This window comes from Poromitra crassiceps (assembly GCF_964638095.1).
Source record: "Poromitra crassiceps genome assembly, chromosome: 10".
Lineage (NCBI taxonomy): Eukaryota > Metazoa > Chordata > Actinopteri > Beryciformes > Melamphaidae > Poromitra > Poromitra crassiceps.
In genome coordinates, this window is record NC_139631.1 from 11,905,313 (window position 1) to 11,976,134 (window position 70,822).

At 43.0% G+C, this 70,822-nt stretch overlaps 6 protein-coding genes across 17 annotated transcripts in view; 5 read left to right on the forward strand and 1 right to left on the reverse strand.

Moving 5' to 3' along the window:
- hnrnpk (heterogeneous nuclear ribonucleoprotein K) overlaps positions 1-3,059 on the forward strand; it is a 17,342-nt gene extending 14,283 nt beyond the window's left edge. For 6 of the 8 annotated variants that reach the window (XM_083644016.1, XM_083644021.1, XM_083644019.1 and 3 more), the window contains exon 17: positions 1,777-3,059. In XM_083644016.1, coding sequence (XP_083500142.1) covers positions 1,777-1,807 — 31 coding nt within the window. In that variant the 3' untranslated portion in view covers positions 1,808-3,059. The remainder of the gene's footprint in view (positions 1-1,776) is intronic. The other 2 variants (XM_083644017.1, XM_083644022.1) reach the window with 1 other exon arrangement.
- A 2,651-nt stretch (positions 3,060-5,710) lies between these two features.
- qng1 (Q-nucleotide N-glycosylase 1) lies at positions 5,711-15,938 on the forward strand. The gene is made up of 7 exons (XM_083644647.1): positions 5,711-5,788; positions 8,961-9,157; positions 9,713-9,860; positions 12,490-12,602; positions 13,222-13,365; positions 14,239-14,434; positions 15,474-15,938. The coding sequence occupies exons 2-7, from the start codon at positions 8,969-8,971 to the stop codon at positions 15,701-15,703; spliced, it is 1,020 nt and encodes a 339-aa protein (XP_083500773.1). The 5' UTR covers positions 5,711-5,788; positions 8,961-8,968; the 3' UTR covers positions 15,704-15,938.
- A 7,141-nt stretch (positions 15,939-23,079) lies between these two features.
- LOC310784256 (kinesin-like protein KIF27) lies at positions 23,080-37,229 on the forward strand (the record flags this gene model as incomplete). Its single annotated transcript, XM_083645273.1, has 15 exons — positions 23,080-23,389; positions 24,535-24,735; positions 25,753-26,774; positions 26,937-27,080; positions 27,701-27,877; positions 28,310-28,512; positions 28,890-29,014; positions 29,873-30,010; positions 31,121-31,314; positions 31,917-31,979; positions 32,200-32,370; positions 34,003-34,194; positions 34,775-35,002; positions 35,484-35,682; positions 36,323-37,229. 15 exons carry the CDS (start codon positions 23,080-23,082, stop codon positions 36,811-36,813), a joined length of 3,858 nt encoding a protein of 1,285 aa, XP_083501399.1. The 3' UTR covers positions 36,814-37,229.
- Positions 37,230-38,432: 1,203 nt separating this feature from the next.
- gkap1 (G kinase anchoring protein 1) lies at positions 38,433-49,695 on the forward strand. Of its 3 annotated transcripts, none has more exons than XM_083644750.1 (12): positions 38,433-38,497; positions 39,295-39,554; positions 41,855-42,013; positions 42,542-42,619; positions 43,790-43,940; positions 44,121-44,149; positions 45,114-45,275; positions 46,584-46,670; positions 47,407-47,470; positions 47,601-47,671; positions 47,765-47,842; positions 49,216-49,695. In XM_083644750.1, the coding sequence occupies exons 2-12, from the start codon at positions 39,309-39,311 to the stop codon at positions 49,255-49,257; spliced, it is 1,167 nt and encodes a 388-aa protein (XP_083500876.1). In that variant the 5' UTR covers positions 38,433-38,497; positions 39,295-39,308; the 3' UTR covers positions 49,258-49,695. The 3 variants fall into 3 exon arrangements, with proteins under 3 accessions (XP_083500876.1, XP_083500877.1, XP_083500878.1); XM_083644751.1 differs by having other exon boundaries at positions 38,457-38,503; XM_083644752.1 differs by having other exon boundaries at positions 38,464-38,497; positions 39,299-39,554.
- Positions 49,696-50,465: 770 nt separating this feature from the next.
- On the forward strand, positions 50,466-57,647 carry LOC310784257 (ubiquilin-1-like; the record flags this gene model as incomplete). The annotated part of the gene is made up of 10 exons (XM_083645274.1): positions 50,466-50,585; positions 50,678-50,694; positions 51,928-52,055; positions 52,474-52,736; positions 53,037-53,295; positions 55,419-55,540; positions 55,825-55,908; positions 56,244-56,359; positions 56,517-56,682; positions 57,504-57,647. 10 exons carry the CDS (start codon positions 50,466-50,468, stop codon positions 57,645-57,647), a joined length of 1,419 nt encoding a protein of 472 aa, XP_083501400.1.
- Positions 57,648-65,015: 7,368 nt separating this feature from the next.
- Positions 65,016-70,231, reverse strand: LOC310783590 (putative gluconokinase). 3 transcript variants are annotated; one of them, XM_083644481.1, is made up of 6 exons: positions 70,111-70,231; positions 69,637-69,706; positions 69,043-69,073; positions 68,759-68,845; positions 67,152-67,195; positions 65,016-65,672 (listed from the first exon to the last, which is right to left on the reverse strand). In XM_083644481.1, exons 1-6 carry the CDS (start codon positions 70,163-70,165, stop codon positions 65,306-65,308), a joined length of 654 nt encoding a protein of 217 aa, XP_083500607.1. In that variant the 5' UTR covers positions 70,166-70,231; the 3' UTR covers positions 65,016-65,305. The 3 variants fall into 3 exon arrangements, with proteins under 3 accessions (XP_083500607.1, XP_083500609.1, XP_083500608.1); XM_083644483.1 differs by having other exon boundaries at positions 69,637-69,751; positions 70,111-70,214; XM_083644482.1 differs by lacking the exon at positions 70,111-70,231 and adding an exon at positions 69,802-69,862.
- Positions 70,232-70,822: the final 591 nt, after the last annotated feature.

Below are 70,822 nucleotides of genomic sequence, written 5' to 3' on the forward strand. Positions count from 1 at the left end.
GTAATCGCTTCCAATTGCTCTGTGTGGGCTTAGTAGCTTGCCTTGGAGTTGACATGGTGGAACCCTTTGAAAACGCCATGAAATTATTCTGTGAGCTGTTCAGCTCAAATCAGATCTGTTGGCTAGCATCGTACTAAAGTCGGTCAAACGCTTAAGTGCAATCTATCCCCATCTCCAGGCAAGCTAAAATAACCATTACAAAAATGTAATAGGATTTAATCTGGCTCTTAAAAAAATATGATGCTTATGCTTTTACCTCTGTGCACATCCTGACTCCACTCATTCATAGATTTGAATATTGGAAATATATACATAGATATATTTGTGTATGATAAAAATGCATTCTGATCCTAGTTAAGCCTCTCCTTGTTGGGCCATGCGTTTCTGTTGCCTGCTCTATTCTGTTCACTAACCCCTTCCTTTCCTCCCCATGCAACCTGCAACTATTTCAAACCTTCCTCTTACATGAAATGGCTATGAATGAGTAAAATATATATATATACCGTAAATATAATAAAATATTTGTACATATACTGAATGAAAATATAAACACAACACTTTTGTTTTTGCTCCCATTCTTCTAAGACTTTTTCTATGCACACACAAAAAGACTTACTTCACTCCAATTCTGTCGACTTATTTGTTTGAATCCGTTAGTGAGTACTTCTCCTTTGTCAAGATAATCCATCCAACTGACAGGTGTGGAATATCAAGATGCTGATTAAACTAGCCTGGGAACCTCACAGATCTTATGTTTGTCGCTCTGCATCACACGTTTCGTGGCTCTGATTGGGTGAGGCATTTCACGGACTGTGCCCGTTGGTCACGCCCCCTCGAAATAGAAATGTAATTCCACACTCATTCGCATTTGCGAACTGGTCTGCCGATGTCAGGCTAGATTAAATAGCATGATTATATTAACACATTGGAGACGGGTTATGGTCGTGAAATGAACATACAATTCACGGGCAACAGCTCTGGTGGACATTCCTGCAGTCAACATGCCAATTCCACGCTCCCTGAAAACTTGCGACGTCTGTGGGCGTTGTGTTGTGTGGCCAGCCCGAGGCAGGAGGCACACCTGTGCACTACACCTGTGCACTACTCACACTGTTTAATCAGCATTTTCATACGCTACACCTGTCAGGTGGGATGGATGATCTTGGCAAAGAAGAAGTGCTCACTAACACAGATTTAAGCAAATTTGTGAACAAAGTTTGTCGAGAAATGAGCCTTTTGTGTGCATAGAAAGTCTTAGATCTCTTATTTAAACTTGTGAAAAATGGGCGCGAAAAACAAAAGCGTTGGGTTTATATTTTTGTGAAGTATATATTTACAGTTTTCTCAATTGATTTAAAAACAACGGGTCACACATGTTTCTCACACTGTCATATTTGTCCAATAAATATGATCAGTGGAAGGAAACGACCAGAACGTCTCGTTCTTTTGCCATCCAAGCCGTTTCACTGTGAAGCAGGGAGTGGATTGGTTCTTCCCCTGGCTGCTGCTGTGTGGAAGACTAGTGATTTTGTTGTTTTTAGTTAGATCAACCGACAACAAATCACAGTCTGCCAAATAGCACAGGCTCCTCCTCTTCTGTCTCCCTTGGCAACCAGTAGGCACGTATAATATACACTACTTCCTTGTTGATGCTATCCAGCTTAGCCCAAATGCTAATGCAGCTGTAGAACTGCCGCCGCTGTCTTCATCATAAGTAGTATAGTGTTGCCATGATAACTAACCCTGCCTCCCTCTTCCTTCCTCTCCTCCCCCCAGTGCGCTGCACCTGCTTGGACACAAGGACTAACCACACCCCTCCTCCTCCTCCTCCTCTCTCCTCTCCCGCCACCGATGCCACACATCCCCCCTCCCCCAACCTCTCTTTCTCTCTCTCTCTCTCTCTGTCTCTCTCGTTCTCTCAGTTATCCCACCACCCACCCGCCCCCACCCCACCGCCCCCGTCCTTTTTGTCCAAGATTGACAGCTCCCATCTCCCAACAGTTGCCCAAATGTACTATACATAAATATATATATATTTTCACTGACTCATGTGAATTATATTTTTATTCTGCTGTATTTTGTTTCTTTTTTTACTCTTTATATTTCAGTGTGAAGCAGTACTCTGGTCAGTTCCTCTAGACCCAGGCGACTCTCAGATTGAAGCAGACTCAGATTGCCCCCCCAACCCCTCTGTCCCTGTCCAACACAGCCCCCTCAGACTATTATCCTGGATTGTGGGTTTCTTTTTTGAATTTTATTTTTGTATTTTTTAAATGAAAATAAGGTCCAACATTCCTGTGCGATGTGTGCGTAAAAGAAAATGTGGATGTTCTACATTTTTTGAAAGTGTAGTCCATTACTTATCTCACACACCTTGACTTTTTTTCTTTTTTCTTTCAACACTCACATGTCTATCAAAATATTCTTCAGTCTCTCCTGACAGACATCAATAAACATAACCTTTATTTTTGGATGATTTTTTTTTTTTAAGAATTGTAAGTGTATGTTTGTGTCTCTAGAGTGAATCTGTCCAGTGTGTGTGCATGTGTGTGTGTGTGGGTGGGTGGGTGTGCTTTCTCCTGTCTGTATTGGTCTCTCACACCGTTGTACCCCATTACCACTCAGTGCAACGTGCAGAATGTAAGATACTTTTCTTTTTTATATGGAACATTTTATGATTATTATTTTTAAGAGATGTAGGAAATTGTAGTCTTCTTTCAAGTGGTTTCAGTTTTGGGGTGTTGTGTGAGGTCGGGGCTCTGACTTATGTGGAAAATAACCCTGACGCGCTACTCAGTTGTAAACTTTTAAGATACAGGCCAATTTTGACTGTTTTGTAAGCATATTCATGCTAGTTATTCAAAAGCAATTTGAATTGTTTTGAGTAACCTTCAGAAATGGAAACATGTAGCTTGTAATTTGTTCTGACATTGTATGGAAGACTTGGCAATGATGTCAAAGTGGTATGTTTTGTCCCTGCAGTTTCCTGTGTTCTACACTTGTTTGCTCTCCATGCTGTAGACTTCACACTGTCAAATTGTAAAATGAATAAAGATAATGCCACTTTTTACTGAACTGACTTGCCTTGTTTTAATAAGCTTGCTGAAAAGATATACTATTTCATCAATAAACATGACATAACACAAATACAAAAGTTTTCCATCTCAACCATTACTTATGACACAGAATTGTGTGCTTGGTGGTGTGATTGTTATAGTTAACTTATAAAAGCACAAATAAACACACACCTTATTGGCTGGGTGCTACACCCCCCATCATGTGGGTGTGTCTGTACCAAGACAGTTATGGCGAAGGCTGAAAGTACAAAGTTGACAAGTAAATTAAGAAACATTCAAACCTCAGGGTTGGGAAGGTTACTTTAAAAATGTAATTGATACAATTACTAGTTTCCTGTTAAGAATTAAAATCAGTAATGTAATCCAAGTATCACGATATAAAAATAATGTAACTGATTACTTTTGGATTACTTGTGAACAAATTTCCTGCATTTGACTACTGGAGTCTGGGGGCATGCTCCTCAGGAGGACACAATTCGAAAAACATCAGCTCTGTAATACCGGGTTCTAGTCATTTGTTTTGTGTGTGCACTGGTCCTTAAGATCCAAGTGTGTTTTTCTCCAAGGATTTTGTTTTTATTTATTTGCACCATATGATATTTGTTTATTAAAAGGATCCCCATTAGCTGCCGCCTAGACGACAGCTATCTTCCTGGGGTCCAAGACAAAATATAGCCTACATTACATAACAATAATTAAAATACAAAAACACAAAGTAAAAGAATAGAAGACAGGATAAAACAACAAATTTAAGTTAAGACAAACATTTGCATGATCAGCTAGCTATCTAGCTGGCCAGTAACACAAAATAATATTTGGTCAATACGACTATAAGCTACCATAGAAAAACAAATCATGGGCTGAAAAATGACGTGATAAACATTTCATGCCATAGAACTAATCGCCATGCCATTGGTGAATAAAGCTCGCTTGTTTAACTTTACCCACTGGTCTCTCATGATTGAAATGTTGGTCTCGACCTAGTTTCAAGATGAAGACCAGTCACGTTACCTCACATCACAATAGGCATCAGCTCCCAGTTTAAGTCAAGCATAATCTGTGATGTCCATTATGACGTGTGCCTCCTGACTCATCACCCCATCCTCAATAGCCAATCAGCCCCTGTCAACACGCCAATAAGATATTGATAATGATGTCACTGCCGAGGCTATGACGTGGCAGTACATATAGCCATGCTCAGCGCGTCATCGTCCTCTTTCCCTGATCCTTCACCTCATGGTCGCTGTACCTGGGCTGATCGTATCCCATCCTCTGAAGCTGCGTTTCGCCCCACCCACCTCCCCAGTCCACCACCAACGTCTTGACTCCCGAAGAAGCCCCTACGGGGGGGATTCTCTATCCTAGTCCGAGCAGATGCCCTCCTCTCTCACCACAAGAAGAGAGGCATCTTACCACAGAGTCATTACGCCAAAGAACTAGTTGCCATGCTGCCATGCCATAGAATTAGTTGCCATGCCATTTCATGCCATAGAACTAATTGCCATGCCATTCGTGAATAAAGCTCGCTTGTTAAACTTTACCCACTGGTCTCTCATGATTGAAACATAGTTATGTGTGTGGTTGTGTGAGTGAGTGTAGATGGGCTCTAAGCATCCTTTTAAAACAAGCTCTCCCTTTAATGGAACAAATGTTGCATGGTAGACAATTCCAAGTGGCTATGGACCTGTAGGCTATATGACAGTTTTCTTCATGTAGTTGGTTTTTGGTCTAGGTAAAGTCATCTGACCAGGGCCGGTTCCAGAACAAGATGACTAGGGATGCATCCTAGATAGGAAGGGGTGCAGATGCCCGGCCCATGGCCGGGCCCACTCGGGCGGCCGGCCAAAGGAAAATTTGACATGTTATTTTATTAAAAATAATGTAATAATAAAGTGCTTTACTGAAATATTTGGACCATATAATGATAATACAATTATCTCAACCTTAAAAGGTTACATATACTGTAGGTGCCAAAAAGCCATAAATTCACATCAAAGAACAAAGAACAACAACAATTATAATTCAAGTTTAAACAGTAAGTGTGCAGCTGCAGCATTTTTTTTTTTTTTTTTTACTTTTCAACTGAGCATGCAGACAATTAAAATAAGGGTGCAATGCACCCCCGTAGAACCGGGCCTGCATCTGACCACCACTCGCCCATCTGGTAGAGTGTGTGAATCCCTGAACTATAGGCTAAATTATGTTATTGAAAATAGATTTGGGAGTATGATTTTGAATAACTATGAAAAAATAATATCTATGATGTCAAAGTAGACAATAAGAAGAGTCCATATTTACAGTGCACAGCCACAAATACACAATAGTCCAGAATATAGCCGATATACATTTATTTTAAATTGTAACCCTAGGTGACCAGATGTCCCCGATTTTCGGGGACAGTCCCCATTTTTGGTGACCTGTCCTCGGCTGGAGCTGTCCCTGAAAATTAGCCTGGGTAAACCCATAGGCTCTCCCCCCAAACATTTCTTGTTTATTTCAAGCACCTTGTTTTCCGGGTTTTCTGTCATGACTTCACATGATTGGTCTATCAGCCAGTGACGGTACCAAAGGAGAGCCTCTGATTGGTCAACAGCGTGAAACCAGGTAGTAGTAGGTTAGGTAGTAGTGGGAAAGTAAGCGATGAAGCACATGAGCTAGCAGTGCGAAGTGCAAACTGCACTCTGCATGAAGTTTTCCTTGCCTTCAGTAAAGTAAGTGAATAATTTTCACCCGACAAAGCACAGTTAGCTTAATTTAAGTTGAATCCCGTTTAACATTTAGATGTGATGGCAGGTTTGTGCATGTGCGCGTGTGTGTACATGAATGATTGGAAGGACAAGATAATAGCCTCCCTTATTCTGTGTGTGTGTGTGTGTGTGTGTGTGTGTGCGCGCGCGCGCGTGCGTGCGTGCGTGTGTGTGTGTGAGTGAGAGAGTGTGAGAGAGAGATATACAGTCAATGATGTGGAACAAGACATCAGACACAGGCTTGTACAGTAACAGACAGGACAAGGTCAAGGGCCAAAGTAACGTTAAAGTGCTTTTTTTCATTCAAGTCGTTATGTGGGTTTCTTGGACAGATGCACATTTGACTAAAAGATCACCTTTCTAAATTGACTAAAAGCAAGAACTGGTTTTGACCTAATTATTACATAATCTATGCAAATTATGCTATTGAAGAAAGGTTGTATTACAGGAGTTTAGTTATGGAAAGAGATTCATTTCTGGACATGGAAACATTAAACTCTAAGATCATCTTTTAGTTGACTAAAAGCGAAAAAATATAGCCATTTACTGATTTTGAACAGATTTTTATATAATTTATGCAAATTATGCTAATGCGGAAACTGGAAAGGTTGCATGGCTGCACCATGGTAATAGATTAATTTCCGGACATCATAAACAAGGATTTAGACTCTTATCACCTTTCTAAGTTAACTAGAAACAAACTTATAGCCATTTCCTGTTTTTGGTGATTAATTAGCTCATTATACTAATTAGTCAAATTGCTCAACATGCAACTTTTAGCAACCAAGTTGAATTCCATCCACTAGGTGTTAGGGTCGCTGTGAGACTGGTGGATTTACGTGCGGATACTAAATGCCCAAGACACACTTGGTAACTGAAGTCTCGATACTAGGAACTCTGTGGAACTTGATAGCTGAGTCTGCAAGGTTCGAAAGCTGGGAACTGTTGCAGAAGGTTGTCGCGAGATGAATCTATGAACAACTGTAGAGGACCTGCAGAACCGAACCTTTATAGGTCCCGAATATGACATCACCTTGTGTTATGACATCATCAGTGAGTGATCTATGACATCACAGTAGGAATGATGACATCATCCTAACACTAGGCCTGTAGATGACATTTCAATCATAAAAGTTCATAGGAAACACCATTACTGGGTCCAAGACATTTCCAGTAGACTTGGATTCAGCACAGCAAGAACAGCTCAAATGGATTTCATTCAGTGGGCCGCACTGACGGAGGGAACATATCATTATTCACCACCATCTGACACTTCAGATGGAAGGGAAAAGGCCACAAGGCTTTTAAATGAATGGAGGCAGGCAGAGAAGGATATAATTTAGTTCTTTGGTTTAAAAACAACAACAGCCTAGAAGGAGTCTGGAACCCGGCGCCATGATGGTGGCTGTGAACTGTACAGTAACTTAACATTACTTTTTTTACAGTCCCATGTTTTTTTTAATGGTCTATAAACTGTGTCCAAGCAGCATGTTTGCATCGCAACGCTCCTAAAATCACTCCTCCCTTTCGCCCACTATCGCCTCCTTGACTCCATGACCAGTGTTATGCCGAAATCGACATCCCCATTGCATCCCCACCTCGCCTAATTGCCTATTAGTTTGATTAGTTTGATTTGAAGTGTCCCTGAGTGTTATGAATGCATTATTGGGCAGAACTGATTGTGGCTGCCAAGTCGAATGTATCCCCTGTTATTTCAACTTAGGTCACTATTGACCTGATATTCACACCGTCGAGCCAAAAATGGCACATTTGCTTCAGAGAGATTAAGTTGCAGTGTTGATGCGTATTTTACTACCATCTCCCTCCTTTCTCAGACCAGTGGTGATGTATGTAATTATCGATGCCAAGTCAAAACTGCCCAAACATATGAACGCTAACAGTGTGTGACCCTAAAGTGTGTTAAGAGGGGGGTGCGTTATTATTATTACAGAGCAGATTTTGTAACGTACGTTACCTGCTGAGATTTGCATCCCGTTTATCATACCAAGGTGGGTGTTGGATGTATGCATTTATTTAACAGCCTATCGATGTGTGTCAAGCCCAAATGAGCTGGTACAGCTGCCTGGGGATGCAAATCTCGGCGGGGATGCAGAAATCGGCATAACACCGGAAACCGATGCTGCTTGGTCTCCTTCAATTATGACAGCAGCAGGGTATGAATGAATGAGGGTAAAAATAGTGTAAATAATTATGTGGGATTTTCCTCTTCACAAAAGCAGTATTTCAGTCAAATTTGTTGGAATTGGACCCACTGAGGAAAAAGTATTGGAACAGTGTAGACTGAGGGGAAAAAGGTTCCTCCATGAGCACTGACTTACTGTATAGCCACAAGTGTTGATTTTCAAACATTCTGCAGATGAATATGAATATAATCTTGGTTTGCATATAAACATTGATTGGCTATATTGTGTGCTTGGGCTATGTCAGTTATGATAGGGCCACTTCATCAATAGCAGATGTCCATTTTTGATGATTGAGCAGTAAATAAACTGTCCGTCCTTGGTCCCAAATGGCCTCCCCTCATCTCCTCCATGGCGCATCCTGACAAGACAGGAGAAGAGCGCTAGTGAGGGAGGGGAAGGAGGCTGCGTCCCACTTCTCCAAAAATGCCTCCTCCTTTCCTCCCCTCCCTCACCAGTAGTCACTACCTCTCCCTATATAATGAAACGTAATGTAGAAGTATGACTATTTCAGGTCAGAGTTAAAGTGTTATCTCATTTCCTGTACCTGTCACAGAATTCTGGACAAAATCTTATCTAACAATAAATAAATAATAATCACAGATTTGGGTCCAAGAGACACGATCTCATGAAATGGTGGTTCATGGCTTTAATGTGGACTAAATTAGGCGTCCTTGATATGAAAACGGTTGAGAATCACTGCTCCAGGATAATAGTGGAAATCCAACGACATACACTTCAATCACATGCCTGTGTGTGTGTGTGTGTGTGTGTGTGTGTGTGTGTGTGTGTGTGTGTGTGTGTGCACGTGCGCGTGAGTGCGCGCGCATGCTTGTACACCTCCATGTGTGTCTGTCCCTTCAGGTGTATTTGAAATTGAATATCTTTGTTGTCATTGTACGAGGTGCAACGGAATTAATTTCTCTTCTGTACAGTCTTCATCATGGAGGCTCCTCTCTCTCCCCGTGAGTCTGGCGGGTTCGTGGCAGAGCGCAGTCAGGATGTGTTTGTGGAGGAGGAGGGCGTGCGGAGGGTGGCCGAGATGCTCTACGCGCTCCGCCACAGCGAGGAGCTCACTGCCAGCGGCTGGAAGAAAGCCAACCCGCTGGCCCCAGCACCCACCTCTGACCAGGGGAGTCTCTTTCCACTCATCACAGTGTGCTGCAGCGCACATGAATAGTGAACCGCTGCTGTTCCTCCCCACATGAACCATTTAGCTCAAAATAGCTATCAGAGCTTCTCTTTTCAGCTTTCAGATCATTTGGTCTCCAGAGACCGTTTTGCACGTTTTGACTTCTGCTTTTACAGCATTTGTGGAAAAAGTCAGCAACACTGCACTACTACAGTACCAATAAATTCAAGTTTATTTATATAGAAGCTTTTTCATAATAATCGACCATAGAACAGAATTATATACAACAAACATCAGGAAAGGCACAAGGCACAAAAAATGATGATGGAGGGAATTTGAAGACATCAGCAGACAGAACAGTTTTTATCATTGCGATCACTCGGTCCAGGCAAGATGGAGGGAAGTTAAACATCGCTCATTTGCATATACAGGTATACTACCGATTTTGTAATGATACAAAGCTGGTTGTAAATCAGCAAAGTGGGTCTTTAATTGTGAGGTTGCGTCCTTTTCTTCACTCTAGTCTTGACACAAATTGTGTCTTCTACATTGCAGGCCCTGAACTGGGTGTTTGTGGTGGACACCATGAACTTCTCCTTCTGGCCAGAGGCAGAAAGCCAGCAGTGTGAGGTGACCTACAGAGGAACCACGTACAGAGGCTACATGACTCTGTGTGCTGCCATCACCCGGGCCATGGAGGAAGGTGAGAGCCTGTAGTAGGCACTGAAACCCAGTCTCCTCAATGGAGAACCTGTGAAAAGGAGAGATGATGGTGGAAAGACTGCTCGATCTTCCTACTAGAGTTTACACATTGTTACTTTGCTGATATTTTACTTGAGTAGAAGTAAAAATACTGGTGTAAAAATATACTCAGGTAAAAGTAAAAAAAATTGCTACTTTAAAATGTACTCTACGGATACGGATCTAACGTTGTTAGATGTGATTTTTCCCATGCAATTCTAAAATGAGAGTTCACATTTGATTCTTTTAAATAGAAAATTGGGAAATTACCAAAATAAAGTGTACACAGTAAAGCTGATCGTTCACTGTGAATGGCTTCACAATTTGTACATTTATGATTGTCCAGTTCCTGTTGCTTACGGAGAGACAAAACAAATTCACTCTGTAACCGTTAGAGGGTAACAGATGTGACTTGAAATGTAGTGATATGCAATACAAAAACAAGCAGAATTACCGACCTTAAACAATACTCCAAAAAGTACAAGTACTGTGAGTACACAAAAAAGCTACTCAATTACACTACCATGAGTACATGTAATTAGTTACTTCCACCCTTGTGGGAGAATATTCCCAGATATTTTTTTTCATGGAGGATGGAAAGGCCTTGGCAGCATTTGAATTAGGTCAAATAAAATTAGAAAACAAAATCTGTTGATTTACTTAAGTGAAAATTGATTTAGCTTGCACACATCTGGCCATCTTCTCCCAGGTCCAGAGCACAAAGTGGAGGTGATGCACATTTTGCTGTCCCACTGCTTTTAGTGTGCAACGTTTTAACAGAATTCATCACCAAGCTTACATGATAGCTGCTATTAAAACCAATGTCTCTTCTACTCTAAATAAACAAACAAATAAGGAAATGAATAAAGAAATCAACTAGAAAAGTCCACGCACTCAGTAGATCTCCGCTACGCGCCTAAAGCCCAATTTATGGTTCGTCGCCGCGATGTCATCAGTGATGTCACTTGAGCAATTGTGATATCATCAGCGGCCGGGCCGCCTTATTATAATAGTAGGCGGGCACTACAGCGATATTTATGTTTTTAGGCCTTCTCACAGAGCCATTGTGACTTGTTCCTGCCCTGAGGATAGAGTCTTGTTTTTAGATTGATGTAACATTTTGTTGTTGACTTGGTCTCTTGACCAATAGAAACCTCTTTTTCAATGGTTCATTCTAGGGCTGGGTCGGTTTGAAAATTTTAAAACCGGTTCGATATTGCCGTCTAAACCGGATCAAACCGGTATACCGATTTTTTTTGTAATTAAAAAAAAAAAAAAAAATGTAATTAATTTTTTTTTTTTTTTTTTTTTTTTAAAGCAGGGCTCCCGAGTGTGGCCCATAACTGTCTGTAGTGCAACTTCAGTCCACCTGATAGCGATAATACACCTCTAAGCTGGTATTGTCAACCAGCAATGATACTGAATAAAAAGAAGCAGGACACCTGTGTAACAAACACACCCTGTATTTATTTCTCATAACTATTCAGCTCAACTTTTCTTCTAAACATCAAAATAATAAATGAAATAAGACTTCTGCCTATAGTGCAACTTGAGAAAAGGCTAATAAAAACACAAGCAGTGCAATCAGAATGGATTGGCTTACAGCTGAGCTGCCTTATAAACTTCAAAACTCACAAATTCACACAATATAGGGCCTAGGCATGGGTCGGTTTGAACATTTTGAAACCGGTTCGATATTCCCCAAAAAAACGTATCAAAGCGGCTGCAGTTGGTGGCGATAATGCACCTCTAAGCTGGTATGCTGCCAACCAGCACGAACACTGAATACAAATAAGCAGAACCTTTTAACTGTAACAACACACTGTTTTTATTTCTCATAACTATTCAGCTTAACTTTTCTTCAAACATCAACATAATAAACAAAATAAGACTTTTGCCTACTAGTGCAACTTGAGAAGAGGCTAATACGAACAATAGTGCAATCAGAATGGACTGGCAAAAAAAAAAAAAAAAAAAAACTTAAAAAAAAAACTAAAAAAAAAAAAAAATTAGGTTTTTTCGGTTCGCACGTGATCAAACCGGTTTGGGCTCGTATACCGAACCGAACCGGTAAAACCGGAAATCGACCCATGCCTAGTTCATTCTTTTGTTGTCTTATGTATTCCTCTGTCTCATTACTGTGTATATGCCCTTAACTTAAACTTGGACTGTTGGGGAATTGCTTTTAGCTCTGCATGCATCAGTGCACCGTTCATAATTAGCGTGAATGACTCCAATATGAATCAATTATATCTCATATGGAATTGGAATAATGTTCTCTATGGGTGTTCTCTGTGGCCTTTATAATTACAACTCATTCTGTCGGAGAAGCACAGGTAGCTCGCTCCTCAGAGTGCGAATCAAGGTTTTGACGGTATGAGATCAGAATAAATTACCTCTTTGTGCCTCTCAGCAGAAATGGCCACTGTGGAGTTAATTTCCCGTCATTACAGCCAAGTAGAACTTTAGAACTTTCTACCATTATTAACCCAGAATACCCTTTTTTCCCCTGATGTTTTTCCTCTGTAGAAGTTCTTGGCTTAGAATAAATCTGGTTTCCATCCGTTCCTTCTCTTCCCCTCGCTCCTCAGGTGTGCCCATCACTGATCCCAAGTACTTCTCTCAGATGAGTATGGAGGAGTTGGGACGTGTCCTGCGATCAGACAACGCCACACCCATGCCCATGCTGCAGGAGCGCCACCAGGTACTGACACGGTCTTGTGGAATCTTGTGAAATGGAATAGTTTGGTACTATGCTAACTCCTGTTCTAACTAGAGAGATGGTTATCGATCTTTCTTTCCCTTACTTTGACCTTATTACTATTATCTCCATAATTACATCCATAACGACATCCTCTTTGGTGTTATTGTTACATTATGGCCTGAACTGTATTCCTTTTATACGAGGGATTAGCCGAGCAGCATTTTGGTAAATAAACGGCGTCACTGGGTGGCAACGGCAATGGAACCCTATGGAGCCTGAGTTTGAGCATCTGACTCTAGCCGGCTGACCGTGTTACAAAATTTAAAAACTGCGACAGTTCACACAACTTTAACACAACATGCGTATATTATACATCAAACTCTTGAGCTAATTCTGCTCTCACTCAGAAAATATAAGCGATGTGATGTATACCTTTTGAGATATTAACGTTTGTTTGGCACAACGCCACAGGGTTACGCATTTTTGGGTGGCAGTGACGTCACGCTGATTTGTCCTATTACAAGGGGAAATTGAGCGTATACAGCACTTAACCTCCTAGGCTCCTACCCATCCTTGTTGCTAAATTTGAACATATCACCTACTGGATATATTTAACAAGGTGCTCACCGAGGGCGGCCGCGTGCTGCTGGAACACGGGGGAAGCTTCCGGAGCTTTATCAGCCAAGCCGGGAACGATGCCCGGAAGATGGTGCAACTCCTCGTGGAAAAGCTGCCCTCCTACCGGGACGAAACCACATACCAGGTTAGAGTGACAGGAGTAAAGATGGAGAGAAGACGTACAGCCATCCCCTGAACACATGAAGCACACCCCCCCCCCCCCCCCCCCTTTGTTAACTTAAATGTGTCCCTTTTTCCCCAGTCTTAACTGTCATCACAACTTATCCAACTTAACCCGTAGTCTAACCTTAACCAATCTCTAAATCTATTACTAATGCCTTTCCCGATAAAAAATAAATAAATACTGAAGCACAGAAAAGCTGTGACTACTTTTCAGGGGTTTCTATAATTGTGTGGACATTTTTTAATCCATGCGGTAGTAAAAATATAGAACACACACATTCATAGCATAAACCATAGTGCACAATAGCACATACTAAGTGTGTGTGATCCATGCTACAGTCATGTATTGATCATTCAGCACATGTGAAAAGAAAGCACAGCAGTGATGTAAGAGTTCCATCTCCTGGCCAAAGACAAGAGTGGCAGATCATCTAATGCTCTGTCTTCTATATTATTTATGCAACACTTCTAACGCTATTTATTATGCTCATGATTTTTGTCTTTTATTCATCTCTGCCAGCAAAACGGTTCCCTCACAACAACCACTACCAAGTGTTGCCAAGCAACATGTAAACTGTGTTCGAACAAAGCGGAGTGATTACGGTCCAAGTGCTGTTACTGTATATCAGCCTCCTGACCAATAATCAAATTACTCGACTGGAACTAACTTGCAACAGTCTATGAAGGAATACATTATATTCTCTTTACACACAAGGATGCCATTATGTTAATAATGAAAGAAATTGTTTGTCTGCGAATAGCAATGACCTTTCTGCAAAGTTAAGATAGATCGAAAGAACAAACAAGCAAACATGTAAACAGTGGCTTGCTTCAGGGTCAGAGGATCTCCTTCTACAAGCGAGCTCAGATCCTGGTGGCAGATTTCTGGGGCATCATGGAAGCCAGAGGAGAGGGAGACATCCCCAACCTGGACTGTCTCACCATGTTCGCCGACTACAGGGTCCCACAGGCGCTGGTCCACCTCGGGGTGCTGCGCTACTCTGACACGCTGATGCAGGCCCTCAAGAATGGTAAGCCTGGCGTGTATGTGTGTGGACATGAATGATTGGAAGCACAGCAGATGTAAGCTATATTGTGTGTGTATTGGGGGGTATGTTTTTCTATCTAGTACTGTAGTTTAAATTTTAATTGTAAAATAGCAAAACAATAGGCAACATGTGCTATGTTTGTATATTAATTAAACTCAATTCAATAAGCTTTATTAGCATTACTGTTCTGTAACAGTAGCCTATAGCCAAAGCAAGTGTGACCCATGCCAAGTGTTCATCGAGGAAAATGAACGAGAGGCAAACAGTGCATTTGTCTCAGACACTACAAAAATCCATCAAAACATGGAATAATATATTTAAGCAATAGATCACGACAGGCCATGGTATATGCTTATTATACTACACATAAGGGTCATGCTTACACCCTTAGGTGTGGTATAATATATCACGGTCTGAAGTGATCTATTGCTTTTATAAAATGGTTACTAAGTATGGCAATATGAAAATAATAATAATAATTATTATATTATTATTATTATTATTATTATTATTATTATTATTATTATTATTATTATATTTAAATATTTAAAAATCACTGTTTGGACCTGAGCCCCTCTGGCGCAGGTCCAAACAGCTCAACTCTCCCATAATGGCCCCAATGGCTCCTCACCTCATTTTAGCCCCAATTTGCTTCACACAGTGTTCAGGGCAGTGAGTGGCTCTAACTTGGTATTTAGTGTGGTACAGTATAGCTAAATATACCACAGCTGTGAGCCAATCAGATTGCTTGATTTGAGAGAGCTGTTTTATAATACAGTATTGTCTGCCTGTCTGTTTGATAGAGAGAGCGAACAAGAGAAAGCTTGTACTTTGAAAGGGTCCGACATTTAAAGAATCAAATTGTACACTATCTGCTTTATTTTAGCATTCAATAGTAGCGCGAGCCTCCTTCCTGGCTATTCATTGGCTACTGAGTCACGCATTTTGGACCTCCGCTGAAGCCACTCTCTTACTAGATTGCTCTGACTAAACCTAATGTCTCTCTCTCTCTCTCTCCCAGGTGAGCTGTTGAAGTCAGGAGACGGGAGAGAGGTTGAGATCCGCGGTTGCTCTATTTGGTCAGTGGAGCTGATCCAAGCCCACCTATGCAAGCTGGTGCAGGAGAGAGACAACCAGACCTGCAACATCAACTCTGCAGTCATCGACTTCTACCTGTGGCCTTACGCCAAGCAGCACCATGAAGAGATGGCCCACATCCCCATACACCACACACGCTGCATTTACTACTGACCAGCTGGCTGGCAGCTACTACGTTTTTGTGCCAGTTAGCTGATATAGAACAGAGGTGTCCAAATTCTTTCTTATGAAGGGCCATTAACCTGGATGGAAGGCCGTGGGCCAGAAATAATGTTATGTGAACTTACATTACATTAAAATGTATTCTATTTTATAGATAGACGATTTACATTCTAAATCAAATTTTTCAAAACAAGAAAAACACTACTCTTTTATCTGTTTTAACAATCATTTTATTAGATTTAGAGTTGATTGTAAATATATATATATATATATTTAAAGGGAAAGACACCTTTCTGACAGAAAGTGCATGTAAACTCAAGGTGTGTAGGTGAGAGGTCAAGAGACCCCTTTGGAATTGGCCATGCCAGTTTTTCCCTCGCCAACATTGAAGCCTAACTTTGGAACGTTATTCAGCCCCCTTCTTGACAAGCTAGGTTGGCATGGTACCAATGTCTTCCTTATGTCTAGTTTCATAGCATCATCACGCTACTGTAGCTTTAAAAATGAGCCCGCCACAACCTCTGAAAGACAGTAATATCAGCTTTGTACTTTTCTTTTTTTTGACAAATCTATGGCGGGCCAAAACAAACGGGAGCAAATTGGTCAGCGATGATATAGAGAATAAGCTTCTCTCTCATTATAAACTGGATTAGTTTAGTCCCTATGTAGCTTACCCATGATGCAGTAGTGATGGACTGTCTCCAGTGACAAAAAGTAAAGTGTTTACTGGTGTTTGATGGATTTTCTTTTTATGTTTAAGGCATTTTGGCAAAGCTATTTTCCAGTGCGACTTAGAATGAGTGAGCAAGTCGTGGTTTGAAGGACACTTTGACAGGACACATGGCTGCATCTGCAGTCACAGTTATGTGAACGTGCACTCATAGGACAGTCTCTAACCACTAGTCACCTGCACTGGACAGAGATTCTGCAGTGCTATACATCTTGGTCCTGCACACCAGTTTTATAATTTGAAAAATAATAATGTGACAATTACTGATCAAGCCACTGGGGAAGACTAGACTGGGTAAAATGTAATGTTTGGACGTGTGCACTCCAACAGACAAGATGTTCTTGCTTGTAAAAAAAAAAACATTTATTCTGCCAATAACAAACACTGATACAACAAGACAAATCGTGTGGCTCCACGGTCAAAAACGGTTTGCACTCCCAGTATCCAATGCAGTCAACACACCTGCCCTGGTGAGCTCACCTAAATGACCTACCTCCACGCACATCTAACCTGTCATTGCCACCCAGTGTTCAAACAAAAATATTGCAACAAATACACCACATTTCAATATCCATATAATGGCTGCAACACTCTGGCTCCTAATTGTTCAATAGTTGGACAACAATTCCATCACTATAACCAGCATTCTTGCAGAACGAAACTTGGAACTTTCTGGTCTGGCAACATTGTACGCAAGTGGATTTTGGCTCTTATTCCATTCACTTTCAACTTTCTCATCAAACTTTCAGAGTAGAATGTTGACATGCCTGGATCCAAGAATGCATATGTTTGAATGATTTTGTCACCTTTGGAGGATTTTACTTGCACCGGGAGGATAAAGAACATCATCACTACTACCGGCTATTGTATGTAGACTATCATCCACTGGATCTCTTTAGTGTGTCTGTGCCCTTTTCCTTTGCAATTCATGGGCTTATCGCAGTCTTTGTCCATGTGCCCAAAACAGATATCTTTCTCCTTTAGAACGCTAATCTTTTGCCTATGTGTCTTCTCCAGCAGACAGCGTTGCTCTAAATCATGATCACGAGAGCAACACAGTGCAAAAAATAGGTAGGGACACGCACATCCAAAAATAGGCCACACTGGGCCTGGGTGCTGCCTCTTGAGGAAGGGCCAGTGTGGCCCGAAACGTCACGCTGTGTTGCAAATAAAAATAACCTAAACGGGAGCTCCTCGGTGTGCGGATTGTTTCTTTTTTCACGAGAGCAACACAAACACGACTTTGACTTTGTAGACTTGGATTGAAAACTTGGTCTCTTATTTTTACTGCAGTGTCTTCAGCTCAATGCTTCAGCTGCACTCTGATCAGATGTTACAAGAGTAGCAAAACAATTTCCTTTGATCCTTGATGCTGACTTATTCTTATCCCCAGCTTTATTGCTTTGGTCAGAGTGTTGACTTTGTCCTCCTCACTCTGCAGGTCATCCAATGTTTGCTGGTGAGCCTCCTGAACGGCTTTCTTTTCCTTGGTCAGCTTGGCAATGAGTTCATCCAATGTTGCCATTTCTTCGGTCAGGTTTTTAACCTTATATCCAAAGGTAAAGCATCAGCTTACTTCAGGCACTGATCTCACACTGAGACATGGTGTAAAGGTTAAAAAGCCTTTATTTTCTAGGCTAGGGCATAATAAAGTTAAAATGATCACTGCCGACCGGTTTCAGCCTCGCAGGGCCTTCTTCGGGGCTTGTAGGAAAGAGCTTTTTTAAAGAGCGTTTTTAACCTTATTCTCAGTAGAATCTACCGGCTTCCCTTTCACACATGTCAAATCATTGAGGAATGTGTTCTGAAGAATCAACCCATGATTTTCAAGGTGATGTTGGAAAGTGTGCTTCCTCTGTACTATGGATTTGCACCTGGGACAGTGCCAGTGGCTTCGGGGTGTCTGCTTCTGCTGGCAGTGACATGGTATCCAAAAAGTGTCAGTATCCTCATCACTGAAGGACACAGAATACTGTAAATGGACTTTGTTGATATGGTCTGGTTGCCACTGTGGCAAATTTACAGTATTGGCAATCGCTGTATGTCTTCTGTTTTGTACAACTCCAGAGTGGTAAACGGAATATTGACCTCTGCAGCCATGTCGATCAATTTGTCCATCTATCAACTGCCGTCGTGGCCGCAAAGCATGGTCGATTGATGATTGCAGGACTTTCTTTCTCCGATCTCGAACTGGTAGGCTTCTGTGTTCTGGAGCACGAGGACCCCGGCTGCATCTGAACGAGCTGTTCAGTATGAAAGACAAGACAGACAAAGACAGCCACAGGGGCAGATAAGTGTGATATGTATTAGGGTACATAATAAAAAAATAATAAAGCAAATTAGAGCTTAGGTCAGGGCAGGCCCAAAAAAACAAGCCTCAACCTGCATCAAGAGTCGACTTCTTACCAACTTGGGATGCACCACTGTTCCTTCATCCTCAGAAGATGTGCTGGACCTGGACCGAGGGCGTGCAGTGCTCTTCTTATTCCTATAGCCTTCCTCTTGGGAGGGAGTCCCTCTGCAGCTAGTCTTGCTTGCCAGACTCCAGTTGTGGGTAGCCCCTATTTTCCATTCATTTTTCAACAGTGTCCCTTTTCTTTGAAACAAAATACCAAAACAGGACACAGGAATAACAGCATTACACCAGCAGCATCCCTGTCCGGAGTCACAGTCCACCTGCATTATCCACCTGACTCCCTCTGTGCATATCTAAGGGTATCTGCAACACGTTTCCACAGTATTCTGCAGGATCTTAGGGTGGTTCTTCTGGCAGGCCTGGACTATGACCGGATATATAGCCAGGTTATGGAAATTAGTTTTCCCCTTGCAACCCCTCAAGCTGTAGTTTGCCCAAAAGGCATTGGTTCCAATTTTTCGCATCATTCTTCTAACCGAGTCACCAGGAGTTGTACCTCCCAGAAGAGACAGATAATCAACCTTTTTTTCTGTGAGACTGAGACATGTCACTTAGCTTCTCACAAGCCTCCTCAAGCTCTGCTGCAGTCTTTAGTGGGCCGGTGAGCTCTTCTATCTGTGGGTCATCAGACCTCATGTCCTTTGTTAGAATGGACTTAATGGTCTCAAGGGAATTTTCCATCTTGTCCAGCCTCATAAAGATGGCCCTCACGTACGCTGGTGTGCAGGAATCATTTTGGGTGCTTGCAGTTGGAATGGTGGGGAGGGAGGGACCTTGGCCACGGCTCTGAGCCCTGTTTGGGGTTTCATCCGAACTGCTGGTTCTTGCGGGCACTGCTGGACTATTATGGTTGTCTCTGGTTGGAAATAATTCCATTGATGGTGAGAAGGAAAGCATTTTCGGCATCTGTGGTGTTGAGGTACTGTCCTTTCTCCTTTGTGAAAGATGGAGTTTTCCCCCTCGTCATTTGGTAAGAAGCTCATCTACTTCGGTATCCGAGCTTTGGTGGTACCGCTCAGGCCTAACAATCTTCCTGCCAGAACCCCTTCCTCGTCACTATCCAAATTTGATGTGGCTGTTGCTTGTTTGGCCTTGTCTCTGGCCATTTGGTACTCGACTGTGTATGTTAAAATCCTGACTTCACATTTGGACCAGTGCTTTGTCTGGGACTACTCTCGTTTTGATTTTGGGTGTCTGGTTCTTCTGTGCCCAGTAGGAATACACAGCCTTGATTGAAATTGGTGGAGAGGAATATGAGAGGAGGTCTGAAGGAGTCAAGGAAATGGAGATGTGGAAAGAGTTGAAGTAGTAGTAGTTAGTAGTAGTTGAAGTATTTGTTGTCTTCTTGAAGAGCAAATTCACCACGGAGCGTCTGTGCAGCTTCTGTGACCAACTGCTTCCTCCAGCATCTCAGACCGGAATGAGCCGGTCACCCGTTGCCATGACATCTTACGTCAGCACACTTCCAGCTGGCTCCTGGAAGGATCATATTTATACATGACGCTTTAGAAAGTGAATGTGGTGAAACTGTGACAAGCTTTTGACGACTTGATGTTATATGGCTCAAGAGCAACATGTGAGCCGATTTACGAACAAAATTTAAATTAATTCATTTCTGTACACTTACATCAGCACGCTTGGAAGACGCAAGCCAGCTCTTTTGCACAGCCTCCACCATGTTCGTTTGAAGGAAGACCACAACCGGATACTGTGTTTTCGTGCCTGATGTGACATCCATACTGTTTTCACTGCTGAACGGGGTGGTGTCGTCTCTGGGATGGTCGTGGTGACAGTTTGTTGTCTTTGTGGGCGCTGGGTTAATAAGTCTTCTTGGCTGTTCCAACACCTGGTCGACTGACTCCACTCTGCACCTCTGAGTTGCGGGCAGCCTTGGTGGTTGTGGTACGGGGATTAGCCTCCCACTCACTCTCATCACCAAACTCAACCTGCATCAAGAGAATTTGGGAATTATTTGCAGCAGCAAATAATGATACAGCAAAAGATGCATCTGTCGCTGGAAGCTTGCTCTTTACGTTTTATGGCGGACTGCCATCCAACTTTTAAGGTGCATACCGCCACCTATATGTAACAGGATCAAATTTACATTAGTCTATGAAAGATAAATAAAAGTAAAATAAAAGTGTATTAACTATAAGATTATACTAAACAACCCTGTATCTTTTAAGCGTTCTCCTCGAGTTGACAGGAGGGTGGTAATTTAGGTGAGCTCACCAGCGCAGGTGTGTTGATTGCATTGGAGACTGGGAGTGCAAACAGTTTTTGACTTGAATGTGGTGACAATTACTGATCAGGCCACCGGGGATTACTAGACTGGGTATATATATATATATATATATATATATATATATATATATATATTTATATATATATATTTATATATAACAGTGTTCAAACAAAAATATTGCAACAAATAAATCGCATTTCAATATAAACAATAATAAAAACAAAACTTTTTTTTTTTTTTACATGTTTGTGTTTCTTTGCTTGGAAGAATATTTTACTGTTTTGGATTAAGGATACTGCTCTAACAATCTTGTAATGGAACGTATCTCCAGTGAGTATATCACAGGTTTGCTCCATTCCTCAGTGGGACCCTTACCATATATAAGACCCATGCTGTCATCTTCTATCCCACGAGGGTTTCCTTATTCGACCTAGCCTGTATACTTTTTTATTTTTGTAAACCAGTCTGTACGCTTACCCTGTTGTTTAGTTTTGTTCATAAATGTATTTCTCTGATGCTGCCTTGCGCTGTTGTGTAGGGAAGGTTGAGCGTTGGCAGATGGATATACTGCCCACAATTTTAATTTCATTGTTTCATATTTTACCTACTCGTTTTGTTTCTCATGTCATGTCTGAACTGTTCTGTTCTGTGTTGTTTATTATGTAAAATTTAATAAACATTATTTTAAAAAAGTATGAGGGGAGATCATATTTCCACATTCTCACTTGACATTGCATCCCTTGAGAGCAGTGTGTCTTTATGGGCCAGGTCCTAAAATTAGTCCTTGTTTGTGTGTGGACCAAGCCAGTGTAAAGCCCAGAGCGCTAGTTGGGTAACAGATAACCTGTGGATCGAGTGGGTAGAAAAATGTAATGAACAATGAATTAATTAAATACTTAGAAGTATAAGGAGTATCAAAAAAGTTGAATAGATGTGCAATGTGCACATGATCTCCTCAAGTCTACCTGAACATTTTAAAGTTGGAACGGTCTCTACTCTAGCTCAAGATGTGTATAGGGTCCAACTCCAGACTATACCACGTAAACATGTAAGTAACCATGAGCCCACAGTCCATTTGAAGGCAGCATAACACATTGGAGACTGCTTAGTGAAATTAATTAACAACATTAAATTCATGGGCAATGGCTCTGGTGGACATTCCTGCTGCAGTCAGCATGCCGATTGCAGCACGCTACCTCAACACGTGTGGCATTATGTTGTATGATAAAACTGCACATTTTAGAGTGAGCTTTTATTGCGACCAGCCCAAGGTACACCTGTGCAATAATCATGCTGTTTAATCCGCATTTTTATGCATCACCTGTCAGGTGGATGGATTATCTTGGCAAACGAAAAGTGCTCACAAGACCGATTTAAACACATTTGTGAACAAGCCTTTTGTGTGCATGGAAAAAGTCTTAGATATTTTATTTCAATTCATGAAAAATATGAGCAGAAACAAAAGTTTATATTTTTGTTAAGTGTAGTGGTTTGGGAGATGAGAAGAAACAGTATGATAAAGAAACAGTCAGAAGCTGAAGGAAAAACATCACCTCACGGTGGCGCTGTCGCCTTTGTTTACCACTGGGACTAGTTTCCTGACTCCTCTTGAGTTCCCTCCTCGCGCTCTTGACTGCTGTCTGGCGGTGGTTTCCCGGGCAACGGAGCAGCGTCAACAAACTGTTACCGTAAGTTAACAACAACACACTAACGTTACGCTAAATGACAACGGTAAACAAGAGAAATTAATGATATCAGATGTTTTGGCAACTGTATCACAAGGAAACGCAGATCCAACTTGGATGATGACAACTTTTGACAGCCAAATAATTAGAAGTTTCACCTGAACTCTACAGGAGATGCTGCTGCCTGCCGCCGCACTTATCCTGAGGACGTGAGGAAAGTGTGAGTGACACACCGTAGAAATGCATCAACATTAGCGAACCTAAACATAATATTTCCAATTTTCCATCGACATGACGAGCGAGGTGTGTGTCCGGGTGGCTGTCCGAATCCGCCCCTTGCTTCCCAAAGAAGTTCTCCACAGCCACCGAGTGTGCGTGCGAGTGGTACCAGACACCCCGGGGCTGGGGCAGGTGATGCTCGGTGCAGACCGGGCCTTCTCCTTCGACCACGCGTTTGGGTCGACAGACAGCCAGGACGAGGTGTACGAGTCCTGCGTCCAACCGCTGGTGGAGTCCCTCGTCGACGGCTACAACGCCACAGTCTTCGCCTATGGGCAAACCGGGTCAGGCAAGACCTACACACTAGGAGGAGGCCACGTCGGTAATTACGAGTCTGTCAACTTTTACCTGTAGCAAACTTACTTGGGAACGATGCAGGCATTATCACATGGAAGCTGCCAGTAGGGCTACCTTAGTTTGGCCACTGAGCAGCAGTTTTCGTGTGTGGTGTCGTGTCTGTCTACTGTGTCTGTGTGGGCAACATTGTTATCAGTCAGTGTTGGGCTGCCCAACGTGTTACTTTCCCCAGTAACTACTACTATTAATGATAACTAGTAATTCAAGGGATTACATTTGAACAAAAACTAATTCTAGTACAGTTAATAATCCAAGTAACTTCAAGTTACTGCATTACTTTCTCCAGTGCTGGAGATATGCAATTTTCTATGTTGGCAAATACATAATAACAACAATGCAGTTTGGCTGATTGTTGACTCCTACAAAGGTTAATTATTGTTCCAATAAAGTGGATTCAGTTTTAAAAGGAGCTATCTAAACAGATTGTACATCACTTTTTTGGAGGGGGGGGGGGTAGCAAAAGTAATATAATATATAAAGTAATATAGGAAAGTGGCGTAACTAAATAACTTTTGATACCAAGTAATAAGTAAAGTAATTACTTTTTTAAAGAGTAAGAAGTAACTTATTACATTTGAGTAAATTGCCCAACATTGAACATTGATTGTTATACGAGGGATCAGCCGCGCAGCATTTTGGTAAACAAACCGCATCACTGGGTGACAACAGCAATGGAGCCCAAGTGGTGCGAGGCTTGAGTGGCTGACTCTATAGCCAGTTAACTCTGTTTACATTTTAAAAAGACAGTTCACACAACTTTAACACGACATGCATATATTATACATCAAACTCTTGAGCGACTTCTGCTCTCACTCAGAATGTCAAAATATAAGCGATGTCATGTATAGTTTTTGAGATATTAACGTTTGTTTGGCACAACTCATACTATTAACTGCCGCGGGGTTCCGCATTTCTGTGTGGCAAGTGACGTCACGCTGATTCGTCCTATACTTGACAGCTGAACTAACCAACCACCCTATTTGATTGTCATCCATACAGTAATGAGTTGAACAGTCTGAACTCTAATGGCTGGCCTCGCCAGACATTATTTTGACATCACTCTCTGCTCATGCTTCTCCCCATGCCTCTCAACTCCAGCATCTCTCTCAGACGAGGAGGGGGGCATTATCGACCGCGTGGCCCAGGATGTGTTCTCGCTACTGGGGGAGAAGAAGCAGAGGAGTGGGGGTGTGCAGGCCACAGTGCGGGTCTCATACATGGAGCTGTACAGGGAGGAGCTGCGAGACCTGCTGGAGCTCCACACCAATCACAAAGAGCTGCACATCAGAGAGGACGACCGGGGAAACACAGGTAATGAGACTGGACACAGTGGACAGTGTTTTTAGCAGTCAGTTTTGAATAAAATGTAGACCTCAATGTGTATGTCACATGAAGTGTACATGAGCGAGGATGATAGAGGACAGACAGGTAGGTTATGGGAGTTCTTAATCAAAAGCCAATGATGCACATCATTTTCAAGTGACACATATTGGCAAGTTTGTCAACAATTCTGATGCCTTTATCTCTTTTATTATAGTGTTATTGCTCGCTGTTTACCTATGTGGATTTTGTCCTCATATCCCCCATTCCTGCTGAAGGAATAGCCCATCACTGCCTCACAAAGTTCTTGCCTGTACTGCCATTGCTTTCACGCTTGATGATTTATTTAATTAACTCATCTCAGAGAAGATGAGGAAATAAGACTTGACTGTGTTGTGCTAATAAAGAAAAAACATCGCATGGATGCAACTGGGACGTATCCTCAGTGATGTACCCTGGGGTCATAGGATGTTTCGGGTCTCGCAACATCATACACCCTCTCCCAGGTGACCCAGCCGGGGCTGGCCAAGCCCTAACTTACGTCCCAGTAGCTACCCACGGTCAGCCCTCTAGGAAGGTGGTCACATGGTCAGGGCCACTCAATCCGCTGCTCCGGAACTACTCTGCCGGGACCGGGGGGGGGGGCTCTGGTACGTAGAGGGACCGGGCTCTGTGGGTTGCCACCCGGCCGGGCTCCTCCCTCGTCTCACCAGGTCTATGACCTGTGCGCTGCACCAGACTCCCCCGCTCCAAACATCTCATTCCGAGGTGATGGTATCTTAGTGGACACCATGCAGTACCAGTACTTGGTGGCACTGCAGACTCCACTTGCGGCTTGAATGGCCCTCCTAAAAGGCCTCTCGTGGATTGTTGGGCTTCTTCCTCACGGAAGACGCAGGCTGGGGCGCTAACCCATACTGCTGAGCATATTTGATGAGTGTCTACTGATAAAAAAAAATATTGTGTGACTTACTGTGTTTGTGTTTCATTGTGTGCTTGTGTTTCCAGTGGTAGTTGGAGCCAAAGAGCTGGAGGTCACCTCAGCAGAGGAGCTCCTCAGCATCCTAGAGGGGGGCAACACCCTGCGCCACATGGGCACCACGGGGATGAACGAGCACTCCAGTCGCTCTCACACCATCCTCACCCTGCAGCTCACCCAGCGCTGCTGTGACAACAGCTCCTCCTCAAACTCAGTACGCTGCTCCAAACTCCACCTGGTGGACCTAGCAGGTTCGGAGCGTGCTGGGAAAACGGGCAATGCTGGGACCCGGCTCAAAGAGTCTGTCTATATCAACACTGGCCTGCTGGCGCTGGGCAACGTCATCCGCGCCCTCTCTGACCCTGCCCGAAATCGGCGTGGCAACAGCGGCAACAGTGCGCATGTACCGTACCGCGACACAAAGATCACTCGTCTCCTCCGCGACTCATTAGGGGGCACCGCCCACACCCTGATGGTGGCGTGCGTAAGCCCCTCCCACCACAGCGTGGCCGAAACTCTGAGCGTCTTGCAGTTCGCAGCCAGGGCGCGTCACATCCGCAACCGTCCCAAAGCAGCATGTTCCCGCGCGGAGGTTAAATCCTGTCCAACCTGGGACCCCGGGGAGGCTCGACTGGGCGAGCTGGAATATGAAGTGCAGACGCTGAGAGAGCTGCTGAGAGAGAAGGAGAGAGAGATGGAGAGAGAGGGGGGTGAGACAGGGGGAAGGGCTGGGGGGGAGGAGGAGGACACCTTCAAACAGGCCAATCAGGTTTCTGACAGGAAGACTGACCCGGACTGGAAGGGGAGCCAAGAGAAACCACCACACTACCGCCTCTTGGTCCAGGAGGCTGCAGCTCTACTGGAGGATTTCTCTACCTCCACATCCACCCTCTGTCCCTCTTTTAGCCAGCGGCTGCATGACTGGCAGGAGAGACTGACAGCTGTCAGTCGCTCGTATCAAACTGATGATACAGACTCTCTAGAAGTGGAAGGAGACCAACCCCACCATGTCACCATATTACAGCTCAGACGAGAACTCAACAAATGCCAGGTAACGGTCACAGCTGAAAAAGGAACGTCCGCTCACTTACTGTCAATTTGGGAGTAATAAAGTAAAGAAGGAAGCTATCACATCAGATGCTTTTGATCGCTCTCACTTTCACTCTCTCTCTTTCTCTCTCTCTCTCTCTCTCTCTCGCTCTCTCTCTCTCAGGAGACTCTTGCCATAGAGGAGCAGGTGCTGGAGCAGAAAGATGAGGCACTGCTGCAGCTAACGAAGGAAGTAGAGAAACTTCTCCAAGAGAACAAAAGCCACCTCCAGGCCTTACAGGAAGAGAGGGAGCGTACTCATATACGGGTGAGGAAAGAGTCATTAGTGTAGGTGACAGAAAGCTTTTGAAGGATCTGGGATCTGCAAAAATAATAATAATAATTTATGAAATGATACTAAACTTGTTACAATTATGTTTACATAGAACAATTCCACTCTTGCAATAATAAAAAAAATATATGTTATTATGTTTACATAACACAATTTCACTCTTGCAATAATAAAATTAACTATTAGTAAAGATTGTATTTTTGTTCCTTTTTATTTCAAAACTGGCAAAATCATAACCTCCCTGAGGCAAGTAGTTACATAAAATGAAGGAAACACAAAAATGCCACAGGCTGCCCCTGTGTGCCACTGAGATGCCACAGGCTTCCACGAGGTGCCAGAGCCTTCCAGTGCCACTAGGAGGCCATAAAGTGTACAACACGTTTTCACTCTCATTCATAAATTCGGTTGTCACTACCAAATTCTGGGAGTGTGTACATGTGTATTTAAAATGTTCCCTGCATTTAATTGTTGCATTTATGACTTAATTTCGTTGTTATTTCACTTTATGTGCTGTGTGTGTGTGTGTGTGTGTGTGTGTGTGTGTGTGTGTGTGTGTGTGTGTGTGTGTGTGTGTGTGTGTGAGTGAATGTCATCAGACTGAACAACTGGTAGACCAGCAGATTCTGATCGATCGTCTTCGCAGCGACCTCATGACCTTTAGGGGTGCAACCTCAGAGCCATCAGTGGAAGCTGGGGCTTCTGGGGACTTGGCAAGGAGACCGCACAGCGTGCCGCTCATCAGACACAGCTGTGGCCACGGGCCTGCCAGGAAGGTAGGCCTCTGCAACATTTGTTTCTGTCTGAGTCTGAGCTGCCGTGGTTTTCTGTAGCCCGAGCTGCACATGAGTCTTTCTTGAGACTTTTGCCAACCATGCCAAAACGCTTTTAGGGCAAGCTGTGTGATTGTATGAGTTCCTCATAATACAGGAGATATGCAGGGAAAGCTACCAGATTTGGACTGTGCCTGTTGCTTAACCATCACCACCAAGGTTTGCATTTTATCTGTATTTTCTAATTGTGTAATTTGTGTTTGTGTGTCTTTCTGACTGCCTCCTTGTGTACTTGGATTACTTAATTTGGAAATATGTAAATAATTCAAGCGTCTATGTGTTTGCACCCTCTTTTGTGCATGTTTGTGCATAATGTTTGTATGCGCACATGTGTATTTCGAATGTGTGCGTGCGTGCGTGTGTGTGTGTGTGTAGATCCACACCAGTCCCCCAGCCTATTCATTGGAGAGGGTGATGGCAGCCTTTAAGATGCGTGGTCATCTCCTGCTGGCTGAGATTGAAGAGAAAGACGAGGTTTACTGCCCATTCATAAAACAGCATGGGGAGAGCAAAGACAGGGATTACGAGGAGAAGGAGGAGGAGGAGGATGACGACCATGAGGGCAGAATGGGATTTAGGTGAGAGCCTGTATAATACAAACATACTGGTTCTTTTTCAAGCCACCAATAATTCATTACAACAAACACAATTTCAGCTAGTAACATTTAAGATATAATTTTGTTTGCTAACTAGCAATCTTGCACACTATGCGCGCTCAATTTCTATGGTGGAGACTCCGGAGACGATGTGCCATGGGCACAACATAATGTTGTGGGATTTATGACATCATTGATGATGTCTCGATTTGCATCACAAATCACTGATGATGTCACGATTTGCCAGCACCTCCCACCTGCAAAATCGTGACTAAAACCTTATGATGATGATGAGGATTTATCTAATTCCTCTCAAAAGTGAATAATCTGCCTATTCAAGTACTGTACTGTCACAACAGGCGTTCTTTGAACCGTACATGGACGAGCCGACAGAGGACATCAGATCAGAAACAGAACAGTGCTGGACTGGAGCAGAACTCCAAGAAGGAAATCCAGTTAGCTCCGCAGCCCCAGCTAGCCGCAGGTACCTGAATGTCTTTGAGTGTAGGCCATATCCTACTGGGCCAAGTGGACACACAGTCCACCTTTTTGACTCCTTCGGTCACATAATAATGGAAGTAAGATCCAAAGCCTTGTATTTTCCAAAATTGTACTGTTGTTTATAACAGTACGATTTACATTCCACATGGGGAGCTCACTTCCAGAAGGAATGACTTTTTCTTTTTCTTTTTACCACGTGCACAACGCGTGGTCAAGAGAAGGCTTTTTGGGGTGAGTTATTCAGTCAGTCAGTCAGGAATGGATAACGGGTATGATGTCATATCAAAAATGTAATTCTTTCATCATCTACTCACCCCCATGCCAACACCCTCACCTGTTCCATGAGGGTGAGTAGATGAAGACAGAACTTTCATTTTTGAGTTACACAAAATGTAACTCAATGTGCTCAGCCCAATGTGCTACATGCTGTGCATACTGCTTCACTGTGCGCTGTGTTTAGCTTTTTACCCTCCTCAATGTCCCCATACATTCTATAGTTAATACAGATGCATAATATAAGCTATCCAATAACTATGTCCGATATCCAAAACTGTTCTTGTGATGCTACCCCACCAAAATATTGCAATATATAATAATATCACTTTGTTTTATTTTTTCTTCAAAATGGCATAATTCCTTGGCTATTATAGTTATTATTATCATGCGATACTGTGGAAAATATCACAATACAGCCAAAGCCATTTAAATGCACATCGTGTCACAAGGTAAATGTCATCGTCTTTCAAATTTCTCCCATGACTGCATCTTTCCAAGGAGTTATTTTATGTCCCGGCCACGGAGCGGTTTCCTTTTCACATTGTCAGTTATTATTTCCTCTCAGGGGGGAAGGAGATCAATGCCAAGCAGGGCAGCCTGAGGAAGGCAAAACTCCGAGCCAGTGTCACTCAGAGGAGGATCCACGAACTGTCGATCAACATGCGCATGAAACAGGAGCTCATCAGAGAGCTGGACAAAACTGGTGTGTTTACAGTATATAATTACATATGTGTGTCTGTAGGGATGTAACGATAACCGGTTTTAATGATAACCGTGATAAAATTCCTTACCATAACCGTTTCATTATCATTAAAACCGTGGTACCGTGATTACGTGGTACCGTGATACTTTGAAAAATACGGTAGATACTGTCCATCATCAACCAAAGTTGGCAACCAGATGCAAACGTGCAGCCTTGGAGAAATGATTTCAGTGAGTGTATCAATCCCTTTTGGGTCCAAGTTTTCAATATAAAATGTTGTAAAATGATTTCAGTGAGTCTCTCAGTACTTTTTGAACATTTTCAGCAATTTTTTACAAATACCGTGATAATACGATAACCGTGATAATTTTGGTCACGATAATCGTAATGTGAAATTTTCATACCGTTACATCTCTATGTGTCTGCCACTGTGGCTGATTGTGCTTGGATTTTTAATCAAACTGTATTTCTGTGTGGTGATATCGCTCGCTTAACCCAGATTCATCACTAAACAAACGCTATATTTAGTATGTTAAGGAAAAGCCCCACAGAATGTGTTCTGTTAGAGGTGGAAACACAAAATTGGTTGTGGAAACTGTCAAGACATGCGGCCATACAAGATTTCACATATTTATCATCACAAAGTTGACTTTCTTTTAAAAACACAAAGAAAAAAATCACAAAAACCTCCATTCATTTTACTACATTAAAAAAAATTCTGTAAAGGAAATTATAATCTTCCACCAAGGACATTAATGGGTTCACTGAGAGCCGAATATTGTTGTGCGTTGATGTATGTGCGTCTGCCTCTCTGTCTCTGTATTTGTACATATCGCTGCTGTCAAGTGAAAACCTTTAGGAAGTGCTAAAATCTTTTATCTGTGTTGTTTTTGAAAAGGTTTCATAAACCCCAGGATTGTAGAACTCAACCTGTATAGGAGCATGGAATCCTTAACTTGAAGCTTAAGCATGAAAATAACGATACATTGAAAGATAAATCATATTCTCCATAGCCTGTTAAAAGCAGTATTCACATACAGTCTGGGCTTGCTCTGATCGTGATCCGTGTTTGCATCTTTCACATGTCTTGTGTGCTGGTGTGTGTGCCAGGCAAGGAGACCCAGGCAGCGGACAGAGATGGCAGGCACAGCGTGTTGGCGAGGCTGTCCCTGCAGAGCCAGCAGGCCCGAGCTGAGCTCCAGTGCAGCCTGCAGCACATGAGGCTGCAGAGAGCCAAGCTCCAGACCAGCCTCCAGCAGCAGAGACAGAGCAACAGCACCACCCAAGAACCGCACCAGAATGGGGTTTGTTGTCCAGTGTTTTGAAATGCACTCAGTCACATCAAACTGACTGTCTGGTCAGTGCAATAAGGACCTATTAAAGCAACAACACAACATGACGACACCCACGCAAAATATGCTTATTTGAATGTTCCTATCAAGCACACAGCAGCTCATAATGTACCACTCGAGCACCGCATACACACATCCACTCAACACAGTCCACTCAAATGACACTTTGGGAAAGATAACATGTAATGGTGTAGCACTCAGATCCTGTATAGAGAATGTAATCGCTGCCATTCAGCGTAGGTGAATCGTTAAAGGGACACTCCACCCAAAAACAATGCTGATTTATTTTGCATAATGGTCTCACACATATCCGAAAACTGTAACCAGTTTTGCAGTCATTCATTAGTCATTAGACATCATTAATAGTTTGGCAGTTATTGAGAGTTGCACTGGTCTCTCAATAACTGTCAACCTAAATGAATGACAGCAAAACGGTTTACAGTTTTCGGATATGTGTGAGATCGTGTGCAAAATAAATCAGCAATGTTTTTCGGCTGAGTTCTTTTTTAAGAGCTCCATTGGTTAAGGATGGTGTGATGCTCTTTTGTTTGTAGGAGCTTAGGGCAGGAGATTTGACTGTTTGGAAGAGCAAACTCCACGAAGACTCAAAAGAACAGGTAAAGTGCGTTTTGAAATTTAGAATCATAATGAATTTTGAAAAGTTCCTTTTACTTTTCCTATCTCCAAAATAGCCTCTTGTTGAGGCTTCTACGGTGCACAGGCTCTCCTCCTGTTATTGTTTCTTTCTCAACCCCCCATTCACCTCCACTTCCTTCTTTTGCTCCTGTTTCTCCCTCCTCACACCCCTCACCCCCCTCATCCTCGTCCCTCCTGCAGGACGCTGCCCTCTGCTGGCTGGAGGTGGAGGAGGAGCAGGCTCTGTGGAGGCGAGGCGAGCAGCAGGAGCTGGAGGAGGAGCTGAGGAGGAGAGCAGAGTTGCTGCAGAGCAAGGAGGCCTGTCTGCAGCAGAGACACAGCCTGGAGACCAAGAGGCTATGCTCCAGTCAGGTGTGTGTGTATGTGCGTGGTGCACGTGTGACTTTGTGCAAGTGTTTTTATTTGAGTACTACCTAAATCATTAGAAAGCTTATTTCTCTCGAATTTTGTGCACATTTTATTACATCCTTGTTAAGTGAGCATGTCTCCTGTGCCCAGACTTTCTCTCAAATGATTGTCTTCATCATCATCCTTCAAGTGTACTCGAGATCTGAGGCACACGCTGCTGCCTCTGGATTCTGTTGCTCATTGCCCCCCAAGTTCATGCACAGTCTGCCCTGTATCCCTAGTCAGAACATCTGGAAATGTGAGTGGTCTGCTTCCTCTTGATGGGCAGGGACGTCTCTGGTATTTTGCTCTGTAGCGATGTCCAGCAAGGTGGACTCTTCTTTGTGCCACAACAACTGAGATGGGAGGGATGCCACCATAAATCTGAGATTTTTGTGGGATGGTTCTTCCATGAAAGGTTCTGGACACGCATGAGAAGTCTGGTGTATGTTTGGTCAGGACGATCCTGCAGCTCTATATTCATTGTCCATGTTTGGCAACGTAAAGAAAAGAATGCTAGTTTCCACACAGCAGATCTTGATAGCTCTTGAGATGTCTGACTGCCATATTAGATGTAATTTATTACAAGCACTCTAGGCCTGTCCTTTCCTTGTCAGGACATCGTTTCTGCTGCTGACTACATAAACCCAAGGTATTTGAAGTCCTCAGTTTCGTTGATGTCAGTACCGTTCATGGGGTGAACGGGTGGATGATCCGAATCTTCATTCAAAATCAAGCATTCTGTCTTCTTGGCATTTAGCATTATTGATTGTCTTATATGAACCATAACAAAGTAAACTGTTTAATTAATAATAACAACAAGTGAAAACTAGGTTAGCACTAGTTACATGCTTGCCAGCTGCGAGTGCCTTGGCAAATCATGTGAAAAGTCAAAGTGTTTTTCCATGACACTCATGGATAAAGACAACACAAAGCCACTTATCGAGGCAACTTAAGCCTAATTTATACTTATTGGAAAGTGTCGCTCAACACATGGTCGCCGGCAATAAATAAAGTGTCGCTCATGTTGCTGCATTTATGGTTAACCACGCCGGACATAAACAGTGCTGTCCCTGCAACCTGATTTAACGTTCAACTGCAGCATAATGACACAACTCACCTCCTCTCTCTCTGGGAACTTGGTCACGGTGTTCTGTGTGATTTCCACAAAGACATAAATCCAGGACAGGCCGATAAAAATAGCGGGGACACATTTTCATATTAATTTCAATTGATTTCAATACAGCGAAAACCAAAACAAGGAAGTCAAGCATGCGTGCCTTCTATCTAGCCCAATGATAGCCAATCACACTTGCACGACACTATGGGACGTAGTCAGCGACATTAGAAATTTAATTTGGTAGGAGACACTTCTCGTCGACACTTGTGTCGACAAAGACCTCATTTCTGTCGGCGACGGTTTCAAAAGTGTCAAGAGACAAAGTATAAATTGGGCTTAAGGGTTTGGAGGAGAAAGTCATTTGATTGTCGTCTTGGATAACTCGACTACTGTGTGTTTAGATTAAAGTTGAAAGGTGCCTGATTGCCTATATTTTGAAGGCTTTGCGAATGTTTTTTTGTCTGTCCGGTTGCCAGGCTCTGAGTCAGGATCTGCTGCGCGTGTCGGTGCGCCTGTCGTCCCTGGAGGAGAAGCTGGAGAGCAGCAGCAGGGTGGGGCCGAGGCGAGGAGTCACCACAGAGGAGCTAGAGGAGGAGAGAGAGGCACTCCGAAAGAGGAGAGATGCTCTGGACGCACAGCTCAAAGACAACAGAGTGCTCACTGCACAGGTCAGAGAAAAGGATGTGCCTGTGTGTGTGTGTGTGTGTGTGTGAGTGTGTGTGTGTGTGTGTGCGCATGTGTGTGTGTGTGTGTGTGTGTGTGTGTGTGTGTGTATGCGTGCGTGCGCACGTGTGCGTGCGTGTGTGTGGTACTGAATGCTGAACACCTGGGATGTTAGGGTTGATAAGTTTTTGGAAAAGTGTCATGTTTTCATATCTTCTCTCATGTCACAGGCTGTTTTCTTTTCCACAATATTCAATCTTGATGTGTTTGATTAAAGGAGCTATATGATTCTGGAGAAAGATTGAGTCAACACGGTTCTCATTTTCCCAGGTAGTCAACTGACGCTTTGAGTTGGTGGACGGTCCAGCGCACCAATGCATAGTGTCAGTATTTGACCACCTGGGAATGAGAACCATGTTGACTCAATCTTTCTCCAAAATCACATGTAGTACCTTTAACTGTTGGGCATTTATGGCTTAATATGCTCACCTTTGTTTGTGTGTGCACGGGCGTGTGTGTGTGTGTGTGTGTGTGTGTGTGTGTGTGTGTGCGTGTGCGTGCGTGCGTGTGTGTGTGTGTGTGTAGGAGGAGTATTCCCTGCTCCAGCTGGACGAAGCTATAGAAGCTCTGGAGGCTGCTCTGGAGTTTAAAAACCACTCCATACAGGACAGACAGAAGCAGCTGTCTATCACAGGCCCCTCCTCCTGTCGGTCACACAGCGCTGAGCCCGCCCACCTCTGTGATGTCATCAGGAAACTGAAGGAGCTCTCGCCATCTGAGGCCTCGGAGCTGCTGGTCAAATACTTCAACAAGGTGAGCTAGAATACACACATACACTCAATTTGTAACTTGTGTTACTTGACAAAGTAACTGGTATAATATTACTGAAATCCTATTGTAATAAGTTATATTACTGAGTTACTACTAAAAGTAATATATTACATGTAATATATTACTTTTGTAATGAGTTACCCCCAACACTGTATATATGTGGGAGTAAGAATTGCAGCTGAACTGATTATTTATGTAATACCGATTAAACTACTGTGTACCTCTCCTCTCTGTCTCTCTCCCTCCCTCCCTCCCTCCCCCTCCTCCCTCTTTCAAGCTGTTATGTCTGTAATACCATATTCAACTTTCCTTCTCTCCAGGAGGTATGTCTGTGACATGCATGATAATCTAAACTAGTTGTCTTTTACTCTCTTTTCGCATCCTCCCTCCCACCTGACCAAAGTCCAAGACCAAATAACTTTGTAGTCATATTGTGTATTCACTTATGCCTGTCCTCCTCCAGGTGGTGTGTCTGCGCGAGGCGGAGCGCCGTTTGCAGGTGCGTTGTGAGGAGCTGCAGCTCCAGGCCGGAGAGCAGGAGGCAGTGCTGAGGGAGATGGAGGCCGCCCTAGAGCGCCTCACCCTGGACACAGACCGCAGGCTCACCCAGCAACACCGAGACCACCAGACCAGCATCCAGCTCCTGCTGCAGCAGCTTAAAGGTGAGGAAGGACCAAACCAGACTGTTGAAGAATTTATTTATTTATTTCCTAATGCAGGACGCCTTTGGGAAGAACATTAGCACATCATCGGTCTGCCAGTTAAGGTTTTCTTTTTGATGGTGTGTAAAGCCCAGTTTACTCCAATGATTCGCAACGAGACCAAACCATTTTAGAACGTTTCAGGGAAAATTTGCAGCGGTGTAAACTGGCCCGTCTCACCTCCAGCCGACTGATGGCGTCGCCAGCAATCCAGCTTGTCAAGTTGCAGGGGCTGGTTGCAAGTTTAACTTGCCTCGTTGTGAATCTTTGGTCTAAACTGGGCTTAAGATAGAGATACCTCCTCCTCTTATAAGATGGTTGAACCTGACCACTAAAGTTTATTCTTAATTGCCCTAAATCAAAACTATTGACGTCTCTATAACAGAGAAGAGTTTTGAAAGACACTTGCACATAAAATATAGTTTACGCTGATGTTTAAAGATGTCAAATTGAAATTAGTATCAAGGAAATTAGCTTATGAAGAAATAACTGAATTACTGTATCATATTATTTTGTCTCAATGCTGTGTGTGTGTGTGTGTGTGTGTGTGTGTGTGCGTGTGTGTGCGTGCGTGCGTGCGTTGGTTCGTGCGTGCGTGTAGAAGGCGGCTCAGGAGAGACCGAGCAGGCCGTCAATGCGAGACTACAGCAGCTGGAGAAAGAGTTGTTTTTCTACAAGAGCTCCAGTCGCCAACTGAAGAAGCAACTCAAAGACCTTCTGGCTGCCGCTCATCCCACGCACACACAGACACACAATATGCACATACACACAAAGGCAAACGATCGGCAGACGCCCACCGAGCAGCTACAGACAAAGACACACATTGACAAGACACACACGAAGCTGCACACTGAGCAAATACACAAAAAGACAAAAACGAGCCAGATACAGACTGACACAGAGAGACATGCAAGCCAGTGTGTGGAGATGACACCAATCTGTCTGTCTCGCAGAGAACTGAGACAGATCTCCCCTGCTGACCTGCAGGTCTTTGGTTCTGCCACAAGAAGGTGCCGCTCCACTGTAGCGGAGGCCAGCACAGAGTCAGTACTGGAGGACTCCATAGAGATGGCCAGAAACACTGATAGATGATGCCACATTTATCGTGGAGTAACAGTGCATTCATGAAAAGTGGGAACTACAGAATTTATGACCAGAGGACAGGAGACATGTTTTTTTAATGGATTGAAATGTTTGTTAATGTTGAAATGTTTCAAGTGTTTTCAGTGTCCCAGGTCAGACTCGTAAACTTCCCAGATCCCGTTTGTCCTGAGTCCAATTTTTAGCATGCAGTAAGAGGAGGAAAATTAGGAATGGCCAGTGTTGTCATGACAACAGTGGGAATTTTTGTTTTTCATACTTAAAAGCAGGCTGCCCAAATTGACTGAATTCAGTCACTATCGGCATTGTCGCACTAGTAGCGACAGTGCCGGCTGGTCACAGCGATGTCTGATTGTAATGGAGCAATATTTGAAACTAGGAGCGATTTGATTGAGTATGAAGGGATTGGTGAACCCTTGTTATTTATACCGCCCCCATCTGCCAGCGTTAGGGTAAGTGGCTACAGCATGGCATGAATATTGCCATGGCTAGGGGTCTGAGTCCCACTGAGAGCACCAATACTGAAAAGCTATATGCACTCATGGTAATGTGAGGTGCTTCTGGTCAAATAAGGGATGTAGTGGAGGGTAAACCCACATAAACTCAGTTTAACAATCTTTTTAGACTGCTGTATAGCTTTATACCTTAAATACAAATTATACATCACAGTCAGCAACTCATATCAAACTGATGATCACCATTATATGAGGATATGGTTTTTTGGGGGGGGACATACATTGTTAAACAAAATTATGGCACGGAATTTCTAATTATTTTATAATACCATTAATTTATTTACCACTACTAACACCACTGATTAAAAGCATCACACTATTGCGTTTGAGGGGGTTTGTCTATGCATGTTAGAAGTCAAAACAAATAGTGCCCTGCAAACAGTAGTGCTTTGGTGTGTGCAATTTCAATTTGATTCTCAGCACTTGTCATATCATAGTGAAGTGGATAAAGCCACTCACAGTATTATGACACAAAACCTGTTTTTTGCAGAGCTCAAACTGTCTAGCACTTAACATGACAAGTACATGAGTCTGATCTCTGTGTTCTGCACTGTAACAATATAAGAATTGTGTAGAGTAGGTGAGTTTTTGTACATAATAGATGTTTTTGATGCTGTAATTTTCTACATCTACAGTATGGTACAGTATAGTGTGGTATAGTTAGCTAGCTATATTGAATTCTGTGTAATTTATTTTATATTGGTGGCACTCTTATTCAAATCAAATTCATTAAACATTCCATTAGTGATCTACATTTCTCATGTTCTATTCTTCCTTGTGTGAGTGAATGGATCATCATCCTTTTCTTGGCACAGTTTTCCAATTCACTGGCATTACATTTCCTGAATCTCATCTAGAGTCAATTACAGGAATGCGTTGCGTTTTGTAGGACGGCTTAGTATGTGGGTAGTCAGGTCAGACATTTAACTCATCAATTTCAACATTACATATTACGCTTTTCTTCCGCATCACCAGTTTATCACCAGCCTTTTTTTATGCCTCCTTCCCCACTGGAAGCACAACGCTTAAAAGCGATTACGAAGCGCTAAGCTCGCACCTTTTTGGTACGACCGGCTCCTGTACTCAAACACACAACTGAACTGCTAGCAGTCACAGTGAACGTGCGGTAACCAACAGTATAACTACCTTCTCTTGAACAGGTGAAAGTATGTTTTTGACACATGTTTTGTCCGACATACGGCTTCTTAAACACACGACGAGAAGTTTATCAAGAACATACATTCTGTGTGATTTCATGACTGTCGTACTTGATTAGTTTTACACTTGTTTTGGAAGCTAACGCGGCGTTAGCAAAGCTAACTTAGCTTACTGCAATGTAATGCTAGCTACATCTGTCATTTGGCCGTTAGCAACGGCATAGCACTTTAGCGTTAATGGGTCTTTTGAAGAATAGCGGTAATGTTACATCAAACAGTAACTTTACAGTGTGTTCCTTCAGTAACGTTATAGTCAACGTAGAAGTCGAAATATCATTGCTTGTTGAACATAATTGCTTGTTGAACGAAGGTTGCAAATGGCAGCTAACCTTATTGTTTTATGGCCGGTGTTGTAAAAATGTTCGACTTCCTCAGAATTCCAGTTTCCAAGTTTTTTGAGAGGGGAGTCAGATTTTGGTAGCTGTAATGACTAACCCGACAAAATATGACTGCCTCAGTCTCCCCCCTGTTGCCCCTACAGACAGACAATAAAGTATCTATCTATGTCTATCTATCCCTCCCTAGTGGCAACAGGCGAGAGATGTGTGTGTGTGTGTGTGTGTGTGTGGGGGGGGGGGGGTAGTTTTTACATCTGCCAAAATCTGATTCCCCTCTAATATTAAAAATTGGGAAATTGGAAGGGGAGTCAGATTATGTGGAGGAGTTGGAAAATTCGACCACAGCGGCTTCACATTGAATTGTTTGTGTAATAGAGGAGTGGCTTCTCTTTTTTCCATCAGTTAGTTTTTTCTCAATGGCATCGTCTACAATGATCACCGTCCCCACCACCGCCTCCCGGTTCGCCCTGCTCCAAATCGACTCTGATTCGGACTCCGACAACTCCGATGCGGGGAAGCCTACCACCAAAGGCGGACGGGACCCATCCGGGAAGAGCCGGCAAGGAAAAGCAGCAGCCGGGGGGAAAACCACTCAGAACAACGACAAGAAGAAAGACAAGAAGAAGAAGAAGAAGGAGCAGCAACAGAGTGAGGCGAATGAGGTGACTGACTGACCCTCACCCTCATTCCTTTATGCCAAGTTGGACATGGCTTTTATTCAGTTCACAGGGATGCAAATGCAAACTAGTCACTTTTAGGCAACACGCCGCGACAGTCACCTTTTTCATCCCAAAATAGGAGGATTTCTGAGGAGTTGTATGTCTGCCCTGGTATCAGTCACATTTTTCACTATCCATGAATTTCCATCCCTGGTTCACAACCACAATAACATTTGTGATTTGTGTTTACAGCCTCCCACAGTTTGACTTGAGTTTCACTCCCCCTCGAGTGAAACTGCAGATAGTAGTACAGAGTGGAATAGGGCCATGAACAGTGAGATAATGTTCTGCAGCTTGTAATGGTTTGCTCTCAGCTAGAAGTTATGTTGCTTCAAGTGACATTTATTTGAGTGAAATTAGTTAAGACTGAGGGATGTATACTAGGGCTGCACAGTTAATTGAATATTAATCATGATTAAGATCTTGGCTTCCCACAATCATGAAAACAAAAAGAAATAGAGATAAAACGTGCCACATTCCATTTACATTTAGCAGTGTTGCTCTCATTTTGTCTTGTGTAGTAAATCCAGCGCACCCCTTTCCCTGTGGCGGTGCGCTCTGCCACTCCTCCAAAACCCAAACACGCTGAGGTGCATGTAGTTTCAGCTCGAGTCGAGAACAGAGCCGTTTGCTTGTTTATTTTTAAACCTTCCCTGGCAGAAGATGAAAAGTACAAAGAATTCCAGTCTTTGTTTTTAAGTTCATTAAATGCATGATGTTCCCAAAGTCAAAGAGTAATCATGTTAAATAATCGTGATCTCAATATAATAATAATCATGAGTATCGTTTTGACCATAATCATGCAGCCATTGTATAGGGCTTGACCGCTGACTTCAGGTACCATACAGTAATTATGAAATAAACAAATAAAGATCTCCAATGTCCACTTATTTGTTGTACCATTGTACAATAACTAGGTAGCTAATAATAACTAGGTGTAATAAGTGGACATTGGAGTCCTGCAGTGTGCAAGCTGTTTATTTCATGATTCCCTCACTTCCGGTTCAGCACCTGCCCTCTTTGGTTTTGAATGTATGTGCATACTCCTATTTGACCATATGCAATAATTAACCAAGCTATTAATATTGGGGAATAAAATATAGTTGCTGCTGTCGATGCACACACATGCTGACATTTTCTATAGCTAACATTAGATCAAGTTGTTCACAAAAATAATACCTGTTTTATGCCAAAATTAATGCATATATGCACGTTTTTTTTAAACGCGGGTAAACCCGCTAAAAATATGTTCACATTGCCTCCAGACCCGGGCAGCTTTTGCCCCAGAGCGTGTTTCAGCAGATGGATTGACTACAGTGTAGGACATTTAAAATATATATTTTGGGGGCAAATTTTGCCCCACTATCTACAAAATGGGGGCATTTCCAAAATTTTGGGGGCACTTATAAAAATAGTAATTGGTGCATTCATTGTGCATAAAGGTTCTGGGCCTGGAAAGTACTTGATAGTGCTTGGATCTAAGAAAAAATAAGGTATTGGAAGTGCTTGGAGTTAGCCTATTAGAATCTGAGTTTGATCATCAGTAGTGCTGGATGGACCAAGCTTGATACACTATCTTCCTATCTACAGTCCACGTAGGCTACAAGCATACAACGATTTGCTGATCGCTGAACTGTCATTGGCTGCTGTGCTCTCCCGTAGGCGTTCTTAGCTCAAATATGCGGCTGGTCGCCTAGGAAACCTGCGGTGGATATATATATATTTTTTATCGATCACGGTTTTTAGGGGTGTTCTGATATTTTTTGTGGCATTTTTGCCCTTGCCCCTGGCTAATTTCCTACCCTGATTGACCGTCACCAGGCTGCACACTGGACTCATCCCTTACAATGTAGATATGCTCTTATTCTTAAAGGGACACTCTGCACATAATCTCACACATATCCGAAAAGTGTTCAGTTCTGCAGAGATTCATTTAGTTGGACAGTTATTGAGAGTTGATTTGAGTTAAGGTGTGGACCAGTGATGTCATTTGTGCATGAATGACATCACTGGTCTACACCTGAGCGCGTCCACCCGGGTGTCATGTTTACATCGCTGCCGATCAGAGCTGGGTCCCATACCCGTGACTACTGCAGTGTCATTTAACCGGGGGATGATTGCCAATTGTACCCTTTCACACTGAAGACAAAAGCCAGATCTTAAAATGTTTTGTTTTGTTTGTCCAGTGTAAACGGGGCATACTAGTCTGTGTTTTAGCTCATTTTTCTTTTCTTTTCTGCCAGTTACGAACTTTGGCCTTCAAGAAGATCCCTCAGAAGTCTTCTGCGCCACCTCCCGTCACGTCACTTCAAGGCGTAGCCAATGAGCTTCTCAATTCTGCACCAGGGGACAACGCTCCGCCCGCAGAGGGGTGGCAGCAGTGGAAGCAGAGGGATGAGCAGGTAGGAGGACGCCAGCCCTCACACACAAAGGACGAGCTTGTGAGCTGCTGATGAGTCATGTTTTCTGCCATGTTTTCCGCCCTCTCAATAACTCCCGCTGACCTATGGCGCCGTCACTGACGTGCCCCTCAGGAAGGCTCTTTAGTTGCAGCTGCTCAACAGTAGAAGGATTTGTACTGGACAGCTTTGACGCGTTTAACCGTATGAGCATAAAGCAGAAAAACAGCAAGTGTGTGCAGTCACGCTCACGTTTATTTGATTCAAATAAAAGTTCTCAAACAGTATCACCTCATTCCCTCTGCTCTTCCTTCCGAACACCTGTTTGGAGGAAGTGCAGATGGGATACTCCATCCAGAATAGTCTCTCTTCAGTTGGAACAAACGTTAGGATGGATGGAGGTTTTCATATGATAGCAGCAATATGTAGATATTGATATCAAAATACTGTGATTGATTTAGTATTTTATCCATATCGCCCAGCCCTAGGTGATGTCTTTCCTCATCTCTGTTTTCCTCTTCCCCTCTGTAGATAACCAGTGAGCTTTATGAGGCAGACTTGGAAAAAGCCTTGATTCTTAGCAAACTGGAGTTCGAACAACACAAACAGGTACACCACAATTATAACACATAGGTTGACCCCAGTGTTTGTCCATGAACATGGCAGCTTGGCCTGTGTGAGTCTCTGTGTAGTGTTGGTAGACGGGACACATTCCAACAACAAAGAGTGGGGGGAAAAAAGTCCCATTCACAGCACAGATTTATTTGTTACTGGTTAAAAAAAATAAAAAATAAGTTGTAATAATTATAAGATAGTTAACTCGTTGAGTGCCAAGGACGTCGATCGACGTCAAAGTAAATAGTGACGTAGAGTGCCAAGGACGTCGATCGACGTCAAATGCGTTTTTTGACGGTGGGACGTGGATCAAAGCCTCAGGCATCTCCTGTACAAATATTGTAGCTATTGAAGGTGTATAACCTATTTTACGGACTCATTAGGTGGCGACAGTGCTCTCCAGATTAGAGAAAGGTCCGGAAAACAGCAGGAAAAAGCCCCGTGATGAAAAAGAAACCGCTCATCCTGCAGCCAGAGCCATATAGATTGCTCTGTCTGGAGCTGACGTTGGCTGCGAACAGCAGTCAATCCGCGCCCACAACTCAGCCCCTCTGTCTCTGCTGTATAGTTTCTCCACACGATTAGCCGCCAGAAAAGCAGCACCCGACGCCGAAGGGCCAAAGCATTCTCAGCAGTCCGGTTTGGCTCTTCCGTGTCGCGCTGGGAGCCGACGCACAAAAACGGAGCACTCCGAAAATAGACTGGGTGCGTGTTAGGCTGTGTGTTAGTGTGGGGAGGAGTTTGCAGCTGAGGGGGGGAGAGGGGGGTGGGGCACGCAGGGCACCACACAACTACACCACGTCACTACATCAGAAAATATTAGCTTCAGAGTCAGTGAATGTGCTTGAAATGCTTAATTTCACAAAAGGCGGAATAACTCAGCTTCTAATTTGAAACGCCTGTATTTGCTCAAAACGACCTATCTTCTCCGGCTCATAACTAAAGAACGGAAAATGGTATCAATAAACTTTTTTTTGCTGATGATACAATAGTCAGCTCGTTCTTTGTGCGTGTTCGGTGTTTACATAGTAATATCACACAATATTCTGTGGGCCTCGAGAAATCACTAAAAACGCTCTGAAACTCTGGCACTGGGAGCATCCGTTCTCCAAAAGTGGCTGGCACTCAATGAGTTAAAGTCAAAGAATGTTTTTTTTTTAACAGAGCAACACACACACATCTTCGCCGAAGTCACGAGGAGGGAAAGAGACAGGAGGGAAAGAGACAGGAGGGAAGAAGGAGAAGAAGAAGAACCAACAGGGAAAAGACAAAAAGACGGTTTCTCTGCAGGACTTCCAGGCAGAGGGCACTGCAGGTGAGAGACACGTGTTTGTCGGGTGCAGCTAGAAAAAAGCCTTCTGCGGTGCAGTCCACAGGGACTCTCAACTCTGTTATCAACTCTACTTTCCAGTACTTTCCAACTCTAGAAATTAACTTGCTTTTTCTTTACAACAATCCATTAAATAACATTTATGTTGAAATACTCTCTTTGCAGAACATCAGAATAAGAAACGGGAGAAAGAGGTGAGGAAACGACAACACATTTGGACTAACATTTAAATCTGGTGTATGTAAATCATTGGTACAGGGTTTAATTTGTATGCTTTCCCCGGTGACAGCCGGGGTCGGAGCAGAGGCATTATGTTTTTCAGGTTGTCCATCCGTCCGGTCCGTACCCTGCTCATTAACGCAATATCTTAGGAACTTACAAACGTCCACTTGGACTCAGATTTTGGTAGTCAGATGTCAGATGTGACTTAATGTTTGTCCCATTCACATGAACACAATGTCTCAGGAATGCATGGAACGTATTTCTTACATTGTATATCCATAAGTTCAAAGGTCAACTTCACTCACTGTGACATCATTATATTTTGTTTAGCACTTTAGCTGAGAAAACAATCTTGGGTCATTCTACAAAAAACTGTGGAAGTGCTCTCACTTACTTTTGAAGACACCAAAATCCGTTAAGTTAATAATCACATTAATTACCGTATATTGATTTGGACCTCACGATACTTGTATGAGTCTACCTTCTTCACTTCCTCTCCCTGGATGACAAACAGTACAGGAGGCCTCCTGTTCCTCTGGTAGTTCACCACAAGCTCATTGGTCTTGCTGATATTGAGCTTAAGGTGATTGTCGTTGCACCATGTGATGAAGCTCTCTATCAGTCCTCTGTACTCTGTAAAAATAGTCTTGGAGTGAAGACAGCATGTGTGTCACTGGAAATTATTCACTGGAATCATGTCAATATAGTGACAACTTCCATTTTGCCCAAAAATACACAGTACATTTGATTAATTTCCTTCAAAGTCTTCACTACATATATTTTGAGTCTGGAGAGACATGGATGTGAACTGCAACTTGACTTGTTGGCGTAGGCATACAACCACAAGGCAGTTAATTCTAGTTTGGAGAAGAAATGTCATGTATGACGTGGCACTGATTGCAACACTGAACCCACTGACCACATGATCCGATCCAGGAAGCCAGAGTAGCCAATCCATCCCCCGGGACGGGGCAGGAGGAGCGCTTCTTTAATAAGCTGGAGGATGATGTCAGTCGGATCGTGCAGCAGGAGAAGAGACGTGAGCAGTACACCGGCAGCCAGGGACAAGAGGTCAACACCTCCACAGAGCACGAACCGGTGAGATGGACTGACACAAACACACATGCATCAAGAGACTGGTCAATACTGGGGATGGGACGATAACAATATGCTTATCTCATAATAATGCACTAAATCATGTGGGCTTCACGATTCAACACAACCACCACAGGATGTAATAAAGAAAGGATCAGTGACATCAATGACTAACTGTGGCATTGGCCTGTTAGAATGTGAAGAACAATTCTTAAAAGGGTCACCCATTTTGATCCTGGCATCAGATCTATATTTGTCTTATAGATTCAGATTCAGATTCAGATTCATTTATTAAGGACTGCACAACAAGTCGGCAGAATTTGCTTTCGGTACAGCAATTGTTAGCACATGAATATAGTGTCAGCATGAGACATTACAGTACATAGACAGACATATGACAACATAAATACAGAACATTCAACATATACATTGCTGGAGAGGTATGCAGAGAGGTATGCAGTGAGTGAGTGAGTGAGTCAGGGGTGAGTGGAGTTTAGAAACCTGATGGCAGTGGGGAAAAAACTGTTTTTGAAACGTGTTGTTTTGGTGGGGAGTGATCTGAAGCGCCGTCCAGAGGGCAACAGTTGGAACAGGTGATTGGCTGGGTGAGATGGGTCAGAAACTATTTTTTGTGCTCGTGTGATTGTCCGTTTATGATATAGAGTGTCTAGTGATGGGAGTGGGGTACCTATAATTTTTGAAGCTTTTTTTATTATTCGTTGGAGTTTGTTTCGTGAGTTACTGTCCAGGTTATAGAACTTAATCCGGATCCTTATCTATTTATTTTTTAACTGAACAGTTGTCATGTGGACCCATTTCATCTTAGGGAGAACACAACCAGTTAAGTTTTTTTTTGGCCTTTATAGAAAACATTTAGTGCTTTAGTTTTGATTGGCAAGTCCAGTTTTGCTGCTCTTGTCACGTAAAATGTATATCCCTGTTCTGCCCATTTTTCCCATAAATGAGAGATCATCCAACTTTGCTACTCACGACTTGAGACCCCAAAGGTCTTTTTCACAGCAGCCATTTTGTGTCTAAAAGGCAGGGTCAACACAGGTGCAACCAAAACATTAGGGCCCCAGCACTGGAACATCTAAATGGATTGGAAGTTGGAAACCCTCATTAATGTTTTGGTTGTACCTGTGTTTACACTGCATTTTAGACACAAATGGCTGCTGTGGAAAAAAAGGTCAATTAATTACAGTAAAAAGAGTGAATAAAATGTTTCCCCTTATCTGAATTGGTGGTAAAGTATGAATGTGTCTTGCCGTGCTCTTTTGCCACCCTCTCCTTCCCCGCCCCTGCTTTCAGGACCCCCGAGCAGAGCAGCTGAAGTACGACCTGGAGAAGAAAGACCAGGAGATCCATAAGCTAAAGAAGACCATTTCGCAGTGGGAGGTCAGTTAGTCATAAGCAGTTAACTAATCATTGTATTATTTCACAGGATAGTCTCATTTCACGGGTAGTTTATCTTTATTCATTAACTGTGTGTAATACAGCCATTTCAGCTATTTTCCTGTATGGGTACCATGCTGCTGTGCCTTCTCTAAAACTAGAAAGTGTGTTGACCATGGAGACACTGCAGAGTGCGTCGTCATTCAGCTACCACGCACAAAACGGGGGGGGAAACAAAAACTCCCCCCCCCCCCCCCCCCACCCCCCCACAAAGATCATATATACGGAAGATGAACACTCCAACTTACTTCCTTGACAGCTAGATCCACATTTCTCTTCTCGCCAATTCTCAATGGCTTCCTTGTTTTTCTCAGGAGTACAAAAAAACTTTAATTGGCGATTTTTTTACATTTGTTGTCTGCGCAGCCCACCACACAACAGCTTTTAGCCATGTTTAATTCAAGGAAAATGACGCTGGTGTATGGAAGTGAATGGAGAGCTTTCCCCCGTGATGGGCGTGGCCTATTTCACGCAGTGTCTCTATGCTTATCTCATAGTGCTTCCCTTTACATCGTCATTGGTAGGAAAAAGGAACTCTTTTTCAGTCTCAAGCCTGCTTAATTTGAGGCCAACTGATTTCACTCTTGAATGTCTCTGTATGTATAAATACCTGAAATCATCACAACATGGTTCCTACTGTAAACCCTGCTTCTTTCTTCTTGCTGCTCAACGCCTACAGGGGAAGTACAAAGAGGTGAAAGCAAGAAATGCCCAGCTGCTTAAGATGCTCCAGCAGGGAGAGAGTGAGTTGTACATTGCCAAGACGGCAACATCAAAACCTTTTCAGTCCCCTGTATAATGAGAAGTTTGATATGGTTAGTCTAATTTTAATTTCCTGTTTCCGATCGCTCTCTACCCCCTCCCCTCCTTCAGTGAAAGATAAAGCAGAAATCCTTCTACAGGTGGAAGAGCTACTAAATATTAAAGAGGAACTGTCATCACAGGTGTGTGAGATTGGAGTTGTGCATCGAAAGTTGCCAAACCCCAGTAAGCATTATCGGTTGGCCTCTGACTGGATCACTGTATTTTTTCTTTAGGTCACATTACTGCACGGTGCCCTTGAACAAGAGAAGTCTAAAGTCAAAGGTCTGCAGTCAGAACAGCCAAAACATCAGGTATGAATACATATAACCACTCGCTCACTATGGCAGGTGTCCAGCAATGTGAGCAGAACCGCTAATAACGACTGATTTTAGGATCATGTCTGCATCCAAGTTGAAATTGGCAATAACCTAGTGGCTTGAGCGTCTCATTTTCTCAGAGAACAAATCAAATGAGTTAACTTATTTTCTTGTGGGAGGAAGCCAAAGTTTAGGATTATTATTTTCTTCTCTAATTATCTGATATTTTGGTCAGGACAGCAGATGTCTCAGTTTCTGTACAGGGTCTGTATCCATTTAGTCATGTTGAGGCCTTGAGTTGAGGTGTAGAGAGACAGGATGCTGCTGTGCTTTCACTCTGTGGGAAGTGCCAGGATGCATTCTGTTTACAGTGATCAGTATTGTGTGTGTGTGTGTGTGTGTGTGTGTGTGTGTGTGTGTGTGTGTGTGTGTGTGTGTGTGTGAGAACATAGCAGGATGTGTGTATGCCCCCCCCCCCCCTCTCTCATGTCAGCCAGTAGGCCAGGACGTGATTTTAAGAAAAATCCTCATTCAAGATTATCTTGCTGAACACAAAGTTCGCTTTCATAAACTTTAGTTAACCACAGACCTTATTTCATGCATTTAGTGCAGGGACTTCTGGGTAAGCCTACAAAAATACATCATCCCTCTCTAAGGTACTATTATTCCATTGATGATCTGTTGACCAAGGGTCCATTAAGAGTTGTATTTGTTTGTCTTTCTTCACATGGACACCTCACCAATATGTCAGAACTCTCTTTGGGTCTTATTATTATTGTTGTTATTTATTTTACTTACTTTTTTATTGTCCAAATTGACCCCAAACATAATAGTCATTCATCGCTCTCTTCCAGAAGAGCAGGGGGGATTCAGCTGAGTTCAGGAGGAGATAGTGGGGTTTGTGAGGGGAGTTGGTGTAAGGGGCTTACCGGCCTTGTTGGTGATGGTCTTGACAGACCTCAGTCTCTTGCCGAGAGGAGTGTTTTGAAGAGCTCATGGCCAGGGTGGGAGGGGTCAGCTATGATCTTACAAGACCACTTCAGTGTTCTGGCTGCATGCATGTCCTGAAGGGATGGCAGGTTGCATCCGATCACCTTCTCAGCACAGCGGCTTATTTGAGCACCTCCTTTTGAATCCAGCAACTGAAGGTCATCATTTGTTGATCTTATTCAGTTACTTATGTCAGACTCCGTAATGACTGATTCAAAAGATTTACCCAACCATTAGTTATAAGCTCTGTATTTGTTGGTAAGTAAATGTTTACAGCATGTCAAGTCGCTTGATTGATTTAATTTATATATATATATATATATGCACACACACACATGCTATAACAAATGCTCTTCCTGATCTTTTCTGAATGGCAGGGAAACAAGAAGGGGAAGAAAGGCTCGGAGTCAGATCTATAGAGATTCCAGCGGGAAGAGACATTAACTCCAACGAATGAACAAATGAAGAAAACCACTGCTGATCATTGTCAGGGTTCCCTCTTACTGTTTAAGGGTTCTTCTCCCCAGTCTACATGTTGACACTATGCATGCCCCCTCCCTCCCCTGTCAGCCCACACACACGCACACACACACACACATTTCACGACTCACTCCCGACTTAGTGGGATGTATTCTGCAGCTGATTTAATACGCTTTTGAAAATGATGCACTAACAAAGCGTGAAGTTTCTTTGTGTTGAGGTGATGGCTTGGTATCCAGTGTTGCCTCCTACAGGCGAAAAGGTGTCATTGCCTCTCCAGTACTGTTCATGCTGCGCTGTACCCCAACTTCCCGTGGGTTATAATGCCAAAACGACAGATGTGAAATGTATGTTTCTGTTTGTTTGGGGTTTTTGTTTTTGTTTATCTCACTGTTAAGTAAATAAAATACCTTTCCAGTGAAAACATGTCTCTTTTCCCCCCACATATTTCTCTGTATTGTTACATTACATTGGTAGAGCGGCCATTCGCAGCTGCAGGTGCCTCAAAGAGATAGTTCTAGTTGGCCTCAAAATATACACAGTCATCTCAATCTTTATACACCTCAAATAAAACCATGGAATGTCACTTATTTACTTATAAGCAAACCAGAGGTGGAACAAGTGCATGTATTTATAATACTATAATTGAAAAATGTGCATTCAAACGGTTATACAAGTAGCCTATTGGTAAAGTAAATGAAGAATGGTCCCTTTAAATTATGCATTAACAGGCTAAGAAGTAGCCTAAAATGTAGGTTTGGTTTAGCTGCCCCAATTACTAGGCTGTACTGTACAGTTTCCCTCTGAAATCTAGCGGAATAAAAGTGCAAAGTCTCCCTACCTCATTAAAATCTACTCTCTAAAGCTACATTAGCCTACTCACTTAATTTTATCATCTGGGGCTAAACTAGGCTATGGTCTGTATCTTTAAGTTGACGACCCTCCGTGTAGGATAAAAGGCAGCGGGGAACAGAAATGGGACATGACGGATCTGTCAACTCCTGGCTGCGCAGTTGGGGTCTGACTGCGTCCATCCGGATCCCGACAACTTTCTGCCTCGTCATCCGCACCGGGACCAGGCGCTCCTCTCTCCTCTCCTTGCCAAGTCCTCCAGCGTCTGCGCGTCAGCGCCCAGGACAGGACGGAGATGTCCAGGGGCGCCGTGGGGGACGAGCCGAGAGCATCACGTGAAATGATCCGGGTTGCTGTCAAAAGTGTGACAGAGAGGGAAGACTTCACCGTGAGAGGAGACTGCACCGTCACACAGGTCGGCCAACACGCTGATGATGGGGCAATCATGCTGCGTCACTCTCTAATGATGTGTTTGTTTATTTTTGTATTGATTCGTTTTTATTGTAGGCTGTTTTCAAACAAAGGTATAGTAGCTTGATAGCCTTGATTTGCACCTTTAGCTGTAGGCCTAAAGTCTTTAAATAGCCTATTAAGGCTTTTTCAACATCAGTCATTTGCATGCTGCTATAAATAGCCCAGTGCTGAGTGCTCTCCAATTAGACCATGGCTTTGATACGATTTTGTCCCAGGCTCCCCCATCTGATAAGATTGTTGCTTTTAGACGTTTTATTCAAACGTGTATGAAATAATATGCTATGCTACTATGTTACAATTTATGGATGGAATTATAGTGAAAATAAATTATTAGTATTTTTGCCTGAGGGACCCCCTCAAGGACCCCACTTTGTGAACCACAGCTATAGGCAAACATTAGTGCTATTATTGCCTGGTAAATGTTTGGCTGACTGTGTGTGTGTGTGTGTGTGTGTGTGTGTGTGTGTGTGTGTGTGTGTGTGTGTTCATGCGTGCGTAGCTGAAAGTGTGTGTAGCAGAGCGGTGGGGAACCCGCACAGGGCGGCTGATGCTGATCCACTCTGGCCGGGTCCTCAGTGAGTCAGAATTGCTGACTCAGCTTAAAGGACAGGATGGCTCAGTCAGCCTCTGCATGGTCCTCAGGTACACACACAGTTTTAAATACCAAAGACACAGAGACAGACAGACATATATTTTCTTTTTTTTATGACATAGCCTACACACACACATACACACGGGGTAACTGATATGTTGAAGTGATTAACCGTTTTAGTTCAAATATGTAATGGATGAATAAAATGTTAGTAGCCTAGTTATTAAACATCAGTAACAGACCGCTAAATTCTCACTTCATGTAAGGACGAATAAAATGTTAGTTAACATCAGTAACAGACTCCTAAATTTTCACTTGAGCCCTAACACAGATAAAAGATGATTAGATGAACATATGCATACATGGTTTTAACAGCAATATCAGTAGGGCCAGGTAGCGCCACTGATTTCCTGAATCAATCTGAATCAATCAGAGATCTAATGCTGTAAATTGTATAAGGAACCCTATAAAAATATTAATGCTTACATTAAGAATTGACCCCAAAGCAGTTACGTCAGTGTACTTTTTATTGAACATGACCAACACACTGCAGCAGTCAAAACAATATCATATAGGAAAACACATATTAAAAGTTCGATCTCTAGATTTTATGACTCGATATCAGATCATTCAAATGAAGATCTTTTCGAAATGGAAATATTTAAATTAATTGGTGGTCCTCCTGTCTCAGGCCGCAGCATTCATCTGCCACGCCCACCAGGGATCATGTTTCAGAAACCGTCCAATCAGAGATGACAGCCCTTCTTAACCCCGGCCCTGATAACCTCACTCCATCTCCCACCTCTCCCCTGTGCCTGGGTAAGACATCTCCCACCTCTCCCCTGTGCATGGGTAAGACATCTCCCACCTCTCCCCTGTGCCTGGGTAAGAGATGCAGAACACAGGTCCTGGCCTGCTGTCTCCATGTTCATCCCTCCTCCTCTCACACCATCAAACCACTTTTCTTGGTCTTCTCCTGCTGTCTCTCTGCCCTCTCTCCTATCACTCTCCCTCTCTTCCACTTGTTACCTCTCCACAGTGTTGTAGTCAAGTCACTATATCTCGAGTCCAAGTCAAGTCTCGAGTTGACCGTCAAAGTCACTGAGGAAGACTTGACAGCCAAAATGTCTGTGCCAAAACATAATTGTATTGTCAGATCACCCACCCCCTTTTTTATACGCTCCTTGTCCTTTTGACCTGTCTGATTTTTGCCTCTGATGTTCTTCCTCCTCCACAGTGGAAGGTCTGGACAGCCTGGGTCTAACTGCCAGCGGTGCTGGTTTCTTCCCAGCGCTCCAGCGGCAGATGGAGAGGCAGCTCCTGGCCGACCCGCAGATGCTGTCCCGTGTGCTGGGCAGCCAGTTGGTGCAGAACACCCTGTCCACTTCCAGCCCCCAGCTCACCAGACAGCTCATCCTGTCCAACCCCCACACCCAGCAGCTCCTGCAGACCAACCCAGAGGTGGGCCACATGCTCAACGACCCAGATGTCATTACACAGGTGGGTGCCTTTAAGAAGGAGTGCACTGCACAGAAACTATTTGTAAATTTACCACACTTGCTACACAAATGCACAATCTAACCTAATGCAACCATCTTGCATGCACAATTTGTATGTATGTCTACTGGTACACCATGAAGTTAAAAAATAATAATCAAAGAAATACAAATAATGCGATTTTGATACAAGGTCATTTTGTATTTTCATATTCCCTCCCTAACTGTCTCTTCTCTGTCTCTTCCCCAATATCTTCTCCCTGTTTCCTTCCCTTTCTCTTTCCCTTGGTGTGTCTTTCTTCAGATACTAGAGCTTGTCAGGAATCCTGACATGATACAGGAAGTGATGCGTAACCAGGGCAGAGCATTAGGCAACCTGACGCCAGCGCCAGAAAGCCCTGAAACCGTCACTGGTGATGTTGATGGGTCATCATCTGGGAATCCCCAGCCAACAAGGAGAGACAGAGAGCGGACCCACTCCTTCAGCTACTGGCCAGATCCTCCCACAGACTTGACTGCCACGCCCATACCTGACCCCACCTCTCCAAACACCATTACTAGAGGCAAGAAAAGACAGTTTTTCTATTAAAAAAATAAAATAAAAAATTGGCCACACTGATCCATCAGAAAACTAGTCTCGCTTGCCAGACTATCTCCGTTTCGCACTGTACGGTACCAGCGCAGGAGAGAGTCTGGCTCCTCTTACTCTCACTCTGGTATACCGGGGGCAACAAAGCTCTGTTATCTTTACAACCATCCGCCAAAAGTAAGCAGGCCTGCTTTATTGCACAATCCAAATATTTGTCAACACTTGCCATTTTCAGCGTGAGGGTTGCTAGCTAGCGTTGTTGTTTCACAGCGGCGGAGGCATTTGAGAGCGGACACGCGGTGAGCGGAAAGGGATTTCCCTTTGCTGTGACTGAAATGGTCGGAGCCAATGGCAGAGCTCATACCTGCAGCCTGCTTCCAGTGAGTCAGACTATCAGAAAGCCAACATTATTGTTGATGGATATATTTCTGTCCACTGGGTTGGCTTGTTGGAATGTGAAGGTGATGGCCGCGATAGACAGACAGTGAGAAGAAAACATGGATGCCAAGAAGGCCTTGCTTATAGCGGTCCTACTTCTTTGGCTGAATCCAAATGTCCGTAATTCACTCACTGCACTTGCAGGCTCGTGGACTTTGCAGGCAATGTAAGAAATAGCCAATTTAGCCATAGTCCAGTCCTTATTTACAAACATTTCTGTATTTGAATGTGTGTATAGCCTATATGTTGTATAGAAATAAAGGCCTGTCTATCAGCGGCTTATATATAACATCACTGTAAGTACGACTGAAGTCCGCAAGGGCTCAGTCCACAAGTCCGGAGGGTGGACATTTGGATTGAGCATTAGAATAAAGAAGAAGATTCAGATTCAGATTCAGATTCATTTATTAAGGACTGCACAACAAGTCGGCAGAATTTGCTTTCGGTACAGCAATTTGTTAGCACATAAATATAGTGTCAGCATGAGACATTACAATACATAGACAGACATATAACAACATAAATACAGAACATTCAACATATACATTGCTGGGGGTTTCAGGGGTGAGTGGAGTTTAGAAACCTGATGGCAGTGGGGAAAAAACTGTTTTTGAAACGTGTTGTTTTGGTGGAGAGTGATCTGAAGCGCCGTCCAGAGGGCAACAGTTGAAACAGGTGATTGGCTGGGTGAGATGGGTCAGAAACTATTTTTTGTGCTCGTGTGATTGTCCGTTTGTGGTAGAGAGTGTCCAGTGATGGGAGTGGGGTACCTATGATTTTTGAAGCTTTTTTTATTATTCGTTGGAGTTTGTTTCGTGAGTGAATGTCCAGGTTGCCGTACCAGATGGTTATGGATGAGGTGAGGATGCTTTCTAGTATGGCTGTATAAAACTGGAGGAGTAGATTGGATTTTACCTTGAATTTTTTGAGCTGCCGGAGGTGAAAAAGTCTTTGATTGGCCTTTTTGATTATGTGACCGGTGTTATTGTCCCATTTGAGTGTGTTGCTGATGTGGGTGCCCAGGAATTTGTATGTGTCTGTGGTGGTTATGGGTTGACCGGAGATGTGGAGGGGTGTCTTGGGGGGTGGATTCCGTCTGAAGTCTGTGATGAGTTCTTTGGTTTTGGAGGTGTTGAGTTGTAGGTTGTTGTCCTGGCACCAAGTGACCGCTTGGGCCACTTGGTTCCGGTAGTGATCTTCATTATTGTTGGTGATGAGTCCAGTTATGGTGGTGTCGTCTGCATATTTGAAAAATGAAACTGAGCTGTGGTGGGATGTAAGGAGGTTGGTGTAGATGGAGAAGAGCCAGGGGGAAAAGACACAGCCCTGAACAAGACATGAGTGAGTTCATGGCATCATATGCGGAAGATCAAACCGACCCAGTGAAACTGCAGCCATCCCAACGTCATACCAGGCTTTCTCACTTTTATCTTTGTTTTTATATTCCTTTGTTGATTCATACAACATGGTGTATAATGCATTGCCAACGATTTTCTCAAAACAAACCAAGTAAGTCTTCTGACTGTCACTGCTACCTGTCATTGAAAATGAATTGGAAAAATTACATAATACTGTACAAAGTGTTTTCTGTGTTTATGTGTGCATACACATTTCTACTTGCTGTCCTATGTTGTGTGTGTGGCTTCCCTCTTGCCCCAGGCATGCAGTCTCTGCTGGAGGAGATCACCGCTAATCCAGGCCTGATGGAGAGCCTGATGTCTGGGCCATATGTAAGCAGTCTACTGAACAGCCTCAGCCAGAACCCTGACTTGGCCGCACAGGTAATACACCTATGTAATACATGCATCAGTAATGGATACATAACACACAAATTACGCACTGATACATGTATGGAGAGACCACCTGTTTTCAGTGGGCAACTTCGCAGTATTGTCTGTTTCCCCCACCAAAGTGGAGTTTGAAAGTAAGGTCAGTCTATGAGCCTCAGTGTGGCTATAGGTACAGAGTTTTCATTCAAGCATAAATTACATTTACACACACACACACACACACACACACACACACACACTGTAACACGCTAATTCTGGTCTTCATACTGTTTCAGATGCTGTTGAGCCACCCCTTGTTCTCAGGGAATCCTCAGCTGCAGCAGGAGATGAGACAACAGCTTCCTGTCTTCCTACAGCAGGTTAGTTTACTCTCCTCACTAGTATCAAATATTATATCTCAACCAAATTGCATAATGTTCATGAGTATGAAGTTCTTACTGTGTGTTCATGAGTATATTACTTCAAACTTTTAAACAATGGTCTGTTATAAGCCTTGACGGGAAATCTACTCCCGTCTTCATGTTTACAGATAGCACGGCCAACTGCAAGGTCGAAGTACGTCATTTCTTACACAGCACTGATATTAAACTAAGACCCTCTTTGTTCTATGCTAGACCTCAACAGTTTTTTTGGTGGGAACTGCAGAGGGATGATTACATAATTCAGTGCTTTTCTCTCTCTCTTAACTCTTTAGATGCAGAATCCAGAGCTGCTGTCAGCCATGTTGAACCCCAGAGCCATGGAGGCTCTGCTCCAGATCCAACAGGGCCTGCAGACGCTCGCCTCAGAGGCTCCTGCCCTCATACCTGCGTGAGTAAGCACCCAAAGGCAGCACTCCAACCTGGAGGTGCAATACTCCCATGATGGCTGTTGAAGCAGTGCTAAACCTGTCAGCGGTGTATTAAAGATATAGTCAATTTTTCATGAGTTTAGTGATGTGGGCAGTATGTTGTGAACTGTCTTGTAGGGCCGGGCTCGGAAGCATTGGAAGTGTTAACCCCGCCCCTGAGCTACCACCTGACCCTGTCCTTAACAACCAATCAGGAAGTGGTCCTCACGTTGCCACGGTGACAGAGCAACAGCAGCAGTTTGTAGAACAGATGCTGCAGGCGTTGGCTGACACCAATGTTGAGGTACCTATAACCTAAGTGTTTTCAGTGTTTGCTCGTCAATTTTCTTGTGTACCTTGCCTTGCATTGCTCTTGAATTCGAAATAGTGGTGCTGGCTTCTTTTTCTTCTAGGAATGCAAAGTACATGATGCTGCTTGTTTCTAACAGTGCTTAGAACTGTTTTAGTCCACCAAGATCTACAAGTTCAATATTTCATTTTTCAGAGGGAGGGAGTGCCACACTTAAAGTGATTTTTAAGTGGGGCAGCCACTTCTATAAAAGTGACTTTGTGTGATCCGTCCTTCTGTCTGTTATGGCGCGGACCTTCTGTCCTGTGGACCCCAGCAGAATCGTCAATTGATGGCCGGAGCGATGATGTTATTGTCATCACTGTCGAGTGGTGACCAGTGGTGACTGATAATGTCGTATTAGTAAACAAACAATCCATCAACTGAGCGTGCAAATGCCCCCGACTGATGATGTCATACACACTGATGATGTCATGTCCCTGCACGGATGCACGCACGGACCCGGCCTGCAAAACCTGCACCGCTTACTTCTCACCTGGGTGTGATTTTTCAGTAGTCGCATAACAATAGCAGGAGCCGTGACTGGTAGTAGAGTAGTAGAGAATAGGGGAGACACAGGAGAGAAGAGTAGTGGGGCACATATGCAGTTCCAGAGGCACAGGACTTAACCATTTGACAATATCTAAGGAAAACTCTTCAAGCTTTGATTCTATTTTTGTGAACAGTAAATATTGGGTTCAGTCCATAACTCCCTATTATGGCCACAGCTGTCAAGTATAGCCAGATGCGTAATTCACATCTTCTCATCCTCTCAGGTCCATGGTGAGGAGGCTGAGTTCCAGGAGGAGCTGGACCAGCTGAGCTCTATGGGCTTCACAGACCGACAGGCCAACCTTCAGGCCCTCATTAACTCTGGAGGAGACATCACAGCTGCTGTAGAGCATCTGCTGAGTCTCTAACACACTCACACACACACACACACACACACACGGACAGTGATCCAATCACATACAATAATGTACACACACACACACACACACACACACACACACACACACACACACACACACAAACTTGAATGAACATGCAGGTTTAGACACAAACATACATATTGGCACATACACAGTCAATGCACATGCACACAAACCAATGTGTGTTTTGATGTGCTTTTGAAGTCATTCCATTGACTTACATTCATTCATTAATTAACCTCTAAGACTAACTTTAGACCTCAGCACTAAATTCTATTAAGCCTTACCCTAACAATCACCCTAACTCTATAACAGTAAGCCGATGGCACACCAATCATACCATACATACCATACCGTAACACTCATTCCCTAACTTTTTATTTGTAACAACAGTCAGAACTTTGTGTCTTGTGCTGACACCGGTCCATATTCACTTCATTTCACCCTCACATAGATGTATAGCAGTAAAACATACATACATATTCAGAAGCAAGTCATGTATTTTTAATGCATCCGCACCATGCTCTGAAGCTCATGCTGCTTTTACCTTGACACCTTGAGTCTTTCAGCGCTAAACACCTGGTAGAACATCATGTTTTTGCAATGTCCAAGATTTGAGCCTGGAGCACAAACCTGCCCTACATCTGTCCACTGTAGGGTGTCTAGTAAAGCAGAAACCTTATAAATAGACTGAACCGTAAAGATTCATTCAAAGTGGAGGGGATGGCTAGTATGAAATAAAGACACAGGGGCTTTCCACAGAACTTTTTATTATCAGATCATATCTAGCAGGGTAGGAAATTAGCGGGGGCTCGGGGCAAAATGCCCCTAAACAAATCTACGATTGACCTTGGAATTGGGGTGACGGGGGCTTTTAAATGCCCCCATAAAATAAAGAGTTTAATACTTTCTGTATTTTAACATTATTCTGTATTTGCAAAGCGTGACTCGAAAATGGCCAACTAGGCATCCGTACAACCCCCGCCCCTCCTCCTACTAGCGTTATTGACCTCAGTGACGGGCAGCGCAAGCTAGCTGGCCAGCTAGTTCACTCATGTTTTTGCCAAGTACATTAATAACATGCCACACAAAATCAACAGTGTTGTTGAGATAGGAAATGAGGATCTGTTTGATTGTTTATGAACTTTTAGAAATAAAATATGCTTGGATAAGAGTCATTGATCAGTCTGTCATGCTACATAGGTATTTCCCAACATTTGATAAAATTGCCCAGGAAATTATCCAAAATGCCCCCGAAATATATTTCACAGTGCAAAAATAGCCCTCGTTTAAAAAAAGTAAATGTCCTACCCTGTCATCTAGGCTACACAGGCTTAACACATCACATGTAATCTCACCGCTTTCAAACAGAAGAAGAGAATAAAAGATCCAGCCAGGGCGTCCCGGTGGCTCATCTGGTAGAGCACGTACTAAAGGATAAGTCCTTTGTGTGGCCGACCAGGGTTCAAATCTGACCCGTTGTACTTAGCTGCATCGTCCCCTCTCTCTCTCCCCACCTTTCCTGTCTGCTTACTGTCCTATCAAATAAAGGCAAAATGCCCCCAATAATTATTACCAAAAAAATATAAATCAGCCATGAAAATATACATATCCAGCGGCAGCCTAGGACTAAGAGCATACAAGCATCTCTTGTTTTACTTTGCGGAGGTGAGCCGGTGTCAACTCAGTACATCAGTTCTAAGAAAGAGTATGTGCCTAACTATAGCTTTTACACTTAGATTTCTAATCTGCTCTGACTAGTGATGTCTGAAATGTGCTGGTCTTTCCTTGTTGCTTTCACATCTTAATGAGCTAACATGAATGTGAACTAACATGAAAGCCTGCATAATTAAGCCCTGCTCAATCAAACCTGCCTGACTGTTTAATGCCATTCTCACATGCAATACAGTGGATTGCTGCTGTTTACTTTTCTGTGCCATCATATAATGAAATGCATCATAGACTAGGATTGCTAGTCTTGTAGTCGGAGACTGTCAATCACTTCTACTCTGCAGGTCTTGATGAATAGCAATCCACTTAATTATGTTGTGCCTGATATGTCTTCTATGCACTGTTTGTCAAGAAAAGAATTCACTCATGTTGATGATGACAATCAACATCTTCAATTTATGGCAGATTCTTTTGCTGCTAATTTACTGTAAGTATAAAGCCTAGGCACCCAGTGTTCATTGTATTATTTACAGTGTTGCAACTAGTTTTAGGATTAGGTTTAAGAAAATACTTAATTCCACAATTATAGAGGGCTAACAGGGAACAGTTAGTTTGACACATTCTCTGGTTGGTAAAAAAAAATGGGTGTGTCCAGAAATTATGTAAAGGTTAAGATAAATAAATCAATAAAGACGAAAAAAGGAACACGGACTGGGCTGCCATCTTTTCGGATTGTACAATGCATCCCACTTTTTCCCTCATAAAATTTAATAAAAAATAAATATCCCACCATCCCGTCTTCTACTGATCTACTGGTACAAAGCTTCTGGGAACCCCCAGGACTGCTTAATCAATGTTTGTCTGGTCAGGTCAACTCTATTACTGTCAAAATCTAGAATTATTGTTGCTATCGTTCTATCGTGGTTGTCATATTTCCTCCATATCTCAGAAACTGGTGTTAAGTAAACCAGATTTCATTCACATATGCTTTATCACATGTGACTAGTGACTTAAATCGGAATAAATAGTGCAAGTAAATAATTCTCCAATCCAGTTGTTATCCGGGGCTTTTATACCTGTCTGTCCTCCCTATCTGCTGTACTGTAGTATCATGAACACAAGAGGGCAGCTACGCCCAAGTTCTAGCAACACTATGTAGGTTTCCATGGCTGGATTTATGCAGGCGCAAAAGATTTTCAACTAATTGTTGAACAGATCTGACCATCCATGCCCGTTTAAACTGGTAGAAATTGTAATGTAATTTAAATTGATGTTTTCATTATAGTGTCAGCTATTTGCCACCAAGGGTGAAGAATTACAGGTCACTCTTGACTGTAAAGATGTCACAGACAGACAGTAATTCCACACACAACAAAACATGAACTATGTTACTGTGACATGACTGTCACATAAAACCTGGTATGATCAAATAGCATTTTAAGTAAATACCATAATATGTTTGCCAATGATATTCTTTACTTTAATCTTTACAATGAGAATGTAACTCCATGACTTAGTAGTGTGCACCTCAACACCTGCTGAGCTGTTTGACAAATGAGAGAGGGATTTATCATACACACCCTGAATCCTGTTTACATAGGGATTTATCATACACACCCTGAATCCTGTTTAGAGAGGGATTTATCATACACACCCTGAATCCTGTTTAGAGAGGGATTTATCATACACACCCTGAATCCTGTTTAGAGAAGGATTTATCATACCCACCCTGAATCCTGTTTAGAGAGGGATTTATCATACACACCCTGAATCCTGTTTAGAGAAGGATTTATCATACCCACCCTGAATCCTGTTTAGAGAAGGATTTATCATACACACCCTGAATCCTGTTTAGAGAGGGATTTATCATACACACCCTGAATCCTGTTTAGAGAAGGATTTATCATACACACCCTGAATCCTGTTTAGAGAAGGATTTATCATACACACCCTGAATCCTGTTTAGAGAGGGATTTATCATACACACCCTGAATCCTGTTTAGAGAAGGATTTATCATACCCACCCTGAATCCTGTTTAGAGAGGGATTTATCATACACACCCTGAATCCTGTTTAGAGAAGGATTTATCATACCCACCCTGAATCCTGTTTAGAGAAGGATTTATCATACACACCCTGAATCCTGTTTAGAGAGGGATTTATCATACACACCCTGAATCCTGTTTAGAGAGGGATTTTTCACACACACCCTGAATCCTGTTTAGAGAAGGATTTATCATACACACCCTGAATCCTGTTTAGAGAGGGATTTATCATACACACCCTGAATCCTGTTTAGAGAAGGATTTATCATACCCACCCTGAATCCTGTTTAGAGAAGGATTTATCATACACACCCTGAACCCTGTTTAGAGAGGGATTTTTCATACACACCCTGAATCCTGTTTAGAGAGGGATTTATCATACACATCCTGAATCCTGTTTAGAGAAGGATTTATCATACACACCCTGAATGGGGTGGGGAGCACGGTGGCTCAGTGGTAGAGCTGTCGCCTCGCAGTCAGAAGGTCCTGAGTTCGATTCTCGCCTGGGACACTGCGGGCGCTGTGGTTGTGTTCCCCCCATATCTTCAGTGCCTACTGCCCAGGTGGGGTATCTCGTCGTAAGGGCCTTTCTGTCTGTGTGGAGTTTGCATGTTCTCCCCGTGCTCCCCCAGGGGGGTTCCTCCGTATATAACCCCCCCCGCCCATTAAAAACATGCAGAAGATCAGATCGTCATCGTCATCCGACCAGTGACGACAACATCCGAAGTCGGTCCCCGGGCGCTGTACGAGAAAAGCGACCACTGCTCCTGGCCTGCCCCCCGGAGGAAAGGACAAAGCCAGGATGGGTTAAATGCAGAGGACAAATTTCACCGGCCACCGTCAGCATGTGTGTGTTTGTGGCCCTCCGTGCATGTGTTGATGTGTAACCGTGTGACAATAAAGACGGGCTTGTCCCTCTGAAATCGTTTAAAAAAATCGTTTCGTTTAATCCTGTTTAGAGAGGGATTTATAATACACACCCTGAATCCTGTTTAGAGAGGGATTTATCATACACGACCCTGAATCCTGCTTCCTCATAATGATTTTGTCCTGAATTGACGAGTTCCCCTTACACTGTGTAGTTGTATCAGGAACAGGAAAAGGGTGTTTCAGACTCAATAACATAAACATATAGCTATAGGTAAAGGCTAAAGCTGTGATTAATGTAACTATGAAATAGCATAACAAGAACTGTGCACGCTCCTGTATGTGTGAGATATGAGAGTAGCCGAGGGGGTTTGTCTGGATTAGAAGCTCCTAAAATATTCCGGGTTGGGGTTTGAAGATGACTCATGCCACAAAAACAGCTCTATTGCTCATCAGAGGTGTGTGTGTGTTTGGTGGAGCTGGTGGGGGTATCATGGCCATGTGTGTGTGTGTGTTGGGGTCTTCTGGAGATCACACGCCCTGACCTGACCTGTAGCCTGTTTGGAAACATTTGATCTACACTACAGTAACAAACTAAATCTTTAGCAAGGAGAGATTTAATCCAAATCCCTTTAATTGTTTTTGCCTTATTGTATTCTGTGTATAGAGATTGTGCTTTATATTGCATATATTTATATTGTATTTATTGTGCTTTAATTGGTTGGTACATTTTCAGGGCAGTGGCAGCTGGTGTTAGAGCTAGGCAGGAAGTGTGACAGATCAAATGAAATCAACAAACATATGTGAGACAAACCATTCCTCACGGACTCCAGATTGTCAGCTACTTCGGTAGAGCGCCCTGGACTTCTAATAATCTGGTTCAGACCACTCTAGTGCTGGAGGGAAAGACATGCGAGTCATCTGGAGAACCAAATCTACCTACGGGTACAAATAAAGTAACCTTGACCTTGAACCTGAATCAGTGGTACAGTAGTAGAATCTTTCAACTGTTTGGTAAATAGTCTGCATTTCTGGGCTCATCCTTTGATCCTATACTGGCCACCTACGTTTTTATGGTTTTTCTTCTAAACCTAATCTAACTTGAAATTTTGCTGGATTAAAAATATTCGATCCACGAAACTTTTGTTGCCAAAAGTAAACTTTGAGATATGAATGGTTTTCCTGGATCATGGAGCTGTCAGCACATACTGTAAAATTTAATGACCATGTAAATATTTACTCACAGCAAAACTAACTGAAAAACACTAACTAAAACGATTTTCAGCCATAACCATCAATCTGCCAGAACGACATTTATTTGCACTGATGCAACTGCAAACCATCCCACAGCAACATCAGCACAGAGCACTGGTCCGTTTTGCATTCATAGGTAGTAAAAGTTCCATTATTGTGAAAATGTAAGTTTCACAATGCTCCCACTACACACTCACACTCATTCATAAAGTAATATCGTCGCTATCTTCGATTCCTCATGTCCACATCTAACCTTATTCTTCAGACTATTGGAAGTACATATCTCATTTACAAAAATGGCGAAGACCTTTTGGTCACAATTCACACAACCCTGTGAGATATGAATTACAGCTCATATTGGCACTTAGAATGTGTTTTTAAATTGCTTTTTACTTAGCTGTGGCTTGCAAAATTGCAAATAAGCCACAGGACTCTACAGATTCCTTCCTCCTGTTCATGTCCTGAAATGCTTGTGAGTGGACCAAACCAAACTCATCACAAATCATCAATCACTCACTAATATCAAAATATTTTCAACTATCTGGGACCCGTTTCTGGCCTACTTTGACGAGGTTAAGGGCAACGGGTGACTCGCCCGGCTGATTTCTCATGGACCCCTTGCGTGGGATCCCATGCACAACATCTATTACAAGCACTTACGCGGCTGGTAGCACCACATTCTAATATAATATATATGTATGCCCCCCCCCCCTGTGTCTGAGTTTGTTTGATTTTGTTCTTTGTGTTCTAAAAGAATTGGAAAATTAAATATTGGAAAAAAAATGATCAATCAAATCAACAAAACATCAGATATGATCAAATCTGTGCTCTTTCCTATCTTTTATGATACGATTGGCTAATAGCCTTGATCTGCTGTTAGGTTTCTTTCCATGTAGCTCTCAAAGTTTCTATGTAAATAGACGATGGACGATAACATAATATTGTCGTGTTTTTTCTCTCCCCTCAAAGTGGGATTATATAGTATTGTGAGGCTACTGTGGATATTGGGATATCGAGATGCACGATCTGAACTGAAAAGGCCTGTCCTATTTGGAGGCCCAGTCATATTTAAATTTTGTATAATGTCGCATTGCCATTCGGGTACATTGTAAGCTGCGGTATTTTGACTGTTTAGCGTGATTTCGTTTGTACGTGCCGTTTTTTCAAGTATGTAGATATTATAAAGGGTCCTCGTGAACGTCGCTATAATGATCCTCTTTTATCGACAGTCCTGTTGTACAATCAAGTGCTCTGCTAGTTAAACATACGTTCAACCTATGTTAAATCATGATGGTTATTTCTGCGTGGGCCCATATGTGCTTTATGTCATGCTCCAAGGGGCTTGCTACTCGTGGGAGTCATGTATTTTGCTTACAAAGGTCTATACTCTTCCACACAGTTGTATGCATTGCTTTTTTCTTTCTTATTCTTTGTGTACTATTTTTTTCCTGTTATATGTTAGTTTGTGTGTTTTATGTTTATGGGGGGTGTTTGTGATTGGGAACATGTTCGGGGGGGGGGTGGGAATTGTTAGGCACGTGCACATTCATTTAGTTTCTGTTAGAATTGTTCTGTACAGGCTTGCCTGTCTTTGTACTGTATAAAACTTTCAATAAAAAGATTTTAAAAAATCAACAAAGCATCATTCACAGTGCGTTATTGGCATTAGATTATCGATTTGTGCTTTACTCTGCACCTGTGCTCACATGTACATTTTGGATGAGAAACATGAACACATCTCCTGATCCACTTCACAAGACAGTTCCCAATTGCCATTTTCCTTTCATTCACAGGTGATAGAAGCCATCTCTACGTCTGTCTGCTGCCTTGGTTACGGCTGAGGTAGTGCATCTCTACCTCCATGGCGATTTCAGGGATGCTCCTCCTGATGTCCAGCAGCAAAACGTTCTCCTCGTCCAGTGGAGGCTCTAAAACGTCAAACTGGGAACGCAGCAGGTCCTCTCTCATAAAATGTCCCCTCCGGGCCACCATCCTCTGGTGGATAAAATCGTAGTCGCCGTATAGGAAGAGGAAGTAGACGCCAGGGATGGCGAGAGGCTCCTGGCGTGCACTGGAAGAGGAAGGGAGGGCTTTGGAACCATAGAGAAGGATCTGTCTGTAGATCCTCTTCAGGGCAGAACACACAATGAGAGCATCGGAACCTGAACTTCTTTCTCTGTGATGGGAACACACACACACACACACACACACACACACACACACACACACACACACACACACACACACACACACACACACACACACACACACACACACACACACACACACACACACACACACACACACACACACACACACACACACAGTGAGGATAGGTGTGAATTAATAAGTAAGGGATAATGTACTGTAATGTTGGTCAGTATTGGAAAATAAAGCTCGACAGGGTGATCAGACCCCAACATGCAGCAGAGGGGCCTGAGTCAGTCTGAAGGGGGTTATCTTCTGATAATACCAGCTCGCTGTACATTGTACAAATGACATCATTTGGAGCAGTTTTGCCGGCTTATGAATGGGGAGCTCTCGGTCCAGGCGAGATGGAGGGAAGCTAAACCTTGTTAATTTGCATATACCGGTACTACCGATTTTGTAATGCAAAATACAATGCTGATTGAAAATGAGCAAAGTAGTCTTTTAAATGTACACTGAGATGTGGTCCAAACAACACACACAAAAAAAATATTAAAAAAAATAATAATAATAATAATAATAATAATAATAATAAAAAATAAATAAAAGAAAATTGGGAAAATAAACTGAAAAATCACCTCCTTTTGTGAGAGTTAAAAAGTGCAGTCATCCTGTCACAAACAAGCGGAGATGCTGGAGGTGGAGAGAGGAGGAGGGATACAAGGGCGAACGCATGGGGAGAAAAAGGGAAGAAAGTGTGACTAACTGGGGAGGAGGAACTCTTTGATGTCACCACAATACATTTTAAGAAAGAGCTGTCACGCTTCAAATTGAATGTGACTCACTTAATCTGTCCTTACTCTCCCCAAAATTGCCCTTTGTCCTGCTCCCGCTTTTCATCTTCATTTTCAAAACCATCTTTTCTATGTATATAGAAATTATATCACATTTCCATGCTTGCGTATCCTCATTTCTCCGTCTCCCGCTATCTTCATCTCCGTTTCTGCTCACGACTGGCTTAATGCATGACGTGTCTGTATATGAGTGAGTGTCCTCTATTTAGGTTGACCTTTTTTTAGATCAGGAGTTCCCAAACTTTTTCATCTTGGGACCCAAAAGATACAGTTTGTGTCTCCCTGGGACCCAAACTCACAACAAAAAACATAGTAATGCGTTGCCATGACAACCAGTTGGTTCCCCACCCGAAACACTGTTTTAGATGGATGACTATGAGAAACTTGAGCTGTGCTTCAGGAAAGGAACTTTTTTGTAGCCAATTTTACAGTATTTATCAGGCCTGGGAGACTCTGGAGAGTGATGTAATGATATGTAATACTGGATTGTATGAGCATTCTGTTGATGTATATGATTTAATTTACCACTGCAACTGTAAAAAATGTGGTGTCTCATAAACCCATGAGCACTGGGCACTCTAAATAAAAGAATCAAAAACATACTCTGTGTAGAAATCTAATGGGGTTTGTGTTGAGGATGTGTGTATTCTTACTTCACAATGACATCATGTAGCTCGAGAAGCCATGGCAGTCTGTCCTAAGAGTGTCAAACAACAAAAGAACAACAGTGGTTACATTAGTGTCATAAACAGACAGTTTGAAAGACTGTAGCATATATACAAAAGAGGCCTTAGGTGATATTTCCAGTCTGTAGCGTCCTTTTGGCATGCAGAGTCTTTCAAATAAACAATCGGGGAATCAAAGCATCAGACAGAGACAGGAGCACAAACAAATGTCTCTTTACACCAATCACAACCGGCTCTGCGACGACTGGGGTCCCGCATGGACATTATCCCACAGACACTTAAAGGATTTTTACTTGACATCTTGCATGGACATTTACATGGACTTTTTACATGGACATTATCCCTCAGACACTTACAGTAAAGGACTTTTACGGTACTTGACATCTTGCATGGACATTTACATGGACTTTTTACAGGGACATTATCCCAGACACTTAAAGGACTTTTACTTGACAACTTGCATGGACATTTACATGAACTTTTTATATGGACATTATCCCACCGGACAGTAATTCTGAATTGACATGTTTTGCTTCACTTCATCATTCGTTCTCAAACTGACAACTGTGGTGGAGGCGTTTTAAAATATGCCAAACTACTGTAGTGGAAGGAGTGAGTGTCGCTGAGTCCCATGGACTCAAAGGAAGTGGGAAATTACTGTACCACCAGCCGCCAAGCAGCACTACCGGCCAACTGCTGTAACGCTGCCCACTATTGGCTGCGCCTGCGACTGCTCGTTAAGCTTGTGTAATCAACCAGCCTAATTTGGCAGATAGTCAGACTTTGTTTGGAGGTTTTCCTCTATCTTGAAAGCCAACATGGAGAGGAAAACATTAAATGAAACAAACAAAATTAAATGAATCAACTGAATCAGACATTAAATGAATTGACTGAATCAGACCATCCAGCTACTTGTTGAAAAAAACAGGAGTGAAATGGTGCAGCACTCCACAAATGATTGAAGATATTCAGTTAAGAGCCGACACACACACCTGCAGGGACTTCAACCCCCCCACCAAACACAGACACACACAGACACACACAGACACAGACACACAGACACACAGACACACACACACACACACACACACACACACACACACACACACACACACACACACACACACACGCACACACACACACACACACACACACACACACACACACACACACACACACACACCTGCAGGGACTTCAATCCCCCCCCCCCCCCCCACACACACACACACACATTTGTACAGCTATATTAGTGAGGAAATTCATTGACATAATGCATTTGTAGCCCTTAACCCAAACCTTAACTAACACAACTAAATGCCTAACCATAGCCCATCTCTAACCTAACCCTTAAAACCAAGTCTTAACCACCTTCAAACAGGCCTTTGAAGGTGTGTGAGAAAGTGAGAACCGGCCAACCGCGCTCACTTTCCGAAAATGTCCTCACTTCCCATGTAAAACTCAAATTGGTTCTCACTAAGATAACGGTACAAAAACACCCACACCCAAACCCCCACACCTACACACACACACACACACACACACACACACACCCAAACCCCCACACCTGGGCTAACCTGATCTGTGAGCGGCTCGCCACGAGACATCTTCTCAATGTTCTCCTTCGGGTGGAAGTTATCCCCTTCATACAGGGGCCAGCCCAGCTGACGAGTGGATGCATACACACACACACGCCCACACGCACGCACGCACGCACGCACACACACACACACACACGCACGCACACACACGCACACACACACACACACACACACACACACACACACACACACACACAGGTGAGAGTTAAGTCATCGAAGACTGTGTGCAGAGAGAGGCGAAGGGGAGGGGATCCAATTACCTTTTGTGAGAGGAAGATTCCTAGTGTGCTCCTGTATGGGATAAGAGACAAGGCAGAAAAGATGATTATACATGTGATTATTTCAAGATGCAATAAAAAGCAATAACGCACTGATCTGATAGCACCAGTGCAAGAGACTGTGATATTATAGATATGCTGCTGTAGTTTATTGTGTGTGTGTGTGTGTGTGTGTGTGTGTGTGTGTGTGTGTGTGTGTGTGTGTGTGTGTGTGTGTGTGTGTGTGTGTGTGTGTGTGTGTGTGTGGCTGGACAATATAGGAGCAGGAGCTGTGGTGGCAGCATCACAGTGACCTTGTATCAACAGTGTTTTATAACTGGTGATGGAATGGCAAATAAAAAGGTGGACAAACTGATCACATGGAACACACCCATGGCACCAATATAGACAAAAAGCAATTTAATTTTCCACAAAAGCATTCATTTATATGCATCTTTTACCCTCAGAAGACCTGACCCTATCTTTACATAACTGCTATTGGTGTGATACTAGCATAAGTAGTATTCTATATGATGTGTCCTGATGTGAGATGCTTGTAAACTGAACCACGTGATGAATGATACAAACTGCACATACTTTCCACAGCCTGAAACTCCCATGATGATGTAGATCATCCTGTCGGGACCAATGGAAACACTGGAAAAGACTGGAACAGCATGGGGTCAGGACATCATCCCACACATGCGCACAACTGTGTAAAATTGGAGAACTAAATAGTAATTACATTATCATTATCGTTACCTGCAGTGCGAAGTAGCCTAGGTAGTAGCTATGTTAACAGGGTCTGAATCACCTACCACTGCTGCCAGGTTAGCTAACAGTTATACTAATTTGTGCTAATTTGAAGAAACGCCTTATCACGCATGCGTCAACGGGAGAACCTGCTAAACTTGTGTAAGTTACTAATTTAACGACATGTCTGTTCCCACAACTCAGCTTACACGGGCTTTACACCTTAACCGTTAGCTGTTTGGCTAACTCAAATGCTCATCTGATAGGAAACACCCGAATATGAGACGCTCTCAACTCCCAGCCAAAAGAGAAGCGTACCGTCTCGTCTGCCTGTGCCTGCCGGGGGATCAAATAACTCTCTATTGGAAATCATCAGGAGGAATCATCGGATTTGAGTGAAGAGGGAACTTGAAGTTGGAGTTGTTTTGCTAAATACGTAATGACGCAAGAAGCACGTTCAGAACGTTCGGGATTAAAGGGACAGTGCGCCTTATCATGATCGATCACATCAATTTACACTGCAGCTACATAGATAATGTAATTGTAACCTAATTATATTCTCCAAAATAAAACTTCACCTACTGTCAAGCCTCGAACATTTTTACACTTTTAACGTTTTTATTTTACGTTCGCAAATTTGACACCGTGGATTTTTGCACAACCCATCAATATTTTGTATAATCTCTATCAAAGTAGTCTACAATAATATGCTATATTGTAAATTATGGAAAGATGATGAGTAGCCTAGCTAAAACAGATACATTTCAATGTGATGCAATCAAAACACAAGTGCATCAGTTAATTATTGTTATTTCTTACATGAAATATTCCGTATGTGCAGGTGATTATGGATACCACATACCAGCTAACTGGCAATCTGCACACGTGGTGGGAGTGGGATACAGTAGAGAGAAAATAGTAAAGAGTAAAGAGTAAAGAGAGAGAGAGAGAGAGAGAGAGAGAGAGAGAGAGAGAGAGAGAGAGAGAAAGAGAGAGAGAGAGAGAGAGAGAGAGAGAGAGAGAGAGAGAG

Excerpts from the sequence above, each read along its gene's own strand:
- qng1 (XM_083644647.1), top strand. The coding sequence starts at position 8,969 with ATGGAGGCTCCTCTCTCTCCCCGTGAGTCTGGCGGGTTCGTGGCAGAG. Across the intron at positions 9,861-12,489 it reads CACCCGGGCCATGGAGGAAG|GTGTGCCCATCACTGATCCC; the intron begins GTGAGAGCCTGT and ends CTCGCTCCTCAG. Across the intron at positions 13,366-14,238 it reads GGGACGAAACCACATACCAG|GGTCAGAGGATCTCCTTCTA; the intron begins GTTAGAGTGACA and ends GGCTTGCTTCAG.
- gkap1 (XM_083644750.1), top strand. The coding sequence starts at position 39,309 with ATGGCATCGTCTACAATGATCACCGTCCCCACCACCGCCTCCCGGTTC. Across the intron at positions 39,555-41,854 it reads AACAGAGTGAGGCGAATGAG|TTACGAACTTTGGCCTTCAA; the intron begins GTGACTGACTGA and ends CTTTTCTGCCAG. Across the intron at positions 46,671-47,406 it reads AGACCATTTCGCAGTGGGAG|GGGAAGTACAAAGAGGTGAA; the intron begins GTCAGTTAGTCA and ends CAACGCCTACAG.
- LOC310783590 (XM_083644481.1), bottom strand. The coding sequence starts at position 70,165 with ATGATTTCCAATAGAGAGTTATTTGATCCCCCGGCAGGCACAGGCAGA. Across the intron at positions 67,196-68,758 it reads GCGAGCCGCTCACAGATCAG|GACAGACTGCCATGGCTTCT; the intron begins GTTAGCCCAGGT and ends TGACACTCTTAG. Across the intron at positions 65,673-67,151 it reads CTACATGATGTCATTGTGAA|AGAAAGAAGTTCAGGTTCCG; the intron begins GTAAGAATACAC and ends TTCCCATCACAG.